We start from the raw sequence: 72089 nt of genomic DNA, 5'->3' as shown, positions 1-72089 counted from the left end.
TAAAGGCATGTTGTATGAGAAATTTGTTAATCCATAGCTTAAGACTTCCTTTTGATGGATTAATCTTGTATCTTGACTTCATGTGCTATTACCATAGTGATTAAGGGGTTTGATGGTCCCTAGCTTAGTGAGCATGTTATGGCTACACCCTAATCTAGGTAGTTCTAGCATGTGGCTCTTTGAGGGATTATACTTAAATCTTGATCCTATGATTTTCTTGAGGATAATGTAGCAATCTAGTATTACTACATATCATTGCCATGTAGTGAAATTGTTTCCCAAGTTAATAGAAATTTAGTATGTTTATAGGATTGGTGGTGAATTCACTTCCCTAGACCTCCTTTGCTAGACTTCTTCTTCTTAAATTCCTTGCATTTATTTCTTTAAGCACATTTCAATTCTAGTGACTAAGTGACAAACCAACAAAACTCTATATACCCCCTCATCATTCTAAAAGTAATCTAGACTCTTAGGTTGCCATAGACTAGCGCAGTCCCAGTGGTTCGACTTACCCGACCAATAGCCCTATTTTACAATGATTCGTGCTATTGCGAAGGTTGATGTTAATTGACCAACCGATCAATGTGGATGGTGGAGATTTAACCACTTGTTGGCCTAGGATTGGTGCACTTGTTGGCTTGGATGGTTGACAAGTGTAGGCTTAAGATTTAGCCTAGGATGGAGCCTTGGATTTGTGATAAGTGTAGGTTCACAATTTGATCTTGCATTAATGTGTGTGTGAGAGGTAGTGTAAGAGCACATAGTGAGTGGAGGATCTCTATCCCCTCCACTCACATTTCATCTTCATTATTTTCCATTTCCTCCCTCTCTTGTAAAGAAAACCCTAGCCTCCATGGTTGGAGCCTAAATCCTTAAGCTTTGACCTTGATTTTTGAGAGCCTTCCATTAATTTCCAAGCTTGAACTTGGGAATACATTTTGTTCTCCTCATCTTCCTCTTCATAACCCTAGAAGGGTTTGCCATTTTGTGTTGATTTTGCCTTGGATTCTAGAGAGACACTTCTCTAGTGAGGTAGGGGATGTTATAGGGTTATATTTTTGTTTCTTGCATGCTATTGATTCTTTTATAAGTTATATGCATGTCTTTTGCTAATTTGATAAATTAGTGATTTATCATATCTTGCATATAAATCATTTTAGACTTGATAAATGGCATGGCCATGAGTTGATCTTTGACATATGTTAATTTGAGATGATTTAGATGAGTTTTCAAATCTAGAAATTAAATGGATTTAATTTGATTTAAATTCTAGTAAATTGTGTTTTGCTTGTATCCCATTTTAGATTTGAGATATGGTATGACCATGATTTGGTACTTGTTATATATTAATTTGGGATCATTTGAATAACTTTTGAAATCTAGAGATTTAATTAAAATTGAATTAATTAAATTGTATATGAAGGTATCTTGCTCATTTTGTACTTTTGACTTGATATATATAATGAGCATGCTATGTTGTTTAACATAAATTAAATTGAGGTTATTTGGAATAGATTTGAAATCTAGAGAATTTAATTATTTTGTTTAATTAAATTCTATCTAATGGCTCCATGGATCTATTGGTATTTTAGAAGTTGTTTCTATATTCAAATCATGGACTTGAACTTGTTATGTATTCATTATGTTGTGTTTTGAGCATTGGACAACTTTGTTGTTATATTTATATTCATGAGAACATGTTTTCTTTATGGAATATATTGATGCCACGTGTAGTGAATTGCATACTTTGTAATTGACATTATGTATATCATTTTAGAATTGAAATTCTAACGCATGGATTGTGTGGTTTCAACCTGCTTGTGCATGGAAGGTGTTTTCATGCATTATATAAGTTTTGTATAAGTTGTGAACTTATTTGGTTTAATTTTGGAATCTTGGAACATTGTTGAGTTGAGATGGCTAGGGTTTGGCTCTAGTACGGGGACGTGAGTCCTCTAAGTCATTGAGATAGTGCGCACTTAGGGTGATCTTCCCTGCGGGTTAGTGCCCGGAATAACCATTGAGGTCTCGGCAGAATTCCGAGCTTAGATGTCCAAGTCTTCCACTATTTGTTTTCGCATTCAATTCCAAAACTGAGTATAAAGGCATTTTGGGGTTTTCACTTGAAAAATAAAGTTTTCTTTTGACATCTTTGGCTAGAAAACATGATTTTGAGGGTAGTTTCTTCTTTGTGTTTTTCTAAAAAAGGCCCAGAAAGTCCTCAAAATTGCATTTCAAGTTGGCATTTCAGGTGCAGCCTACAGTAGTTCGAGCGCTCTAAAGGGGGAGTTCGAGCGCTCTAACTTCGGACAGAACTCTTAGGGTAATTTTTGAGCACTCGAAGTCCTTGTTCGAGCGCTCGAGGTACTGTTCACAGGTGTATGTGTGTCTTGGTTCAACACTGCACCTCTGACTTCAAATCATCATATCTTCTTCGTTTTAACTCCGAATTGGTCCGTTCTTGAGTCTAAATTGATCACGTCGAAATAAGCTTTCCAATGGTACTAATTAGAGCTTCATATTCTTCTTATGGCTCAAGTTATTCAAGTTTTAGTAAGATAGTGTCTATTTTTGGTTTGAACCGGGATAGGATTTCCCTTCCTTCGACTTCAGAACTTGATATCTTTGCCGTCCGGACTCCGAATTAAGTGATTATTGAGTCTATCTTTATTATTTTTTCGTTGTCTTTCCAATGGTGTGCACGGTGGCACCCATTTTAGTTTGAAATGACCATTTTGCCCCTAGGTTCATTCTTATCCGTTTTTGAAACGTTGCTTCCGCATTTTCTTCTTTTGGGTTTCGCGAACTCGTTAAGGGTCACATTGGTGTCTTAAAGAAGTGTTGTATCTCTAGAGACCATTGTTCTATCTTTTGCTTCCGTATTTTTGATCCGTTTGGGTCATCACAGGACACAGATGAAAAATTCAGGGTCATCACAATTGACATCAGCCCAGGTCATACTGATGCATGCAAAAGAATATATATATATATATATATATATATATATATATATATATATATATATATATGTTCATCTTGTAGTTACTGACAACATAGTTACATTTTAATTATTGATATTATGGGGCCTTTGTTTAAGCGTTTTCTTCTCATTGTAGAGGTTGCTCTCTCTTTCAAGGTTCTCTGTCGATTAGAGGTGGATGATTTCTACCGTAGTTCGGTGTTCTTTGGGATGGCTTCTTTTTCCTTCCATGCTCTTAGTGCTTCTGGTGTGATCATAGTGTTCTTTCAATGTTTTTGGAGATTTGGCATTATTTTGGAGGAGGGCCATACCAAATACTTTTTTGATCCTGGTACTGATCAGACCGCATGTTCTCTTACAATCGGTGGGTTCGAACCGCTTTTATCTTTTTAGTGTTCTATCACCTTGGTGGTTTTGCTTCTTTCCGTGTGCAACAGTGTTATTCCGTCGGGTTCAACCATGTACATGCCTTCTCACTCCACCGGTTCATCAATTGCCTCTATAGTGGTACTAGATAACATCACTTCTGGTATGAGGTTGTGTGTCCAGAAATATTTTGGTCCAGTGGCACATCGGCCTATTAGTGGCATTTTGGTGGCTCATCCTGGTCGCTGTGGTTTTGTTGTTGTGCAGGCTTCATAATGTCGGGATTGGTCGGCGAAATCATTTCTTCCTCCTTTTTCGTTGCTGGCTTTCATGGGTCTTTCTAGGTTGTCGAAGTTTATGGGTCCTTCTCGGTTGCCGGCGGTGCAGGGTCCTTCTCGAAATCTTCGTACTATAATTGTCTATCAGAATGCCAATCAAAAGTCCACAGTCATAATGGCTATATTGCCTCACCGTGGTGGACACGTCATTTTGGGGTTTTATTTTCCCTGGGCCCTATAGGGTGGCTTAATCTGTATCCTCACAAACTAGTTGGAGGTGCTCAGACGGTTGTTTTACTGGTGCCCATACACTTTGGGGATGTGTGTTTTGCTTTTCGACAGAACCACTTTCTTTTTTTTTTTTTTTTTTTTTTTTTTTTTTTTTTGTGGGCTGTCCATCTATCCTTTCCCTTGCCCTCATGGTTGTTGGGCTATCTTTGCGTGTTGGCTACGATGGAATAGGTGAAGATCCTGATGGTTGTTGGCATATGCAACACCAAATGGGCCTTTTTGGTTGTGACTTAGCCCAAGCAAGTGTAGGTCTGTTCAATGCAACTGATGTTCGGTTCTGTGCCATTTTAAGGATATCTTTGTGGTTCTTTTGTTTTGTTAGGTTGTTCAGTTTGGTTGATTTGGTTGTGGTTTCTGTTTTGTTGATCTGTTTCTTATAGATGTCGTAGGGCTTCTGTTGCTAGGGAAAAAAAAAATCTTGTAATTACTGTATTTACAATCAATTTAGTAATTCCATAGAAATAACTAGTCTTATATCCAATATTATAACTTTGTGGTGATTAATGCACTCTTACTTGTAGCAATTTTAAAGGTTGTTAGTTATACGTCGGCGTTATTATAAGATTTATTTTATCTTGAGAATTACGAACAAATTATTGAATTCTACGATGTACCATAGGTTAAGATAGCTGTAAATTAGACTAATTAATTAGAGTTGACTTTCGTTGTAAATCTTTCCTGTAATTAATAGGTTTCCTATAATTAGCGTAATTGATTGTATTAGGTTATATGTTCTCCACACTTGTAAATCAATATATATACCTCCATTGGGAGAAGAATAAGATCATCAAAATATTAAACCCTGAAATTCTTCTTGGTATCAGAGCAGGTTTGAAAAAATCGTCTCAACTTCCTCAAATTTGAATCGCACTATAACTCGTAACTTGAAGCCGTACTTTGTTGTTGTGATCCCTGTCATCCATGGCCAAGGACAACAACAAATTTGAATTTTCAACCGTTCCCGCACAACCCCAGGTTATACATGTTCAGTCATAAAGTTTTGTTTTTAATGTTGGAATCACCCTTAACGAATCCAACTATGACGTATGGTCCCAGATCATGTAGATGCATATTGTAGGATGTGAGAAACTTGAGTATATTATTGGCAAAACACCTCAACCCAAAGTTACTAATGCCTCTCATGCAAAGTGGTATGCAGAAAATCAAAAGGTCAAGGGATGGTTATTGACTGTTATGTCACCGGAAATCATGAAGCGCCATCTCCGGTTGCGCACCGCACGGGAAATCTGGAGTGCTCTCGCTAAAGCATTCTATGATAAGTTTGATGAATCACAGATCTTCGCATTGAATCAACGTGCCTTTTCCACCAAGCAGAATTATCGGCCTCTGTTAACATATTATGGTGATCTCGTAGAAATTTTCCAGGAATTGGATCACGTGAAAAATCCTAATGATGTTACCACGTATCAGAAATCCGTTGAACGTCTATTGTGCACATCTTTCTGGCTGGGCTTGATCTAAAATTTGAACAAATTCGTGGTAAGGTTCTTAGGAAGGATCCGATGCTAGATTTTGAAGAAACCTATACTTATGTACATCGTGATGTAGTTCGAAGGACCACTCTAGGTAGAGAACCCGATCACTTTGAGCTATTAGCTATGATTATGCGCCGACCCAAGCCTCCACAAGGTCGGTCTAGCTTTAACCCAAAACCAGATCTAGCATCCAGTCCACCTAACCGTATTGCAGACTTGGACCGGTCATCTGGGTCACATAATCGCAACTTAGAAACTACAACTGAACAGTCAAACTGCTCATGTTCTCACTGTGGTGCAACCGAACATACCAAGTCACGTTGTTTTTAACTTGATTGGCTATCCACATTGGTGGGATCATACCAAAACATCTGGCAGAAGAAATTTCGATACCGAATCATCGTGCATCTGCTGTTGTGGCCAAGACCTCTAAGGCTTCTAATATTGCTGAAAAAGCCTCATCCTTGATTGCTACTTCAAGTAATTTTGGTAAGGCTCTTAATGTTTCTGCTCCTATTAGTAATAGTACTTGGATTATTGATTCTGGTGCTATAGATCACATGACCTTTGACCTTAATCAGATTCAGTCTAAAAAGCCTTTAAAACAACCTGTAATGTCAACCGCTAATGGTACTCCCTCTCCTGTGATCGGAGAAGGTTCAATCACACTTACTGACAAGTTGAATTTAAATTCTGTGATGGTTGTTCCTTCCCTTAACTATAACCTGTTGTCTATTGCTCAAATAACCTTTGCTTTACATTGTATTGTTATTTTTTGGCCTCATTTTTGTGTTTTTAAGGAAATTCGTACTTGGAAAACAATTGTTTATGGTACTAGGAGGGGGAAGCTCTACTACTTTGATTTGACACCGGAAATATCAAATCAGTTGGCTGATCAAGCGCTCTTAGTTGATGGGTTAACGTGTATGTTAAAGAATTCAGAAGAAATTTGGTTGTGGCACCAACGCTTAGGCCATGCTTCTTTTGGATATTTTAAAAAACCATCTCTGAAGTTGTTTTCTCAATTATATTTTTCCAAATTTAAGTATGATATTTATGAACTTGCTAAAAGTCACCGTGTGCCTTTTCTACTAAGAATGAATAAGAGTTCAATACCTTTTATGATTATACATTCTAATGTTTGGGGGCTCGCAAAGATTCATTCTTTAAGTGGTGTAGGTTGGTTTGTTTCATTTATTGATGATTGTACTCGTATGGCTTGGGTCTGCTTAATGAAATCTAAAAGTGAAGTTAGCTCTCTCTTTTAGCAATTTCACAGGATGGTTGCTACTCAATAACAATCTCACATACAGGCCCTTCGCAGTGATAATGGTGGAGAGTTTGTTAATCATTCCTCGACACAGTACCTGAATACACATGATATCGCTTATCAGACAACTTGCCCCAACTCCCCAAAGCAAAATGGGGTTACAGAACGTAAGAATCGTCATCTCCTCGAAGTTGTTTGTGCTTCTTTGTTTGGAGCTCACATGCCCACCCGTTACTGGGGTAAAGCCGTCACTGCTGCGGCCTACCTCATTAATCATATACCTTCCAGTACACTGTAGTTCCAGACTCCTCTCTAAACTCTAACTATAGCAGTGAGTGTCCCTGTTGTGCCGAATTTGCAACCTAAGGTATTTGGACGTGTGGCGTTTCTCCATCTTCGCAAACCCTTATGGAGTAAGTTAGAACCTCGTACTCTTTGATGTGTATTTGTTGGCTATGCCTTGCATCAGAAAGGTTACCGGTGTTATCATCCTCCCTCTCGAAAGATCTATGTCACCTTTCATGAGGATGTGATGTATTATTCAGCCCCCAAGTCTCCATTTCAGGGGGAGAGTATCAATGAAGTGCAGATTCTGTATCATTTTTTGGACATCTTGGATTCTGTAAGTGGTAGTAACTTGGATTTGAGTGGTGAACGTCCAGATGAGGAGAACAGTCAGGACGATCAGATGGAGACATTGTCATTAGTGCCATTATTAGTGTCGGCACCTCTATGATCAGCACCGTCGCTGCCGGAAACACAAGCATTGATTTCCCCCTTGCAATATGTACCACTCAACCATTGTTCTCTGAATTCGATTTTACTCCTGAATCCTAGGTAAGTTCTGAATCCCAGAAAAGAGTGTTACCTAATCGAGTCACAAGAGGAATTCCTAAAGTCAATTATGAACCTGATCTTAAGCCCAAAACTAGATATCCCTTGAGTAACTTTGTATCCCACAATAGGTTATCAAAGGAATACGAATCTTTTGTGAATCAATTATCTATTGTATCTATTCTTAGTAGTTTGTAGGATGCTTTAAGTGACCCATGGAAAGAAGCGATGAATGAAAAAGAGATGAAGGCTCTCCAAAAGAACTCAATATGGGAAGTTGTTAAATTACCCGAAGGAAAAAAAAAAAAACCCTTCAGATGCAGGTGGGTTTACACTATTAAGAATAAAGTTAATGGAATAGTTGAACGATTCAAAGCCAAACTTGTTGCCAAAGGATACACATAAACTTATGGAATTGACTATATATAGACATTTGCACCGGTGGCCAAAATTAATATTGTTCATTTCTTATTATCTCTGGATGTGAACCTTGATTGGCTGCTATATCAGTTTGATGTGAGAATGCGTTTCTGCATGGACATCTCAAAGAAGAAGTGTATATAGAGTTGCCTTCTAGGTGTAATATGCAAACTGAAAAAGATAAGCAGGTGTGTAAACTAAGGAAGTCCCTGTATGGTTTGAAACAATCTCCTAGAGCGTGGTTTGGGAGGTTCATGTGATACCCCTCGGATCCGAGACACGGGTTGATCAGGCCCAGGCCCAAACCCGAGGGAGTATCAAACAATTAATATTTTATAGCGAACATGGAATACAAAATGAATTACGAAATGAAAGTTTAAAGCTGAAAAGAAACTAAAAGATACTCCTTAAATAATTAAATACTTAAAGTTGATAAACCAAATATCCATAATTTGAACAGCTCGGGAATCCATCTCTAGTGGACCCCTAATAAAAATCTCACATTAAATGAAAGTAAAAAGAAAGATAAAACCCAAATCCAAGATCTGGAAAGAAATCCTACATCGTCGGTAGAATGGAAGATCGTCTCTGCACAGCACGAACAAGCTCAAGCCTGGAACTGACGTACACCTGAAAAATAGGAGTGGGTCAGGCCCACGAACAAGTTCTATCCTACTACAATCCAAGCAGAGACTCGATACGCATGTACATTCTAATCAATTCAACAATAGCTAATAGTCCATACATATGTATAATCACACTACAGGACTCTCACTGGACTATGGAGAAGGTCTCAACCTGAATAGAAGGTAACATGCGAAAACGCACCCATAGGTGGGCATGAGTACCTAGACCTAACAGGGTACACCACCACCTCCCATATCCAGCTACGCATCCTACTGCATATACGCTCCCTAACCGACGACTTAGAGACTCAAGCTCATATCGCGATACCATAAAAATATATATAAAGTCCGATCCTAACTATCCATCAAGAATCCAGTTAGTCATTCAGCTTGTGCAGCTTCTTTGACTTGAGCATAAGTAGGATTTATTTTGAAATCCATTCCCTTATTCCATGTAGGTAGGATGTAGTATTTTTAAACTAATCCGTCCTTAGTATGTCACCGTCCCATACCGGTGCATACAATCCATCCATCCAGTAGTTGGCAATACAAGTATATATGTAAATACCAACTAATCCATAAATTCCACAATTGATAATAATATATTACATATAGGCATCAATTGTTCCACCATAACTGGCGAAATTTAAATAACTGTTTACATTAATTAATTCCATACAAGGCATAATAGAACTTTGTAAACTAAAATGCTTGTCTTATACCACCGTTGCATGATTCTCTCATAATTTATTGCATAGAGAATAAGTATAGACATCCTTTAATCCGTGCTAATCATAATCAAAATATATACTTGGACATGCTTAGTTTATACCGCTACATAATTATCCAAGAATTGATATTATATTTAACACATGTATAAATCAATTTATCCTCTATAAGCATATAATAATTCTGTAATCTGACATGCTTATATTTCACCACTGGAACATGATTTAAATCTATAAAATCATTCTCAACAAAATTGCTAAAACCATGTTGAACAATTTTGTAGCTTCACATTTAAACAGTATACTAACTTGTGCAAGAATTCTATAATGTTCAAACTATAATACAAGGTGATTAATTATGCATTAACAAGGCTCTTGGGAGATTTAATTTGCTCTTAGACACCTATGAAAACCTCCATTAAGGCTTTGAATTAAACTGGAACCGTTAAAATCCAAGTACCTAAGCAAAACTCTCGCTGAAACTTTAAAAAAAATGGAAAAACCACATTGGAGCCGGCTCCAAAAATAAGTGGAGCCGCCTCCACCCTATTGGAGCCGCCTCCAATAACATATGGAGCCGGCTCCACTTCAATGGAGCCGCCTCCATTGAAGGGTGGAGCCGCCTCCACTCCTCCCAGCCTCCGTCTTCTCCGACGCCGGTTATTTTCTGACATTTTGCTCGTCTGCCCTCCATTCTTAAAGCTCCTAGGTGTCTAATACTAGGTCTAGTGTGTTCCAGAATTAGTTAAACTCTTAATTCATCAACCAACATCAATTAGACTACAACTTATGCAAGAAGTACCTAAACCGGAACAACTACTCACTCATGATCATACTGTTTCAAGTGATCACCCATGCGAACCAGACTAAGTTTAATATTTTCCCAAGGTGTTCCAGCGTTGATTAAATCCTTAATTACTTAATTAAAATCAATTAAAACATAGAGTAAAACATGGGTTTCACAAGAAAGAGTTCAAAGTAAACAATAACCAACTTATAAACACACTTAGGTTTAGCTATTTCAGACATGCAAACCCAGTTTAATTTTAAACCTTTATATATCCCTGGAATTGTATTAGAGATGCAAAGAACACGAGCCTAAGGGAGAGAGTTAGGATTAGAACTTGCCTTTGAGATTTCGGTTAAAAATCCCAACGTCGTCTTCGTAAATTTCTCCGGCAAACGGCCGTAATCCTCCTATGTTCCTTCTCTGCCTCCACTGTCGTGAATAGGGTTTTCTAAAAACCCTAGGCAGAACTTAATACGTATATTTATAAGTTTATAAAAAACCTAAATTCAATCCAAACCCTACAATGAACCTAGCCGGCCCATAGAAAATCCTAATTAAATCTACGTCAGCTACCAAGACTTGACTTCTAAAACAAAACCCTAAAGTAAACGTTAACTAAACCTAAATTCAATCCAAACCCTACAATGAACCTAGCCGGCCCATAGAAAATCCTAATTAAATCTACGTCGGCTACCAAGACTTGACTTCTAAAACAAAACCCTAAAGTAAACGTTAACTAAACCCTAATGTAAATCAATTAAGCAGTTAAAAGAATTAAAATACAAAAATACAATTAACTAATCAATTAAATAAATTAAAACACCATAATTCAAACAAGTCACAATTAAGTCAAATCCTTAAAAAGTCAATTAAACATAATTCAAAAACAATTAATGAACAGATAATGAACAGAAAACAATTAATTAACAGAAAGCGATTAAACTGAACAGAAAACAATTAATTAACAGAAAGCGATTAAACAAAATACCGAGACTATCCTTTTGAAAATTTGAGGTATTACATTCTTCCCCCCTAACAAAAGGAATTCCGTCCTCGGAATTCGCTCTTACCTTCTTCCAAAATTCCCGGAAATTGCGAGCGAATGACATCTTCCCGTTCCCAAGTAGACTCAGCCTCATTGTGATGACTCCACTGAACACGAACCAAAGGAATAACTTCATTACGAAGAATCTGATCTCGGCGGTCGACAATACGACACGGTGGCTCTAAATAAGTTGCATCCGGTTGCAACTCAATCTCCCCAACATCGATATGCTGATATCGATCCTCATCTCGCAGAAATTTCCGCAACATGGAAACATGAAACACGTTGTGAACGCGATCCAAAGTATCCGGAAGTGCCAACCGATAAGCGACAGCTCCAACGCGATCCGTAATCATGAATGGACCGACAAACCGCGGAGACAACTTCCCTTTCTTCCCAAAACGCATAACACCCTTCATAGGAGATACTTTAAGAAGAACCTGATCCCCAACCTGAAACTCCAAAGCACGAGTGCGACGATCAGCATAGCTCTTCTGCCTACTTTGGGCAGTACGCATGCGATCTCGAATAAGAGCAATCTTTTCAGAGGTATCCTGAATGAACTCAGGACCTAAGAATCGATTCTCTCCAACCTCCATCCAACAAACAGGTGATCGACACGGTCGACCGTATAACGCCTCAAAAGGTGCCATCCCAATAGTCTTCTGGAAACTATTGTTATAAGCAAACTCCACAAGTGGCAAATATTCCTCCCAGTGGCCCTTGAAATCCAGAACACACGACCGAAGCATATCTTCCATAATCTGATTCACCCTCTCAGTCTGTCCGTCAGTCTGAGGATGATAAGCAGTACTAAGGTGTAACTCCGTACCTAAAGCCTGCTGAAAACTCTTCCAAAATCCAGATACAAAGCTCGAATCCCTATCCGATATAATAGACAATGGAATGCCATGTAGCTTCACAATCTCTGAAATGTAAAGCCTCGCCAACTGCTCCGAAGTGTAGTCAGTGCAAATAGGCAAGAAATGAGCTGACTTGGTCAACCTATCCACAATGACCCATATGGAATTATGCCCCTTGAAAGAATTTGGCAACCCTTCCACAAAATCCATAGATATGCTCTCCCATTTCCACTCCGGAATTGGTAGTGACTGTAGAGCTCCTGGCGGCCTCTGATGATCAATCTTAACCATCTGACAAGTACTACACTGAGAAACAAAAAGAGCAATGTCCCTCTTCATACCTGCCCACCAAAACTGTCGTTTCATATCTTGATACATCTTATCGCCTCCCGGATGAACAGAGAACTCAGAGTGATGAGTCTCAGTCATCACATCCTTCCTCAAATTATCAGCAGAAGGTACCACTAACCGTCCCTTGTACCTTAAACCTCCATCAGCCCCAACATAGTAGAATGGAACCTCTCCGGAAGCTATCTCTGTGACCTTGTCGACACACTGCTGATCAGTGAGTTGTGCTTATAAAACCTTGCGAATGATGGAAGGTGTAACCACCATGCAAGCCATAAAAGCATCTGACAACTCATCTACATTCTTCATAGCATTCCACTCAGTAGTGAATAGAGTAGAAAGACTACCAATAGGTCGGCGACTGAGTGCATCCGCCACTACATTCGCTTTCCCTGGATGGTATTGTATAGAAAAATGATAGTCTTTTACAAACTCTAACCATCTGCGCTGTCTCATATTCAGCTCCCGCTGAGTGAACAAGTACTGCAGACTCTTGTGATCACTGAATAATCTGAAAGACTCACCCAACAGATAATGCCTCCAAATACGCAAGGCAAAGACCACTGCTGCCAATTCCAAATCATGTGTCGGATAATTATGCTCATGAGGCTTAAGTTTCCGAGATCCATAAGAAATCGGTCGCTCCTCCTGCATCAATACACATCCAAGACCCTGAAACGATGCATCCGTGTAAACAAGATACTCTATCCCGCTCCGCGGAGTAGCCAGAACCGGTGCAGAAGTCAGCTTCCTTTTCAGCTCATCAAAAGCTCGCTGACAGTGTTCATCCCACACGAACTGTACACCCTTCTTGGTCAGATGAGTGAGTGGTCCAGCTATCTTGGAGAACCCCTGGATGAATCTCCTGTAATATCCTGCCAGACCGAGAAAACTCCGAATCTCTGTAGGTGATGTAGGCTGTCCCCACTCAACCACCGCCGAAACCTTGGCCGGATCCACTGCGATCCCCTTTTCTAACACCACGTGACCCAGAAATTTCACCTCCCGCTGCCAAAATTCACACTTTTCGAACTTGGCATATAACTGGTGTTCACGCAGCGTCTGCAAGACTATGCAAAGATGTCTAGCATGATCGTCCTCCGACCGAGAATAGATCAAGATGTCATCAATAAAGACAATAACAAACTGATCCAAATAAGCCCGGAAGACTCTATTCATTAAGTCCATGAACACTGCAGGTGCATTAGTCGTCCCAAACGGCATAACACGAAACTCATAAGAACCGTATCTCGTGAGAAACGCTGTCTTAGGAACATCCTGCTCCCTAACCCTCAGCTGATGATACCCAGAACGCAGATCAATCTTGGAGAAGTATGTGGCTCCCCTTAACTGATCAAACAAGTCATCAATCCTGGGCAAAGGATACTTGTTACGAATCGTAACCTTATTCAACTCCCTGTAATCTATACACAGACGAAGCGAACCATCCTTCTTCTTCACAAACAGAACTGGTGCTCCCCAAGGTGATGTACTCCTACGAATAAAACCCTGGCTGAGTAACTGCTGAATCTGATCCCTCAGCTCTCTCATCTCCACCGGTGCCATCCTATAGGGTGCCCTAGCAATAGGCGCAGTGCCTGGAGCTAAGTCTATCACAAAATCGATCTCGCGACTAGGTGGCAACCCTGGAATCTCCTGAAATACATCCGGGAAATCCTGTACAATTGGTATGTTATCCAATGACACAGTAATCCCCTCATCCTTTTCCTCCTCCACATGGAACAAATAGGTGCTACCGCCTCCTTTAGAACGTGGCATAGCTACTACGTACATATCCTGACCAGGTATGGTAAAAATAATAGATCTATCAAAACAATCAACTTGGGCATGGTAGTGAGACAACCAATCCATCCCAAGTATCACGTCATAAGTGTGCATGTCCAGGACCAATAGATTGGCTAGAAATCTGAGTCTGCCAATATCTAGTGTCACAGGCCCATCACTCTCATGTACAATAGCTGTATCACCCAATGGTGTAGAAATACCCTGAGGTCTAGTGCATACCCTCGTCCTCATTCCAGATAAAGTAACAAAAGTCCTAGCTACAAATGAGTGTGTAGCACCCGTATCAAATAAAACACGTCCATATAAACCATGAATAGGAAACTTACCCTCAATAGTCTGAGGTGCCTGAACATCCTGTGGCTTGGGGTTATACACCCTGCCATAATGCAACTGCTGTGGTGCCTGTCCCTGAGTTTGTGGCGGTGCCGGTAAAGCCAGATGTGTCTGTCCCTGAATCCGTGGAACCTGTGGAGCTGGTAGAGGCACTGGCCCCCTCTGTCCCTGCTGCACATACTGTCCCTGTCCCTGTCCCTGTCCTGCTTTAGGACACTGCCTGGTGGTATGACCATACTCTCCACAAGTGTAACAACTACCCTGGAAAGTACCAAATGGCCTCCTCTGTCGATTAGCTTGTGGCTGACCCTGTCCTGCCTGTGGTCCCCCATTCTGTTGCCTCTGAATGGGTGCCCCATTCCGATGAGCATCTGAACCACCCTTGTGCTTCTTCCAAGGCTGTTGCCCTTGGAACTTGCCTTTGTCATTCTGCCGGTGACCATTGCCATTTCCCTTTTCAGCTGACTGATTAGTAGAGTCTTTATCTCCCCGCTTCTCACCACGAGCCTGTCTGATGTCCACAGTCAACTGATACTGTTGTAGAGCGGCGTCTACCACCTGAGCATAGGTAGTATAGGCTGGACTACCTGTAATAGCTCTCTTGATAGACCACATCAGTCCCTTGACAAAACTGTTGCGCTTCTTCTCCTCTGTATCCACCTCCTCCGGTGCAAAGAGAGATAAGCGTGTGAACTGCTGCTCATACTCCGCCACTGTCATGTTTCCCTGCTGCAGACTTAGAAACTCGGTCTTCATAGCTGCCCTGACGGCATAGGGAAAATATTTCTCATCAAAGCGAGCACTGAACTCATCATAAGACAATGTCATCCTCTCCTCTGAGGTGGTAACTGACTCCCACCACTGTAGTGCATCCCCAACTAACTTGAAAGTAGCAAGCATCTGCTTCTGAACCTCCGTGCACTGAACCAAACGAAGATGACGCTCAATGTCCTGTTTCCACTGGTGAGCTGCTCTCGCATCGGTAGAGCCTGAGAACACAGGTGGACTCCCCTTTGTGAAAGAGCTCCTAGCCTTTCCCCAAGAATCCGTCTGAACCACCGGTGCTGGTACAGGTGCCTGCTGAACCTGGGGTTGGTTTCGGAGTGCAGCTGTTACCCCAGCCTCTATAGCCCGAGCAACGAGGTCATTGAGGTGAGGAGGAATCTCTGGATCGCTGTCCCGACCCTGAGTCTGTTGAACTTCCTCCTGCTCCTCCTGAAACCCTGGCATTTGCTGCTCTTCTTCTATTTGTTGACGCTGTAGGAGATACTGTTGCCTACGTGCCGCTCTCCTTTTCTTCCTAGTTCCTTGCATGTTCTGTCCATTTCTAGCGTTAACCATCTGTTAACACGACAAGACAGACATCAGTACCATTTCTATACGAACCATAAGGAATACAATGAATCCTAACTTAAGCTCTATTCAAGAGAACGCTACGCGGAAGACTTAATATGAAAACATCCTAGAGACACTTGAACCTGGAGTGCTCTGATACCAACTGTGATACCCCTCGGATCCGAGACACGGGTTGATCAGGCCCAGGCCCAAACCCGAGGGAGTATCAAACAATTAATATTTTATAGCGAACATGGAATACAAAATGAATTACGAAATGAAAGTTTAAAGCTGAAAAGAAACTAAAAGATACTCCTTAAATAATTAAATACTTAAAGTTGATAAACCAAATATCCATAATTTGAACAGCTCGGGAATCCATCTCTAGTGGACCCCTAATAAAAATCTCACATTAAATGAAAGTAAAAAGAAAGATAAAACCCAAATCCAAGATCTGGAAAGAAATCCTACATCGTCCGTAGAATGGAAGATCGTCTCTGCACAGCACGAACAAGCTCAAGCCTGGAACTGACGTACACCTGAAAAATAGGAGTGGGTCAGGCCCACGAACAAGTTCTATCCTACTACAATCCAAGCAGAGACTCGATACGCATGTACATTCTAACCAATTCAACAATAGCTAATAGTCCATACATATGTATAATCACACTACAGGACTCTCACTGGACTATGGAGAAGGTCTCAACCTGAATAGAAGGTAACATGCGAAAACGCACCCATAGGTGGGCATGAGTACCTAGACCTAACAGGGTACACCACCACCTCCCATATCCAGCTACGCATCCTACTGCATATACGCTCCCTAACCGACGACTTAGAGACTCAAGCTCATATCGCGATACCATAAAAATATATATAAAGTCCGATCCTAACTATCCATCAAGAATCCAGTTAGTCATTCAGCTTGTGCAGCTTCTTTGACTTGAGCATAAGTAGGATTTATTTTGAAATCCATTCCCTTATTCCATGTAGGTAGGATGTAGTATTTTTAAACTAATCCGTCCCTAGTATGTCACCGTCCCATACCGGTGCATACAATCCATCCATCCAGTAGTTGGCAATACAAGTATATATGTAAATACCAACTAATCCATAAATTCCACAATTGATAATAATATATTACATATAGGCATCAATTGTTCCACCATAACTGGCGAAATTTAAATAACTGTTTACATTAATTAATTCCATACAAGGCATAATAGAACTTTGTAAACTAAAATGCTTGTCTTATACCACCGTTGCATGATTCTCTCATAATTTATTGCATAGAGAATAAGTATAGACATCCTTTAATCCGTGCTAATCATAATCAAAATATATACTTGGACATGCTTAGTTTATACCGCTACATAATTATCCAAGAATTGATATTATATTTAACACATGTATAAATCAATTTATCCTCTATAAGCATATAATAATTCTGTAATCTGACATGCTTATATTTCACCACTGGAACATGATTTAAATCTATAAAATCATTCTCAACAAAATTGCTAAAACCATGTTGAACAATTTTGTAGCTTCACATTTAAACAGTATACTAACTTGTGCAAGAATTCTATAATGTTCAAACTATAATACAAGGTGATTAATTATGCATTAACAAGGCTCTTGGGAGATTTAATTTGCTCTTAGACACCTATGAAAACCTCCATTAAGGCTTTGAATTAAACTGGAACCGTTAAAATCCAAGTACCTAAGCAAAACTCTCGCTGAAACTTTAAAAAAAATGGAAAAACCACATTGGAGCCGGCTCCAAAAATAAGTGGAGCCGCCTCCACCCTATTGGAGCCGCCTCCAATAACATATGGAGCCGGCTCCACTTCAATGGAGCCGCCTCCATTGAAGGGTGGAGCCGCCTCCACTCCTCCCAGCCTCCGTCTTCTCCGACGCCGGTTATTTTCTGACATTTTGCTCGTCTGCCCTCCATTCTTAAAGCTCCTAGGTGTCTAATACTAGGTCTAGTGTGTTCCAGAATTAGTTAAACTCTTAATTCATCAACCAACATCAATTAGACTACAACTTATGCAAGAAGTACCTAAACCGGAACAACTACTCACTCATGATCATACTGTTTCAAGTGATCACCCATGCGAACCAGACTAAGTTTAATATTTTCCCAAGGTGTTCCAGCGTTGATTAAATCCTTAATTACTTAATTAAAATCAATTAAAACATAGAGTAAAACATGGGTTTCACAAGAAAGAGTTCAAAGTAAACAATAACCAACTTATAAACACACTTAGGTTTAGCTATTTCAGACATGCAAACCCAGTTTAATTTTAAACCTTTATATATCCCTGGAATTGTATTAGAGATGCAAAGAACACGAGCCTAAGGGAGAGAGTTAGGATTAGAACTTGCCTTTGAGATTTCGGTTAAAAATCCCAACGTCGTCTTCGTAAATTTCTCCGGCAAACGGCCGTAATCCTCCTATGTTCCTTCTCTGCCTCCACTGTCGTGAATAGGGTTTTCTAAAAACCCTAGGCAGAACTTAATACGTATATTTATAAGTTTATAAAAAACCTAAATTCAATCCAAACCCTACAATGAACCTAGCCGGCCCATAGAAAATCCTAATTAAATCTACGTCGGCTACCAAGACTTGACTTCTAAAACAAAACCCTAAAGTAAACGTTAACTAAACCTAAATTCAATCCAAACCCTACAATGAACCTAGCCGGCCCATAGAAAATCCTAATTAAATCTACGTCGGCTACCAAGACTTGACTTCTAAAACAAAACCCTAAAGTAAACGTTAACTAAACCCTAATGTAAATCAATTAAGCAGTTAAAAGAATTAAAATACAAAAATACAATTAACTAATCAATTAAATAAATTAAAACACCATAATTCAAACAAGTCACAATTAAGTCAAATCCTTAAAAAGTCAATTAAACATAATTCAAAAACAATTAATGAACAGATAATGAACAGAAAACAATTAATTAACAGAAAGCGATTAAACTGAACAGAAAACAATTAATTAACAGAAAGCGATTAAACAAAATACCGAGACTAACCTTTTGAAAATTTGAGGTATTACAGTTCACGAATTCTATGAAGGTATTTCGATAAGCAACTCGGATCATACTCTCTTCCTGAAGCACAATAAGGAGAAAATCACGGCTCCTATTGTGTATATTGATGATATGGTAGTGACTGGGAATGACCCAAAAGAAAGAAAAAAAGCATTGCAAGAATACTTGGCTTGCAAGTTTGAAATAAAGGATCTTGGCCCATTGAAGTATTTCCTTGGGATTGAAGTTTCAAAGTCGAAGAAAGGTATTTTTCTATCTCAAAGGAAAAATGCCTTAAATGTTTTAAGTGAAACTGGTATGTCAGCATGTAAGCCGATTAACACACCCATGGAAGTAAATAATAGACTTAGTATATATACGAATTAGTTCCCTGCTAACAAGGAACACTAGCAGAGGTTAGTAGGGAAATTGATGTATCTTGCACATACGAGGCTTGACTTGGCTTATGCGCTGAGTGTTGTCAGTCAGTTTATGCATTCTCCAAGTGAAGACCATATGAATGCGGTAATTCGTATATTGCGGTATTTGAAATCGTCTCCTGGAAAGGGAATAATGTTTACAAAAGAGGATAATTTGAATATTGAAGGGTATATCGACGCTAATTGGGCTGGGTCAATCGATGATAGGCACTCTACTTCTGGTTATTTCACGTTTGTAGGAAGCAATCTGGTTACTTGGAGAAGGAAAAAATAGAAAGTGGTAGCCAGATCCAGTGTTGAGGCCAAATATAGGGGAATGGCTAAGGGAATATGCAAGTTACTATGGATAAAGAATTTAATGCAAGACTTAGGTTTTGAACCAGTGAATCTAATGAAGTTATATTGCGATAACAAGGCAGCGTGTGACATTGGATATAATCCAGTCTAACATTATCGGACTAAACATGTTTAGGTGGATAGGCATTTTATAAAAGAGAAATTGGAAGCAAATCTTATAGAGGTTCCTCACGTACGGTCTGAAGATTAGCTTGCGGATGTACTCACCTAGGCGGTGTCAAATCAAGTGTTTCACAGCTCTCTTGTCATGTTGGGCAAGAACGATATCTATGCACCAATTTAAGGGGGAGTGTTAAGATAGCTATAAATTAGGCTAATTAATTAGAGTTGACTTTTGTTGTAAATATTTCCCGTAATTGATAGGTTTCCTATAATTAGCATAATTGATTGTATTAGGTTACTTGTTCTCCACACTTGTAAATTAGTATATATATCTCCATTTGGAGAAGAATAAGATCCTCAAAATATTAAACCATGAAATTCTTCTCCATCTACTAGCACTCTGACCAATGATGAATTATTTTTTCCTATCATCAAAAAAAATAAGGAGTATTCACCAATCAAGATTCAAGGGGACTACATAACAAATATAATATATATCTAAAGGGCAAAGTGAGTGTGCGAGTGTTTCTTAACATGAATATATATATATATATATATATATATATATATCTAAGGGTAAATTACATTCACCTCCCTTCAAGTTAGCTAAAAGCTCAAACAACTCCTCTCAATTTTTAAAAATATTATTTATCTCCCCTAAAATGGATGTCGGCCATAGGATTTTTACCAAAAAGACCTTACATTTGACCTAATTATTTTAATACAATAATAAAACTATTCTTATATGATGATTGTGCCATTGGCACCACCCACTCCAACAAATTCCTCAACCTTACCATCATCGCCAAATTCACCCTACGAGTCATGCAATCAGGGTGCCATTTTCTTCACCTCTTATATCTTAAAACATCAATCATATATGTTGCAGAGCCCATAGACCCCAAGAAACAGAGTACAAAAGGAAAAGAAATAAAGTAACAATGATATCAGCTTCTTTTTTTTTTTTTTTAAACCAAAAACACCATTTTCAAACTGAAGATATGGCAGGGTTAGTGGTTTACAAGGCGAAGGAAGGAAGAGTAAGGCAACAGAGACGACACATAGAATAAGAGATAAGATGAAACAGACAAGCAAGGAGCGTAGGGGTAGCAAAGAGACTACCTAGGAGATCAAAGAGATTGTTATTGATATGTTTGAGGAAGATAAGAAGTCTATTGATGATTATGTGGAATATGATGTGAGGAGGCATTGGTTTGGTCTTTGGACCGACATCACCTATGATACCCTAATCTCTTTTGCCATTATCCTTTCTCTTTCTTCACCTTTCTCCCATAGCTCAATCTCACACTTTACTGTTGTGATTGAGGAGGGAATCATTGGCATTGCCAACCAACTGATATTTCGTGTACTTTGGTTTGCAATTTTGACACCATTTTTAGGGATTTCTTTATGAGAAGCAGTGCATACTATCAATTTACAGGAATGCATACTGTAGATTTAGGGCTTGGGTTTAAACAGTCGATTCTATTGTTCTGTGAATGGAGCAATTTGGTGCAAGGATGTTAGTGGATTCCTTGTAAATTCCAACACGACAGAGATGCATTGGGGGCATTGTTAATCTCGACGAAGGGTATATAACAATAATGAGTAAGTCAATATTTTTATTTTTTATTTAATTCGTCTTATGATTAAATAGGTCTTTTTGACAAAGTCGGACAATATAAACTTTAGAAGTTCTCAGCATGCTGACATCATCAATTAACAACTCTGACTTGGACGGACATATTTTAGGGGAGTAAATGATATTCTCAAAAATTAAGGAGGGTCATTTGAACTTTTAACTAACTAGAGGGAAAGTGAGCGTAATTTACTCTATATGTAATATTTTTTTTAAAAAATAAGAGTTATGATTGTTTGAAATATATATATATATATATATATATATATATTACAATGGTCATACGACTAGTAAAGAAATTGTTTCTGCCTGCTTTGATGTGGGCCCATTATTTCTCAATAAGGAATTTGCAAAAGAAGATAAAAGAACCATCTTTTGTTATAGTATTAATTTATAAAAAACAATAAATAAATAAATAAACAAACAAACAAAAGGTCATATGAGGATAACTTCACATGTAATCAATCCTCTAGTGAAGTCTACCAATTTCTCGGTAATTCTGAACGCGGTGCCACGTGGTGGGCTGTTGACCGAGTCATATAGATTAATATATATATATTATATATAATATTATATATGGAGTTTATGGACAATACATTGTATACTTGTAGCTTTTTAGAAAGATACGTAAAAAGGTCATACAAATTCCAAAAACAGGTATTGTCACTAGCCTGACCTAATTAACCTCACAACCACCTGATCAATCAAAATTAACAAATCCTACTCCTCCACACAAGGCGTTCTTTTCTAAACCACATCATCAAACTTAATGATGCAATAATAATAATAATAATAATAACAATATAATGTTTTGTCTCAAACAAAAAAAGCATCAGTCAAAAGAGTCGAAACCCTCTTTTTATGGAAAACAAATATAATTGATTATATATATATATATATATTAATATTGAAAGCCTACCTCATCACATTCACTCATATATATATTAATATTGAGAGCCTACCTCGTCACATTCACTCATGATGACTTGAAAATGATATTATAAGTAGTGAGACAGTTGGATTGGTGTGACCGTGTGAGTTTTTAGTTCATGGTTGGTTATGTGCATGACTTTAAGCCATACGAAGCCAAATCAAGTTGACAAGTAAATGAAGGGAAAATATTATTATTATTGACAGTGAGGAAAGGAAATGGATTGATTGGAGAGGAGAGGAGAGGAGAGGAGAAGAGAAGAGAAGAGGAGAGAGAGGAAAGAGACAAACAGCTAATGAAGCTAATGGCATGACCCCAGCTTCCCCATTTTAATATTAAGCATTTGTTTTTTGTAAGATCTGTGGCGAATCACGAGGCAACCACCAGCCATGTTAGATAAGCTTTGTGAGAAATGGCTTTTTTAATTGGATAAGAACACTTTAATTGAATAATACTTCATTTTTTTTTCTTTTCAAATTTGTGCATGAGTGGAAAATTATCCTGCTTTGTGCCGACAATGTTCAAATTATGATAGTTTATGGTCGCGGTATCAATCGTGATTGCGCTATAATTCAGATGAATATCAGTGTAACTCGATCTGTTCAAAAAATTATATAATGATATATCCGTCTGTAGCACACATTTACGTCATTGAATAAAATGTAAAGCATTTGGACGAAAAATTCAATTTCTTCCACTGTATGAGTGTGATTTTTATTAATACCCGATCCATCCATCAAGATATAAAAAAAAAAAAAAAAAAAAGAATAAAAGAAAATTTATATTAATAAAAAAAAAAATCATTTAAAATTTCACACCAGCTGAGTAGAGAAAACCACCTCCTCTAGGCACGTAGATACTGCCACTAGCCCCGTCCTAGTCAATCCCTACTTCAAATGTAGCCATTAGTTTGGTGGTCCATATATGGCAATGTACTGTATTGAGAAAACGATTGCTTTTATATACATTGTGGAAACAGTAGCTATAGCGAATTTGAAAACCAAGCGTAATATTAACAATCATCTACTCTATTGCCATGTTTGATTATTTGGAAGGATTAAGGAAAAATGGATGAAAGAATGATTGGATAAATATTTTTGTATTTGATTAGAGGAAAGGGAAGAAGGGAGGAAACAAGAAAGGATGTTCATCCCTTCTCATCTCTCATCCTTTTATGTTTTTTTTACCGTCCACTTTTGGATGGAAGAGAGGGGAGAAAGAAGGCATTAGTCGTATAACTACCTATAAATTTATAATTTACAGTTTTAACCTTTTCAAAAAATTTGAAATAAACATCTACCTTTTATAATTTTATATAAAAAATTGTATTGGTAAAACTAATATAAAAACTTTCATTCAATTCCTTCCAACCAAACAAAAAAAAAATATTGTTCAATTCATCATTTCTGCTATCCATTCTATTTAACCAAACAAAAAATAGAAAAGATACCCTCCCTTCCCAAGGAATACCTCATCCATCACTCCCTACAAAAAATAGAAAAGATACCCTCCCTTCCCAAGGAATACCTCATCCATCACTCCCTCTATCTCTGCCATCCATTTTTTGTTTGGTTAAATGGAATGAATAGCAGAAATGATGAATTGAGTGATATTTTTTTCTTATTTGGTTATATATATATATATATATATATATATATATATATATATTATTCAATACGCCCCTCGCATATGACTTTATTTTATTCTAACTAAGTGTTTTTTTTTTTTAATTAGGATGACGGTGAGGTTTGAACTCAAGACATTTGACTCTGATATCATGTTAACAATCATTCACTTCAAAAGTTTAAACATTTAGAGAGGGTGTAACTTAAATATATATATATATCCTTCAACACGCAAAAGTCATATATTTTTACTGATTTAATTGTGAGAGATTCATGTTGTTATAATCAATCTTTTTTGAATTCTCCCAACAAGTGGTATCAGAGCTATTATCAGGCTTCACACTAGCAAACACCGGTAAATGAAATTGCTTCACATATAGAAGATCTTCCATTTTTCCTTTCCAAGTGTGGTAATTTGAACTATTCAAAGTGACCATTCTACTTAAATTAAGTTCCATTATTTAATACGAGAAATTCAGCAATAATAATAACCAGGCTCTAATACCACTTGTTGAGAGAATTCAAAAAATAAAATTAAGTCATAAATAGTGAAAATAAGAATAAGAACGCGTTCGGAGCGTATAAGCGATACCTGTTGAGAATGATTGTGTGACTTAGACAGTGACACCATACATACATGTTTATCATATATGATGTATACCAAAAAAATTTGAAAATAAATAAATAATAATAATAATAATAAAAGATATGAATTGTGAAATGAAAAAGAGCAGCATAAAATGTGTGCGCATATGTCGTTGTGAAAAGGGAAGTTCTTGGGAGGAATATTCGGTCGGAGGGGGTTGCCTTTGGCGGCAGGTAGACATATTCCATAGTTGACGGTGAATGAGTTTGAATTCTCCTACGAAATTGCAAATTAGTCGGCACCTCTCTCTTTTTATCATTTTCTTAGTAGTCTATATCAACTTTTGACTCTTAAACCAACTTTAGCAACTTCTAAGTCGTTATGGAGAGTATACGTTTTCAGAATCAAATTAATGGTGTGAATGACGTTTTGAGAATCAAATTAATAATAATAATACTAATAATTTTTTTTTTTTTTTTTTTCTTAGTATTATTTACTAGTGTAGTTGGTAGAGCACTCAACGCGTCGGATAAGTATGTCCATGTTCCAGTTAGTAAATTATGCTGAATTTTACACAGGGATAGCCACGGATTGTATCGGAAATGATTAAGTATCAATTCTAATTCGATCTGCTTCCACGAATTAGAAAAATCTTAATCTACCATCGATTCATGTCGATTCGTGAGATAACGGATTACGGATCGGATTCGCAGATTAAGTTTTTTTTCTTCTAAATTGTCGTTTATTTTTTAACCATAGCTCAATAAATAAAATTTCAATTTATCAACATTAATTCATATATTTATCAACATTAATTAATAACTAATATATTTTTTAAGTCCATTAAATGATTATAAATTAATAAAATTAACTAATACATTATTTGAATATCTATATATAGAGTAGTGATCTATTACTCCCCATAGAGTAAGAAAATTCTTCCGCACTTTGCTTTTAATACAAAATTACGGTCACTATTTCTAGTTTCTAAATTTAATATTTACTAATACCACTAATTACAATAATAAACGTAAGTACCAAACAAATAAAAATAGAAATCGCTTCACCTATGGAACGTCTCACCACCACTAATGGAAATTTTTGTTTTCTTTGGATATTAGCTGCCTTTCATATCTTTTTTACTTACAAAAAAAATAATAATAATAATAATAATGATGATAGTGAAAACGAATATAATGATAATATAACAATAGCAGTATTAAAGAAATCTCCTCATTATATCAATAAAATTTTGTTATTATAGTAAAACTAGAAAAATTAGTTAGAATTTGTGACAAAGGGTCGCAGAAAAATAGATTGAATTTTTAATTTTTAAATAGCATGCATTTAGGGAGATATACAATAATTTAAATTATAATCTATTATTATTATTATTATTATTATTTATTTTTTTATGGGTGAGGTGTTGTGCAAATTACATGTTACATTAAGTTGATCAAGTAGATAAAAAAATAGAGATTTAATTTTTAATTTTTTATTATTTTTTAGTCAATGTTTCATTGTTTTGTATGTCAATAATACAATTTTTAATTTCTTTTGTTACATTCAAACAGATAATGTCAACTTTAGTACCAAGTTATTGATGCAATTTTTTAACACTTATAAATTTTTTTATAAAAAAAAAAAAAACCAATTAGTACTGAGACTTGATTTCGAGGGATGAAGAGATTTCTATTTTTATTTGTTTACTATTTACCTTTTATTGTTATAATTAATTGTATTGATAAATATTAAATTTGGAAACTAGAAATAAAAAAAGTGGTTTTGTATTAAAAGAAAAATATATAGGTGGGTTTGGAATGTGAAATTTAATGGTTACTATAAAAAAATGAGAAGAATTTTCTTGCTCCATGGAAAGTAAGAGATCACTACTCTCTCTCTATATAAATCTCGCAAATTAAATTAAATTTTAACAATTTAATTCATTATTCGATCCGTAAATTACGAATTCAATTTTTTTTTGAATCCGGCAGTAAGTATATCAAATCAAATGATTATTCCAGCCCTTAATTTTAGCACCCTAATTGCTACACCAAGTCTTACCTAACTCCTTCCATGGTTCCCATGTGATGAACAATTTTGTTGCATGTTAAGAGACCTAGCAATTTGCTCAACCAACTATCATTATAACTAAAAAGTCTACTTTTAATATGAATTATGATAAAGGGCAATGATTTTTTTACCACTTATTGTCAAAGTGTGCGATGGTGGGCCATCAAAACTTTATTATAGACGTTTAATTATCTACACCTTATCATCATCTTATTATTATTATTATTATTATTATTATTATTATTATTATTATTATTATTATTACACGTTGAACAATTGTACATCACATTCCAATTATAGTGTACAAAAATTTAAGAGAGACCATATTTAAAAACTAACTCTTTCCTATTATTATATCTGGTCAGTCAGATGTGTTATAGAATCTTCTAGAAATGATTTCGTTGCTTTTTTTGTGCATTCACCATTTATTATCATGCGTGTAATATATGGACGAGTATGTATATTATACAAACGATCCGAATACATCTATTGCATGATATAACGTGCGCATAATATATATATATATATATATCACAGCCTTTCTCATGACCAGCTATTGTTATTTAATGAAGAATAATTGGATGTGTGACGTAGCTATTGTTATTTAATGAAGAATAATTGGACGTGTGACGTAATTATATATTTTTTAATTGCTGTAAAGAAATTTTAAAACCTGAAAGTTTGATTGGAGAAGGATTATGGTCTCTTGTATCCCCTCTCATTTTAAAATAAAAAATAGACTCTTAAAATATTGTGAAAAATCTTTAACACAATAAATAAATAATTACACGAGTCTTGACCATCTAACATGAAATGGTCCTGAGGATGCGGCAAGTGGCATGGGCCGGATATGGATCGCGGGAACGAGATCGGGTCGAATGATTGAAGTAGGATCCATGCCAAAGCACCCTGGAATGGGCCGAACCTGGGGGGTCCACCGACGAAGGTCAAGCCCATTGCAAGACCCAGCCCAGAAGGAAGAGAGCTTTTGGATATAAGCCCAATGTAATTGGTTAACTGCAATAAAGGTCATGGCCTATAAATAGACCATGACAGGAGGAGAGAGGGGGAAGAAATGAAATCTTGTATCTTCAATTGGCACCGTCTGTGGGAAGCAAGGACGAAGATCAATTCGAGCCCGATCAGTACCATATTAGTTCAATCGAGTTTGTGAATACGCAGTGTGATTTCTGGAAGTTGAATCCAGATCAGTGAGATTGTAGTCTGTTCTGAGAGAATTCTTGCTTATTGTGGATTCTGAGGCATTTGCTTTGGAATGACACAATTGTGATTTGCTCAGTTGCAGTCAGATCCGACGAGTTTGAAGCTAGAAAAGTTCAGATTGAGCAAACAGCGATCACGATTCGGTGAAGTTAAGCCCAGATCTAGCGGAGTTTGCATCGGTAACGCTTGGATCTGTTTCAAAGTTCGTAATTCATGCCTTTGCTTCGATCCGGAATCATGATAGGGGGTGACAACTCTAATACGGTTGAGAACGTCCAGCAAGTGAAACTTGATGAGTTGATGAACATGATCGAAGCTCTCCGGAGAGAAAATGCGGATCTAAGGAATGAAATGCAGCGTCAGGAAGCTCCAGTAATTCCACGACCACTCCCGGTAGGAGAAGAAGGTGCACGTACCGATGCAACACATCATGGTGAGGAGGTTGGAAACAATCTAGTAGATCCTCATCGCGAGGAAATCCGGCGAGACGGTTTGCCGCCAAATCCTCATCGTATGGATGATCGTGAAGGATCGACTCACGTGGATCCACGGCGTGAGCAGATCAGGCGAAACGAAACAATGACTTTTGATCCACATCAAGAAACGCTCAGCCGAGGTGAAGCAACAGAGTTGATTCGTCAGAAAGCTATGCCTCCATGGCGCAAGGACTTCATTGAGGATAGATCATTCGATCCGACCTATCGGCCTTCCATGATGACGTTCGACTATCACAGCTCAGAAAGGAGATCAGTAGACCAGAGAGCAGCCGAGGGGTTCCAGAGGGAAAATGAAGCACTCCGTTCAGCAGCTCGGACGGTGGATTCACCGTTCACCGATGAGATTCTGAATGCTCCGAGTCCGAGGAAATTTTCCATGCCCGTTTTCATTCTATTCGACGGAACGACTGATCCGATCGATCATGTGTATCACATCCAGCTGAAAATGGCTCTAAACACTGAGAATGATTATTTGATGTGCAAGTGTTTTCCTACGAGTCTGGCCGGACCAGCTCTGAATTGGTTCAAGAACCTGCCGAGGGGTTCGGTGGATAGTTTCCGAAGCCTGTGCGATCGGTTCATAAGCCAATACTATGGAAACAAGCGTCCAGCGAAAGATATTTCGAGCTTATTCACAATGAAGCAACACGCTGAAGAGCGTCTCCAGGCTTTCCTAACCAGGTTTAACCTTACCAAAAGCATGGTTATTGAATGTCACCCTTCAACGGCAGTTCAGGCATTCATACTGGCCATGAATCGTGGCACCCCGTTCCACACAAGCTTGGTGGTCAACACGTCGAGGACTATGGATGAACTTAACGAAAGAGTCGATGGATTTGTGCGCTTGGAAGAAGAAGAGGCAGCAAACGCTCGGAAGACATCCGTTATTTCCACGGAAGAAAAGACCAAAGCAAAGATCAGGCAAAAACAGGTCCAACCGCAACGCTCCTCATGGAAATCCGAGAAGAGGCCCAGAGAGGAAGAGCTGATTACTCCGTTGAAAGTTACCCTAGCAAGACTGTACCAAGAAAATAAAGATAAGTTCCGACCTCCTTTACTAATCAGATAACCTCTCGAATAGAGGGATCAGTCTAAACACTGTGCATTTCATTCTGATTTTGGCCACCAGACTAACGAATGCAGGAACCTAAGGAGACAGGTAGAGACGCTGATAGCCAGAGGGGAGTTCGCAAGTTATTTTGAAGGACCAGCGGTGGAGCAGAACCGGCCAATAGAGCATGTGAAGAAGAATCAAAAGTCGAATTCTCACAACACGCAACCAGTTCGGGTAATTAATGCAATTCACGGTCGGCCAGAACCTGCTGAGGAATCAGATGAACTGTTTCGAACACGCCTTCGTCAGGCACGGATGAAGAGAAGGATAGGCAGTGTAAACACTCTGCACCAGCAGAACGCATCAACGCATATAAAGTTTGACGCAACAGACTTGCTGCGTGTTCAGACCCCTCATGAGGACCCTCTGGTCGTAAGTTTGACAGTGGCCAAATGCTTGGTGCGCAGAGTTCTAATTGACCCTGGAAGTAGTGCGAACATCATGCCAAGAGATACATTCGATCGGCTCGAGATCAAACAGGAACAGCTGAAATCCACCGGGAATCCACTATTAGGGTTTGATGGAAAACGAGTGGAGCCCGTCGGCACGGTGGAGGTAGCGGTACATGCTGCCGAGAGGTTTTTGATGGAAACCTTTGTAGTTGTTGAAATTCATCCCTCTTATAATCTTCTGATGGGCAGAGGGTGGATCCACAGAGTTCGAGGTGTTCCTTCCACTCTGCATCAAGTAATGAGATGCCTGGCACCGGACGGAACCAAAATGATTGACATTCATGGAGACCAAGTTGCAGCAAAAGAATGTTATTCTGTAACGATAAAACATGCCAGAAAGGGGAAAGCTCCCATTCGTTCAGTAAGTCCAAGATAGCAATTACAGGAACCTCCCTCCAAGCAGAATGGAGAGGAGGAACCAGTAGGCTTGACTGAAGAACCCCTGCTTGATGTGCAGATCGATCAGTTTCGACCAGAACGAACAACCAAAGTAGGGGAGAGACTCGTTGAGGAGGAAAAGCAGGAATTAGTTGATTTTTTGTCTCAAAATGCAGATGTGTTCGCAGGAGTCACCTAGACATGCCCGGGATCGATCCTTCGGTATCCTGTCATTCCTTGAATGTTAACCCCAATGCAAAACCTGTAAAGCAGAAGCAGCAACGGTTTACCCCCGAACGCAATCGAATTATTGCCGAGGAAGTTGATAAGTTGTTTGATGCGGGGTTCGTAAGAGAAGTGTACTACCCCGACTGGCTATCGAATGTGGTCGTTGTGCAAAAGAAAAATGGGAAATGGCGCGTATGCATTGATTTTACCAATTTAAACAAAGCTTGTCCGAATGATAGCTTCCCGCTGCCAAAGATTGATCAGATGGTGGATGCAACTACTGGATATGAACGCTTGACCTTTTTAGATGCTTATTCGGGTTATAATTAGATCTCCATGGACCCCGCTAATGAAGAAAAAACTTTTTTCGTTACTGAACGCGGGACGTATTGCTACAAAGTTATGCCGTTCGGACTAAAGAACGTCGGGGCAATTTACCAAAGACTTATTTGCAAGATTTTTAAGGAACAAATAGGGAAGACAGTGGAGGCTTACATTGATGATATGGTGGTCAAAAGTAAGAAAAAAGCTGATCATGTGCAGCATCTTCGAGGCGTGTTTGATGTTTTGCGGCGATATGGAATGAAGCTCAATCCGACCAAGTGCTCGTTCGGTGTAAGTTCAGGCCAATTCCTAGGGCATGTGGTTAACCTCAGAGGCATCGAGGCAAGCCCTGCCCAAGCAGATGCTCTGACTAAGAATGCCGAGCCAATGACAATCAAAGAAGTGCAAACACTTACGGGACGGATTGCTGCACTGAGCTGTTTCATTTCCAAATAGTCAGATCGATGCAAACCATTTTTTGACACAATCCGGAGCCACGGTAGGCAGGTTTGAGGAGATGAACAATGCCTAGCGTTAACTGCTCTGAAAAAATATATGCAAAACCTTCCGGTACTGTCAGCTCCAGAATCAGGCGAAAAACTGTTTTTGTATCTCGGAGTGTCCAGCATCGCGACAAGTGGCGTTCTGGTCCGTTACGCAGAAGGGAAGCAATATCCAGTGTTCTATGTTAGTAAGACAATGACTGAGGCCGAAAGACGTTATTCAAAGGCAGAGCGGGTGATACTCTCGCTAGTGCATGCGAAAAGAAAGCTCAGGCATTATTTTGAATCCCATCCTATTATCGTTCTAACCACTTTCCCTATCAGAATAATCCTGCACAAACCGGATCTCTCTGAAAGAATGGCGAAGTGGGCTATAGAGTTAAGCTCATTTGATATCACATACGAACCTAGAACAGCAGTCAAAGGGCAGGCGATGGCAGATTTTTTATTAGAATGTGATTTAGAGGACGTGGAGAGTGCTTATGGAAACTCTTCGTTGAAGGATCCTCAAATCAGATGGGTGCAGGCATTGGGATCAAATTGCAGACGCTAGAAGGTACAGCCTTAAGCCAAGCGCTTCGGCTTGAATTCGCAGCCACGAACAATGAGGCAGAGTATGAAGCGTTGCTGGCAGGAATAAAGCTTGCCAAAGAACTTAAGGTCAGGAATTTGAATGTTTTTAGTGACTCACAGTTAGTCGTTCGGCAGGTGAGGGGTGAGTATGAAACCAAGGATGAAACGATGGAAGCATATCGTTCTGCTATTATGCGGGAGGCGAAGAACTTTGAAAAAATTAAATTCATTCAAATTCCAAGGGAGTATAACGAGGATGCCGACACGCTAGCATGTAGCGCCTCAGGTTCTGGAGAAACATTGGCAAGGGTGGTTCTAGTGGGAATATTACATCAGCCATCCATTTTCGAAGAACCTTCAGGCTCGGATCCTTGGCAAGTGAATGTTATTCCATATGAGCCAAGTTGGATTGATCCGATCATAACTTACATCCGAGATGGTACTCTGCCTGAACAAAGAAATGAGGCTAGGAAAATCAAAGCGAATGCTGCAAAGTACGCCGTAGTGCATAACCAATTATACAGAAGATCTTTTTCTGGACCGTACTTAAAGTGTGTTACCCCCACAGAGGCTCGGCAAATATTACGAGCTATTCATGAAGGCGTATGTGGAATCCACTCAGGGGGAAGATCATTAGCACACAAGGCAATGGCCCAAGGGTACTTCTGGCCAAACATGTCGCGAGATTCGAAAGAATTGTCCAGAAGGTGCGATAAGTGCCAAAGGTTCGGACCACTGATTCACCAACCGCCTGAAGACTTGCATGTAATGGCCACACCATGGCCTTTCGCATAATGGGGGATGGATGTAGTTGGTCTTCTACCAACTGCCAGAGCTCAGAACAAGTATGTGTTACTGGCTACAGACTATTTTACTAAGTGGGTGGAAGTAGAGTCATATCCGAACGTTACTCAAACTCATGTGAGACGATTCATTTGGACTAATATTATTTGCCGGTTTGGTGTTCCGAGGTCAATCGTCATGGATAATGGTACCAACCTTGACAGTAAGCAAGTAAGAGAGCTGTTGGAGGAATATGGAATTAATCAAAAGCTGGCAGCAGTAAGTCACCCACAGGCCAATGGACAAGCAGAAATTACAAACAGAACAATCTTTACTTGTATCAAGAAGAAACTAGAAGAAAGGAAAGGAAGGTGGTTAGATGAACTGTCGAACGTCTTATGGGCTTACAGAACGACCCCTAGATGACCGACCGGAGAAAGCCCATTCACCATGGCGTATGGAACCGAGGCAGTTATACCAGTCGAGCACTTAATTCCGACTGTTCGAAGCTTGGCATGGAACCGTGAGCATAATGACAGTATACTAAGGTTTAACCTCGATTTTTTGGAAGAAAAAAGAGACGCAGCAGCGGTAAGGCTCGCATCTTACCAGCAGACGCTTGCGAACAACCATAATAGGAAAGTAAAGCACAGAGACTTTAGGCCAGGTGACCTGGTTCTGAAAAAGAAGATAGGGATAGTCAAAAAGATGATGCCACCATGGGAAGGCCCATACAGAATTGCAGAGGCCATAGGAAAAGGCGCATATACCTTAGAAACCATAGCCGGAAGGCTGGTTAACAAGCCTTGGAATGCTACTTCTCTAAAGAGGTATTATCAATAAAAAGTTAAGATTCAGTACTGAATTTTGTTTATTTTAAATTGAAAACAGTTGAATGTATGAGTTTCTGAGATTTATAAGGATTGCACTCCTCTCTAAAATCCTAAGCAAATAAGTGGCAGCTGGCACTATGAGCCGAACGCCAAACACTTGCTAAGAAAAATAAAAGGCCAAGTGGCAAGTGGCATTCTAGCTAAGCGCCAGGCACCTATGCAAATAAGTGGCAGCTGGCACTATGAGCCGAACGCCAAACACTTGCTAAGAAAAATAGAGGGCCAAGTGGCAAGTGGCATTCTAGCCTAGCGCCAGGCACCTATGCAAAGTAAGTGGCAGCTGGCACTATGAGCCGAACGCCAAACACTTGCTAAAGAAAATTAGAGGGCCGAGTGACAAGAGGCATTCTAGCCGAGCGCCAGGCACATATGCAAAGTAAGTGGCAGCTGGCACTATGAGCCGAACGCCAAACACTTGCCCAAAAAAAAAGAAAAAAAAGAAGGAAGTTGACACAAAAAGTTTAATTAGAAGTCAGCCATCTCATTAATGAGGTTCAGAGCGTTACAAAAAATGAGGTGTAAAGATGGCAAATATACCAAAGTCAGTACATTAAAAAAAAAAAAAAAAAAAAAGAAGTTCTAACTAAGAGGCGTTTGCTTCGTCGGCCTCTTGATGATGTTGTGCTACCTCCTCATTGTTGGTGGTGTCGCCATCCTCACGAGGTGGAGAGTCGAGGTGAATGACAGAATCGTTCTGTTGAGTCCTGCCCTCAATAGCGTTGGAAGAATCATTCTGCTGGGGGTTATCTTCAGCAGTAACGGCAGATGGAGTCAAAGTGGACAGAGGAAGAATGTCCAGAGTCAGAGCGGCAGGAGGAGTAGGAGTGATCCGAGAAGACGCAATCTCCTGACATTCATCAAATATGCCTTCAGCAGCAGTAGAGTCTGGATCGGTATAAACACCAGGAGGATCAATATCCAGGTCCTTATTAACATCATCAGGGGTAGAGCCAGTCTGACCCTCATCCGGGATGCGATCGGCGTAACCCTCTCGGAACCCCTGAGCATATCTGAGGGCTCCAACTCTGGAGAATCGAGCATACAGAGCCAGCATACCACCATTTACCCTGCTAATGGTATCAAGTAAAGCGTTGCGCTCGTCTAAGGCCCTTTTCTCAAAGGCCATCCGAGCGGATTGCTCATCATCATCATTCAGAAGGCGCAGCAGTTCTTCCTTCTCGGCCCTGAGGGATTCCCGCTCGGTCTGCCAGACGCTCTTTTCAAGCTGCAGAGCATTCCTCTCATCCTGGAGAGAGTCAGTCTCCTTTCTCAGCAAATCCCTCTCTTTTTCAGTTTTACCAAGTTGAACCATCAACCCGGTCTTCTGAGCAGCTAAATTATCGTTCTCCTTGTTCGCTGCGTTAAGGTTGTCAGAAAGCACGCGGACCTTGGCATTCACCTGCTCAACTTGCTTCTGCATAGCTATCATCCAGTACAAGGTCTGCAGAGATATACAGGACAACTGGTTAAGCCGAGCAGATGGTTAGAAGAAAATAAGTGTCAAGAGTATGTAAAGATTTATTGACTAAGGGGTAGAAGTTACCTCCATGGCGGACAAGGGGAATCGGCTGAACACCTCCCTCTGAGACAGACCTTTGGCTACCTCGATGTCCTTGGGAGTCCACATACTCTTGTAGTAAGCCATTGCGGTCTGACCATCTTTAAACATGGTCTCAGTCGGTTTCACAGACGATCCGTCTGTTCGAATGAAACGAGGGCTCCATGGCGCCGTTCCAAAAGCGGAGGCATGCCCAGAAGGGGTGGGGGGCCTAGCTTGGGGAAGTCTCGCCAGGGATATCACGTTCGGCCCAGAGGGCCTAACCCTCTGAGACAAGGGAATGTCATCTATGCTGAGGGCACTGTCAGGTTGATGCCTCTTTCCTCTGGCCTTTTCCCGTGCGGAAGCAGCAGTAGAACCAGGAGGATTGTTGACAGAGGGGGCAACGTTCGGACTGGCAGTCGCCGTGTTGGCGACCGGGTCAGCAGCCGTCACGAATGGATCGGTGGAAGGAGTGGTATCAGAAAGGGTAGCGGAAGAAGATGCTGAAGCCGGTGAGGAATTTGATGCAGGTGTGATAACAGGCCTGGGGGCAGTTTTCTTCCTGCCGAAGGAAGGGATCTGGAGTTGGCTCATTGTCTTGCCGAGGACTGAGATATCGAGGAGATTATCTGAGGTGAGAAGGTCCGAGCAAGAGGGAATGTTGGTCAGAACGTACCGCTTCAAGTAGTTATCCCTATCCCTGCACACACTGTAGCTCAAGTCATCACAAGGAATGCCTAAGGAATGGCACAAGAAAGAACAAAAACGAGGAATGCAAATCTCGCAAGGACAGTCACTCTTATGGTTTTTATATTTCTTGTAAAAAGAGACAGAGCACTCTCCGAAAGCGCTCGGGATAGGAAAATCCTCCGCAACTGAAGAGAACCAGGCTCCCCTAACCCCAATAATGTTTTTCCTCCAACCCTTCTCGGATTTGATCTTATCCATGCAGATAGACCTCTTCTCAATGGGGAAAAAGTGGTAAAACGGTTCGTCAGTTCTGATCTTGCTGACCTTGTAACAGAGGAGGAGATCTATGAGGTCTAGATCCAGACCTCTGTCACGAATCAGGAGTAGCATAATGGATAAAATCCTAAGGAAATTGGGGTTTACTTGTAAAGGGGAAAGATTTAGCTTGTTAAAAACATAGCAAAAGAAAGGATGTAAAGGAAATCTAAGGAGATTGAGGTGGAGGAGTGAAAACAGGGCCTCGCCGAGAAGAAGGCCAGCACCGGTTCTAATATTCACTTCCCGGGGGCAGTTTCTAATTTCTACATCGTCAGGAAGGTGAAGTTTCATGCGAAGAACGTCTAGATCTACTGTCATGGTGAGAGTGGATGATGATTCCGGGGAGAAGAAAGAAGTCTTCCAAAAGAAAAATGCAAATGAAACTAACCTTAGAGAGTGGAAACGGCAGAGAGTATTGCAAAGCCACTGGAAGGAAGATCTTTCGCAAGAGATCGCCGGAGAGGATTCAAGCAGCAAAAGGTGAGATGGAGACGGTAAAGAGGATCGATGGAGAATCAATGGAGCTTATAAAGACGAGATGAGCCCAAGGGCCGAGGAGTCAGGAAAGCGATGGGTTGTCTTTTTGAATCTCGAAGCGCCGACCCCTAGATCTAACCGTCCATTCTCCCACACGATCTCCTCGAGCCGTCAGGTCATCATTAGCAGCCTCTAATAATTACCCCCTAATCAATAAGGGGTAATTATGGGGGCAGTTGAGGATGCGGCAAGTGGCATAGGCCGGATATGGATCGCGGGAACGAGATCGGGTCGAATGATTGAAGTAGGATCCATGCCAAAGCACCCTGAAATGGGCCGAACCTGGGGGGTCCACCGACGAAGGTCAAGCCCATTGCAAGACCCAGCCCAGAAGGAAGAGAGCTTTCGGATATAAGCCCAATGTAATTGGTTAACTGCAATAAAGGTCATGGCCTATAAATAGACAATGACAGTAGGAGAGAGGGGAAAGAAATGAAATCTTGTATCTTCAGGTCCTTTACTCAACTTTAAAATCTTCAAATTTAACTTTTTGCAATTTGTTTTTTTTCTTTTTCTCTTTCTCATGAAGGATGAAGTAGTAATTTTATATCTTTTGTTAGTCTTCTAGAATTTACCATGAAATTGAAGACTAAAGGAAGTAAAATAAGTCAATTTAACTCCTTTTTTCTGATTCAATAAAATAAGTCAATAAATTAAAGTTCTTCGTGAATGGTCAAAATATCAAGATAGACAAAAACAAAAATGACATGTAATATTAAAAAATATTGCTTTACGTTATTTTAATCTTATTAATTTTAATGGAATCATCAAGTGAGCTCATATATATTCTTGACCGTTAAATCGATAATATGTAAAGAAGTATATTTTAATGAGTAGCTGAGAATGTAAATTTAAGATAACATAACACTCTTAATTAACTTATTGGTTTGTACGTGACTCTTTATTTTTATTATTATTATTTTTTAATTTTTGAGAAAGTATTCACTCTTAAATTCTAATAACATTTGGCTCATAATTTCTAATTGCATTTAAAAAAGAGTAATGTGGCAAAAGAAAGAAAAAAAAAAACCCACACATCAAACACACCAATCATTCAAATAAAACAAAACAACGAAAACCTATTAGAGATGTACGTGGTTTACTCAAAATCAAAATTACGTTTATAGAAAACAAGATTTTCACTAGATTATAAATCTATACAAAAATAAAAGAGGGATAATCACTTACAAAGAAAATATAATCTCACAAACTTTTTTTCCGCACAACGCCATCCTTTTACTTACAAAGAAAATATAATCTCACAAACTTTTTTTCCGCACAACGCCATCCTTTTACGTATAATAAAATAATTAAGGTTATCAGACCATTCACTATCTTTGGGTTATGTCAATTATTATTTTTCAATCGAGTCTACTTATGTTCGAATCCCTCTTCTACCTAATTTATAAAAAACAAAACGAGGATGCTCATATTCAAATCTCTGTACCTCTTAATTTACAAAAAAAAAATAAAAGAAAAATTATCTTCCAATTATTAATCCTCCCTATTGAATTTTAATGATGGTCCCGTATCTCTGCCTCCAATAGGGTGGGGCCCGAATACATCTTTCCTTAATACTGTCGTAGTACGAATCCATAATTATTCAAGTAGGTCCATTCTCAGGACCCAAGATCATGAGATTCTAATTGTTTGATAGAGAAGTACAATTGTTATCCCATTCATGCTCTACGATTTGTTTCACACACTAATAAATTTATATCAGATTCCATACTCACCATAAATTTTAATTTCACAATTCAGACACGTCTCCTTAAAAGATAATTGTACTTGTGTCTACCTGGTCCCAATTTTTTTTAAAAAATAAATTGATACAATCTATAAATTTTATATTATATAAATAATGATAATGCACACACACATGAACATAATATTGTGCATACATCTATAATACATATATACATCTATATATATAATTATTTATTTATTTATTAAATAAAGTATAAAGAGCATGGTGGACGGATGTTTTTAAAAATCCGTACCCGCGATGGCTTTAAAATCTAAATTTATACATGCCCTTATGGTAGATAAATAATTCTAGTACTCATAACATTAGGGGGCCCTCTGGCGCAGGCGAGATGGGTGAGGGTGATGGGGTATTTTTGTCCTTATAGGTTTTAAAATCAAATTGCCATCCCTAGTTTCACTTATTTTTTATTTTTTTTTTCTTTCAGTTTTGGACATTTTAAAATTGGAAGGTATATAAAACACACGTTTATGTGCCAGCAATGAATGAAAGGAAAATCAAAATTTTGACTGTTGGAAGAAAATCAAAATTTTGATATGCATTTTATAAGCACAAATTTATTTTAATTTTTTAGAAAAAGAATGTCATTTCATGGCTTGAATAACATGACATTACAAGAAAAAAATATATTTTTTCTACCTAAATCATCCTTACTTTTATTAATAGGATAACAAGTCTAAATAAATATCTTGAATAAATATTTTATATGTTTTAAACAAAAATAACAAAAAAATCTAAATAAATAATTATCTAGAAAAATTTAGAGAATGATTATTACCATTGTACACTCTTATAAAAATTGAAGTATAAACTTTTATTTTAGATGGTTGCGTTTTCATTTGGATTTAAACAAGTTTGGAATTATTATTTTATTAAATTAAATTATATTATTTTATTGTATTATAATATATATATATATATATTATTATACAATAAAATAATATATATATATATATATATATATATATACATTTTAATTATTGAAATAATATTCCTGCATTAACATATAAATAAAGGTGAAATACGTAACACCGGCCGTTTCTCATTTCTGGTCTACTTTTCATTCTGATTTTTCTTGGAAGCTTCCTTTAACATGAGCTTTTCCATTTATAAATAATTTTAAGTTTTACTTTATTATTATTATTATTATTATTATTATTTTTTTTTTTTTTTTTTTTGTTGTGAGGGGGTGATGAACCAATTGCATAATCATGTTTATCTGATAACAATTGGGTCAGACACTACTTTTGGGCTTTAGATGGAAAGTGACGCCACCGTCTTCGATTTCAATTCCACGCACTTGAGAGAGAGTTGAATCCACCGAGATACATGGCACATGTGTGGGAATTAGAGAAAATTGAATTTGATTTATGATTACTATAAAAAAAAGGGACCAATCCACACTTCCTATTTCTCATTCCCTCACTTTTTCCCTTCTCTCTTCCTTTCAAAACGCTATCACTCCTCCTACATTTTTCTCTACTCCTTCTCTCTCTAATATACAGACACCCTTTGCCTTACTCTCTCTCTCTCTACCCTTTTCTCTTATGGAAAACCACCACCACCACCACCTACCTCCTCCGGTGAAGTCAAGATTCAAGCGTATCTGCGTTTTCTGCGGTAGCAGCCCCGGCAGGAGCCCCAGCTACCAGCTTGCTGCTATACAACTCGGAAACGAACTGGTACTATATCTATATGTCTATATATATATATATTTGTATAGAATTCTGCTTCTAATAATTAAGAGACGAAGCTTTTCCTCTCCAATTTCTCGTGAACCCCACAAGCTTTTAGTTCAGAAAACTGTTTTTCTTAATAATAATATGTTAGCAGTATAACTCTGTTTTATATTTTTCGAGACCATTTTCAAAAAAATTGAATCAAATTAACGTTCCTTTTTAGCAAGTTTGTTAATGAAATTTTGGCTTTAAATTTCAGTAATAACAGCTTGGAATCAGATTAAATTAAGGGCCTCTGTTTTTTTTTTTTTTAACGGTGTATTATTGGGGATGGATGGGAATTTTGGGTATGATTAATTGGTGTAATATATGGAATATTGTAAAATTGAGGGAGTGTTTGGTTGAATTTAAAATTTGGTGTCAAAAATTTTAAATTCTAAGAAAAAGAATAAAAATGGCAGGTTGAAAGGAACATTGATCTAGTTTATGGAGGAGGCAGCGTTGGCTTGATGGGTCTTGTTTCCCAAGCTGTCTATGATGGTGGCCGCCACGTGTTAGGGTACCACCCACTTGCAATCTCTCTCTCTCTCTCTCTATATATATATATTACTCCGTATTTATGATTTGTTGACTGATATATATATACATATATAATATACACCTCTTTTGTTTGCAGAGTCATTCCAAAAACTCTCATGCCAAGAGAGGTAAATTACATGAAATCTACTAATTTACAATAGTATTTCTACAATATTGTGTTGTTCTTACAATAATTATAATAATAATAATAATTATTATTATTATTATTATTATAAAAGAATAATAATTTATTGTTAATAATTCAGATAACTGGAGAGACTGTTGGTGAAGTAAGAGCAGTGTCTGGTATGCACCAAAGAAAGGCTGAAATGGCTCGCCAAGCTGATGCATTTATAGCACTTCCCGGTAATTCATCTTCATTAAACTAATTCTATTAAATTTATATTATAATAATTACATACCATAACTTTATAGTAGGACAATGTTAATTTTTCTGTTAAAAATATTATTTATTTTTAAAATATTTATTTAATGGTGGTAACTTTCAATCCCAGGTGGTTATGGAACATTGGAGGAACTCCTAGAAGTCATCACGTGGGCTCAGCTGGGAATCCATGATAAGCCGGTAACAATTATTTTATTTTATTTTTATTTTCTTTTTTTCTAATAATTTTAGTGTTCAATATAATTTAACTTATATTTATGTACGTAAATTCCATTGGACCAAGTGGCTATGAATCACAAATTATGAAGAAAATGTTGCTCGTTTTATTTTTCATTTTTCTTCTCTTTTCATTTAAATTAATGAATGGGGCGAAAAAAAAAATCATAAAATAATTCTTAGATTTCACATTAAAATGTGATTAGAGTCTAACGAAGGCTTAATCCGGTGGGTACATGATGATGTAGTGTTCTTCACATTCATTTTGACTAGTGTGTATGTACACGGATGACCCAGACCATTGAGGGGGCAATAATGATTTTTTAAATAATTTTAGCGATGGTAATAGTAATATTTTAAAGGTATATAACTGAAAATGAACAATTTAATAAGATATATTAGTAAAAAAATAAATCAAGGAGGACAATGGTAATATTTTAGAAGTATATAACTGAAAAGGAACAATTTAATACGGTATATTAGTAATAAAAAAAAGTTCAGGGGCCAATAATGTAGGTTCGTCTTGTGTATATATATATATATTTTCAGAGGGTGTCGTAATTACTAACCCCACAACCCATGCAACATTAAATTACGAATTTATGTAGTGTTTGGGATTCGAATTCACATTCATGAACAGGAACGGATCTATAAATTTATATGAGGCGGGGGACAAATTTATATAGAGACATTTTTTCATAATTTTAATGAGAGTAATTTTAAAATTTTATGGATATAAATGTAAAAATGCACAAATTTAAAAGTGTAAAATGTAATAACAAAAAAATATCAGCGGGTGACGGATGCCGCCACCGAGCCTACACTACATTCGTGCATGCTCGTCAATACAATTCATCTACAACTTAAAGGATCATCCTGCCAACCACCAATGCTACACGTACGGGGCAAGATATTTATATATATATATATATATTGTGATAGCATTATTGCATTTAATAGTAAAAAAGTTTGCACGATTCATTAGAAAGTAGAGTGGGTGGATTGTCAAAATTGGTTCATAAATTGGGTTTTTGTTTGGATGTAGGTGGGCTTGCTGAACGTTGACGGGTACTATAACTCGCTATTGTCTTTCATAGACAAAGCCGTTGATGAAGGTTTCATCACACCCTCTGCCCGTCACATTATTGTGTCTGCCCAAACTGCCCATGAACTCATGTGCAACCTTGAGGTACTAACTATACCATACTATTACATCACATCTGGACACGTGGCGCACATTTGATGGCTATAACGTAGACGATCTGAACCGTTCATTTTTATTTATTTATATTTATTTAGTGTGTGTAATGTGTGTGTAGGAATACGTTCCCAAGCACTCTGGTGTGGCGTCGAAGCTGAGCTGGGAGATGGAGCAACAATTGGGGTACACCACAAAGTCAGACATTGCTCGTTGACTCCATCCAAATCTCTCTACTCGCTTCAGAGCATTGACGACTGGAGATTTTAGCAACTTTTAATCGACAGTACAGGCAACCACGTAGACATGAGCAACACACAATCTCTCTCACCCCACCACAGTTGTTTTATTTCGCTGTGGATCGTCATCATGTATTTTTTTTTTATATACTATATATATTGTTTTAGAAAAAAAAAACAAAAAAAAAAAAAATTCTAACCTGTGTAGTGGATTAAGGAGAGGAAATGACTTGTTAGTCCTCTATTGTGTCGGTAATTACTGTTCATGTATATTATTATATTATCTTTTTTGAATTCTGTTTTTATTTTATTTTATTTTGTTTTGTAATTAGGATATATTGATGTTATTTTCATTTTATTTTTTCTTTCCTATTCGTTAAATTAACAAACATAAATATTTTAGACAAAGCCATCGGAGTTTCTCCCGAACCCCTTTGACAGCTATTGCTGATTCCTCAAATGATCAAAACTTGTACCATAATTCGAAACATATAAATAAATCCCCAATTGATTGCTACTTCCCAAACCGAAGATCAGTGAATATTAGTAACACTTAATAAAAAACAAAGAAGAATATTCAGAGAGAACTTGGAGGCGAATTGCTTGATTTTATTGGGGACTTATGCTGTAGAGTACAGTTTCTTTTATTCTTGTTGCTCAAGTTAATTCTATTACATTTTATTTTATTCTTGTTGCTCAAGTTAATTATATTGCCTACATTGTTTTCATTATACTAGGTGTGCAGGAATGAGATGAAATGGAATGAAATACCCGTTATAACCATTCATTTGTTTGGTATGCAGGAATGAGATGAAATGGAATGAAATACCCGTTATAACCATTCATTTGTTTGGTATGCAATTTAAAGTGGGAATAAGCATTTCATTCGAATGAAAATCTATTCATGAGAATAAAAATCCATTCCATAATTAAACCAATGGAACGATCATTCCATTCCCAAGTAATGTTTTTTAAAAAAATCAAGTTCTCAAAACCCTTCATGCTCCAAGTCCAAAAACCACCACCACCTTCCACCACAATCATTGTTGACTTTCACTATCACCACCACCTCCATTGCTTTCCACCACCGTCACTGCCACCGCCACATTGTTTCTACCTTCAACCACCACACCGCCGCCACCTCCACTGTCTTTATGTGACAGCTCAGATTCACAGAACCCAGTGCGTCACCGAGTAATCCGAAAACTGACCCGATAACGGATCTTAAATGCGGAAGCAAGAAAAGAGAAGAGGTCTCTAGAAATAAATACCATCTCTAAGATGTTAAGTGACCTTCTAAGAAGTCACGAGACTCAAAAAGGAAACGAAAGCAGAAGCTAAGGCTGAAACAAACTGAAAACAAAGACAGGGGTAAAATGGTCATTTTACTCTAAGAGAAGGAAATTTGTCTCTCAACAAGTCAAATGAAATCAAAAGTATCTAATAAGATTCTTTGGTAACCTCATATGAAGTCCTAAGATCATTGGAAGTGAAATCCCACAGAAACCCTAACTCGGTTCGAACGAATCCCGACACTATTTCACTAAAATGGTCATATCTCTCAATAGGAAATGAATATGAAGATAATATTGGCACCATTGAAAAGATGACTCAAAATTCTTGAATTTAGACTCAAGAATCACCTAATTTGGACTTGAAATGAGTAAGTTATGGCTGTTACAAAATCAGGTGTCAAAGCTTTCAAAACTGCAGGAATTCGTTGCATTGCGGGCGGATGCCAATTCCTGTGGACGCTTGCCAAAAGGCTGAGTTGCTGCCCAAGGAATGGAAATGGAACTTCAGGAAGGTTTCCTAAGACCTAAATTGAAAATGCAATGCTCAAACATGCCCTATAAACCCCCGGAAGTCCTGGAACGGTCGGCACGGTTCTCCCAAAAAAATGGATGAATAGTGACTTATAACATCAAAATGAACATTTAAAACAAAGTGAGCTAGTTTGCATACATTGAAGCATTGGCCCATGGCCTCATACACACAAGTTAAAACAACATCAAATAAGACACTTAAGTTAATATTACATGCCCAAAATGAAGCAAATCATGCTTCTCAACAAGTTATAGATTGAACACAAAAAAAAAAAAAAAAAAAAAAAAAAAAAGTAAATAAAAGCATGCTAACAAGTGCATGTCAAATCATACAAAATTAACCAAATAAGCCTAAGCCAAGCTAGGTAAGGTGAGCATCCAAAGAAGTGTCTTCTTGCCTGAAAAAGACCTAAATCAACTAGGGTGAGTAAACGAGTTACTCAGTAGGATGAAGCACATGCGTATACCCTAAAGTTTTAATGATTCTTTGCAAGTATAATATAAACCGATACACGTGGATCATGCTCCCTAACGTCTAATTTAGTGTGGAGCTAAGGGATCATCCTAAAGCTATCTTTGAAACAATTTAAACACAATCCACGATAGGCAAGGATCATAAACAATAATGGTGTTTTCAATATCAACAAGCTATAATTCAAGTAATGCCCACTTGAAACGAAATGCAGAATCAAAGAATACAACGATATTGAGATAATAACTACTACAAAGCTAGAAGAATAACAAAGTGTACACCACTCCATGAACTACAAAACAACTTGCACATAGACTCCACTATGATGCAACTCACACATGCGACTTTATGATGCAATGTAATGCATGCCAATATCGTACATAATGATAACAACGGGGCACTTCCACACCCCACTGGCCAAGTGTATTATGGGACTTCCAACCTATTAGACTCGATGTCTACTTTTTTAATGTTCGGATGGTGTTCATCCTTCAATCATGTTATGTATGTCGTACACACACAAGCTATACTCAAATGCATTTTATGAACCAAATAATGACCACCATGCTCCTAAGGCCAAGGTGGCATACACACAAACTATGATTTACTCACAAGTAAACATATAAAAGATTTCACAATACTAAACAATGTAAACTAATCAATAGTTACACAATTAAGTCATAAAAACTGCAATGGCAATTACATGAACAAGTTTATAAGATGAATCAAATTAAAGTACTACTACATAATCAACTTATGAAATCTATTCATGCTAGTATACTATAAGCTTAAAGTCCATGGTTTAAACAACAACATAGTATCAATACACAATTAAATCATTGACAAAAATAATCTAGAATTTCTATAAATCACACAAATGAAAATCTCTAGATTTTAAAAATTACAATATGAAACAATAGCAACACAAGTTAAATATTATGTAAAAGCCTTAAACAAAACAAAGCCCTAAGTTAATTTCATGTAATAAACATCTAGATATAACCCTATAATTCAAAATATATGCATACAATGTATATCAACTCCAAGGAACAAAAGATACAACAAGAGTATAAATATAGGACAACCCCTACCTTACTAGAGGTTTGTTCCACTAGAATCCAAGGCAAACGAAGTCAAATTGAAAAACTGAGCAAAGGTGTTCTAGATAAAGAAGGGAGGAAACTTTTGTCTTCAAGGTGGAAGACCAAAATCCTAAGGGAAGGAGGTCGAATTTAAAAAATGGAAACTAAGGTTTCACATTTTCTCAAATTGCTTCACTAGAGAACTGTCCCTCTAAAATCCAAGGCAAACAAGGGCAAATGGAGAAACTGAAAAAAGGTATTCTAGATATGGAATAGAGGAAGATTTTATCTTTAAAGTGGAAGACCAAATTCCTCAAGGAAGGGGTTCGAATTCTGAAAATTGTGGCTAGGGTTTCAAGGTGCTTCAATGGTGGCTAAGTGTGGAAGACAAGTTTTACAACTTTTCCCACTAACTCAAACCCCTTTGTTGGCCAAACACACGCACACCAACACCACCACTCTCTCTCTCACACACACATCCACCCTTCACTTGTCACCTATCTAGGCTTCCTCACAAGGATTAATCACAAGCCTACACTTGTCACCAATCTAAGCTAACAAGTGTACCAATGGTTAGTCAACATGTTGCCCAATGAATGAGTGACACTTGTCACTCATTTCCCTATTTACAACTTAGTCCCTCTTCTAAATATTCCAAGGAATAATTGCATATAAGTCCCTAAAGCAAAATATCTCAAAAACACCCCGAAAACGAAAAATGTTTCCGAAAAAACTATGCATCCATACCCCCAGAAAATAAAATAAAACGAGCATACTTTTTCACGAAATTAAATCATGCACGGATTGTAAATGATAATATAACGCAATGTACGTGGTGCCGAAAATCGTTTTCGAGCACCAAAGCGTACCTCGGGCTCAACGAAACCCTAAGGCAATGCAGAAAAAGAATAAATCAAATAAATAAATATCTAATTAAATAATTAGGTAACAAAAAAAATGAATGCCGAAAAAAAGAACAAAGATGACACGGTCATCACACTTTAGCCACTGCTACTGCCACTTCTACCGTGGCCACTGCCATCACCGCCTTCCACCATTACCACCTTCAACCACCGCCATTGCTTTCCACCACCGTCATTGCCACCACCATCACCATTGCCGCTGCCTTCCACCACCATCACACCGCCGCTACCTCAACTACCTTCCATCGCCACCTCCACCACTACTGCCACCTTCACCACTACTGCAACCGACTTCCATCACCATCGCCGTTGCCAAATCCACCTCCACCTCCACCTCCACTACCATTGACTTCCATCACCACCACCACTGTCGCCGCCACCTCCACTACCATTGACTTCCATCACCACCACCACTGTCGCCGCCACCTCCACATCCACTTCCACTACACCGAATTCCATCACAACCACCACTGCTGCCATCACCTCCACCTCCACCTCCACAACCATCGCCACTGACTTCCATCACCACCACCATCGCTACCTCCACCTCCACTATCATCTTCCACCACCACCAACACTACCACCACCACCACCTACACTACTGTCTTCTTCCATTGCCACCGCCACTACCTTCCACCATCATCACCTACACCACTAACGTCTTCGATCATTACCGCCACCGCTTTCTACCAACACCTTGCTGCCTTCTGCCACCTCCACTGTCACCTTCCAACACCACCACCTACACCACTATAGCTTTCCACCTCCACCACCATCAACCATCGCCGCCATTTCTTATTAAAAAATTATAGAAGAATGTTATTTTGTCAATTTAAATTATTTGTCACTTATAAGGATATCTTAGATAATTCAATTTGAAATTCATTCTTTTCTAAATTTTACATCAGTTAATTTCTACAGATTTCATATTTGCAATCAAACAATAGAATGAGAATGAGCATTTCATTCCATTCTCGTTCTATTCTTACTTACATTTCATTCAATTCTCATTCTATTCTCACTTGTATTTCATTCAATTCCTGCACACTAAACGCATTAAGGATATTGTTTTCTTATCACACATATTGATCCTCCATGTGGGTCAAGGAATGCGCGTGAGCCTGCTGGAACCTATTGGGCTTGTTTCATTGGACCCCTTCAGGCCATCTTTCCGCCGGGTTGGTTATGTTTCAACTGCTGGACATGGGTTTTCGGTATACACAAGCCATCTAATGATTGGAGAGAAATTTTTCTCCTCCACGCTTTGATGGCTTTCAGCACTCGAGACCGTTTGGCACAATGTTAAAACATTAAGGGTGTTTTAAGTACAAATTTTAAAATTGGAGCGCAAAGTGCTAAGAGAAGTATACTATAAAAGTATTTACTGCACATCCCCTAATTTATTTACTTACCAACAAAACCTAATTTTCTTTAATTATACAGCAATTGGAAACATCTCTTCTAGAGGAGATTCTACCAGTTTTTAGAACGTCTAGGGCCAAATTCATTGAATGACCAAAGTTGTTGGCCAGTCCGTACCACAGATTATGTAATATACTTTAGTACCTACAAAATAGGTACCCATTTTGCTTTTTAGTTGTTTGTGTTAGTGGACCTTTTCGGGGATGTGCTTTCTGATTTTGGATCGACATCAAGTTTCATATTGTTACATTGGCTGCGTTGTTCCACTCTATTTGTGTTATTGTTCAGAACATGTGTCCGTACTATTATTGACGATGGTCATAATCGTATCCTCAAAAATTAAACCTTTTCTTAAATTTTCTCTCTAGTCCATTTTGTTACACGAAAGTTTCAGCACAATGCATATACCTATTTATCCTATAAAAGTGTATTTTATTTGTATTTTTTATATACACCTTTTTACAATCATAATATATACTAGATTTTAATATTTTATAAGCATAGTTTCAGTTTTAAGTTGTTGTTTAAAACCTTACAATTGTTAATTTTATTTGTATTTTTTATATACAATTTTTGGTAATAATAATAATATATACTCAATTTAAATATTTTATAAGTGTCGTTTCAGTTTTAAGTTGTTTGTTTGAAAATTGAAAGTTCACGACTATAGAACTTTGCTGGTTAGAACTTATATAATGTCAATTTTATATTTATATTTTTCAAAAATCTGTATATATCTTATATAAATGATGTCTAAGTTGAACTCATGCTGCAAACTATATCTTCCTTTCTACTTGTCTATGTAAAAATATCTTGTCTCTTTTTTTCTAATGTTCAAACTACAACTTTGAAACATGAGAGTAATAATTTGGTTCATGTGCATCAGCCTTATTTTTTGGAAGGTATGTTTCTTGCAATGTTTTTAATAAAGAAATTTGTTTCTCTTGTGTTACTAGAATTTTATGTTATGAGTTTCAGATAATTTTTGATAATACACAATATATATTAGCATTATCCATTTTAAGAAAATAGATAACACTATTGAGTCACAAATGAAGATGAGTTTCTTTAATTTTTTATTATTTCTTACTTTTATTGCACATAAAATTCATATGGCAGTTTTTTTTATTTCTTTTTAAAATTTTAAAGTGCTCACATTGTAGAAGGAGACGCAATATTAGAGCATGAGAACTTTAAAGTATTAAAACAAAGAAACAATTGTGTAATGTTTATTGTTCTACTATTTTTATAATTTTTTAGTTATTTTATATTGTAAATCCTATGAGAATAAATTATAAATCTTATATGAATTATTAATTTTATATTTTCATTTGCATTTGCATTTTAAAATTCGTTCTTTTCTGTTTCGAAAGTGAATGATGAATCTTTTTTCTCTCATTACCAATCTTAATGATCAGTACCAATGTTGCATAAATTTTTAATATTCATACACATTTAAACTATTATTTTTTTTTATATTTATAAATCTATAGCTTTATTGGATTTATAAAATTTATATACATTTTAAAGTAGATCTTTAAATTTAAAAATTATTTATTTGTATTTTTATGTTTTAAGAGTTACCTTTTTTAAATTAGGTTATTGGTGGTCTATTACAACTACTAACTAACTATTATTTAAGAGTTGTGTCTTTTTAGATTTCTTTCTAATAGTTATCAATCAATCATTCTTTCAGAATTAATATGATTATTTAGAATTTAAAGCAGTTATTTTAATAAATAATTGTTTTGTGACTTTTCATGTTTTAAGAGTCACCAATAGTTTGGGTAGTAATTGCTATAAGAGTTATGTGTTTTCAAATATCAAGAGTTGTGTGCTTTCAAATATCTTAATATTGAAGGGTGGTGACTTTTAAAAATTTATTCCTAATTAGTATTTAAGTACAATTGTTATTCTTATTTCTTAATAGTTTGATACTAACGAACTAGTTAAGAGTTGTGCATTCAAAACACCAAATTTGTTACTATTGAGGAGTTTTGCTTTTATAAATATCTTTTTAATTAATATTTAATCAAATCATTCGTTCCCATATCTCTTAATACAATCTACTATAGTCCTTGAAACCTAGGCAATTGGGTGCAAAATTAATCAACCTCTCTCCAAGTTTGGTTTTTTTTTTTTTTTTTTAATTTTTATTTCCTTTTCTAAAGATAAGTATTAAAAGGATTTTATAAATTTGTAAATTTGACCCACTTATAAATTATATATTTTAAAGAATGGCTTATTATTGTGATATGTTATTTAATCAAAATTTAAAATTTTTTTTTTAGTTCATCATCAAATCTTTATGTTATTATTAGTCCACTAGAACTCAACTTGCAAATCCTCATTGGTTAGGAAAAACATCTCCACTTTAGGTATCACTCTTTATTGCAATTTTCCTTTGCTTGTTCGGTTGCAAATTAATAAATGGATTGTGTTGTTTTAGATGTGTGTAGCATTTTAACTCTTATTCTCCAAACCTTCATTTTTTTTTTTTCATTTTAATTTCTTATTTTTAAGGAAAAATCTCTATATTTTTTTTTTCCCTCTGTCGCGTATCAACCATAACTCTCTATCTCTTCAAAGTTTCAATGTTTAATAATCTATATATAATATTTTTAAGAATCAAGTGGAGTAACATTGAGTTTGACCTTATAATCCAAATAGTTGTCCTTTTACTAGATTTTAATGTCTTTGCAATTTTATAAAGTTGATTCTAATATATATATATCATAATTTTTTTATTTTTGAAGGCAATTTTTTTACACTTTTCTTTGATATGTATAAGCAAACAAAAACAAACTTTCTTTTATCTCTTCAAAGTGATTTTTTTAAACTAAATTTTGAAGGTTGTTATGATTTCATAAATTTAATAATAATGTGATATATATATATATAATATTTCATAATGTTTACAAAATTTTATTTAATGCACGTAACTTTTTCTAGTATATATATTATATACTTTAAAAACTTGGCAAAAACTATTCTCTCTAGTGAAATAGTAGTTCTTGTCCCGCCCAATTCAAAATGTATATTACAAAAATGTTAGGACATTTGGCAATATCATTTTTTTGTAAGGTGCATTTCGAACTTGAGGAAACATGATTCACTGTTCACATGAAAGGATTTCCTTCCAAGTGGTAAAGGTCAGACAAAACTCAGTGCAAGAATTTAGTGGCTGAAAATTGTTCATTGGTTGGCATAGTTGCATCAAACAGTGACATATTGTATAACTAGTATGCAAGATTTCTTCTTTTCCAGAAACCTAAAATATACATCACGGAACGCATTTTAAAAAACTTTAAATTTTAGATTCATCTAAAATTGATAACCGTTAAAAGTACTTTTAGTGGTTACCAAACGCATCAATCTGAAGGCAAAACTTTAAAATAAAGCACTCTTAAGTAGTTGAGAAGCAATCCCAAACGGGAGCTAAGAAGTATAAAGAATAAGCATAAAATCAATAAAGAGCACACACTTACCTAATGAATTTAGAAATCAGAGAAAGAGGGAATTTTGACAAAATAAACATGGTCATAACCAAACCCTATGCTGTACAACCTCATTTCATTAATTGTTTTTCAGATTCTTCTTTGCATCACAACCACCATTACTAGATCACATTATTCACCATTTGCTAGATGTGAATATCTCCATGCATGAAACAATGATCAAAATGTTGTACCTTACATGATTTTACAACACACTACAAACATTCAGATTGTGAAGAGACTAAAAGCTTTTCCTACTTGCCAAACAACTGCCACATTACTGCTAGAAAAAGAATTATATTTCGAGGCTTACTTGAACAAAATAAAATACACCTATAAGCACAGTGGTACCATTTGAGTAGTTTTATCGTGTATAAGCACACTAGTTAACAGAATATCGAAGAGATGATATATGGATTGTGCATACAGCTACTAACCAAGGCTGCCTTAGGTGAAAGATTGAACCACTGAAGACTTGGTCACCAAACCGGAGAGAAGGCCAACAATCACAGCACTATTGTATGTGGTTGGCTCTCCTTGCATTGAATTATTCCGTGAATCAATATACGTCTCATTCTTGAACGGCCCCCCTACGAGTGCTCCGATTGCTACGTTGGGATTGGGGTCAGTTGAGTCAAGATACTTGAAACCATCAGAACAGCCAGGTTTTGCAGTAGCCGGGATTGAGGCTCCTCTATGGTGCACATACTTGGGGTACTTATCCCCATAACCCACAAGAAAACTCATCTTCATGGGATTGTCGCCCAAGACATAATCAGCCTATTAGAAAGGAGGGAAAAGAAAAGAAAAGAATAGAATGAAGTAAGAATACTTGATGGCTAATAATGCATCCCAAATCTAATGCGTCTCTGTGACCTTACAAGCATACCTGTGAAACGGCGAATTTCCGAATATCCGATGGTTTATAGGAATTTCCATCGCAGGATACCTTTGCAGTTCGAGATGTAAGCATATAGTCACTGTAAAGCAAAGCTAAAAAGGCAGAAGCCACTGGATGCTGCAAAGCATTCCATTCACTGACCCATATCAAACCACCTACACCAACAGAGTATGAAGTTAAGCGACGGAGATTTGAGAAGCATATATAGTGTTTCCTATGTTAATGTGTATGATCCAATCCACTAACTAAAACTGGCTTAGGAAATTAAATAATATAGTCTAGACATGTTTGATATCTTTAAGGTTATTCTTAACTCGAGGTCCATACTTCTAGACCGTAGAAGTTTCTCTGCTAGTCCAACATTTTCCCTTGTTCAACTTTTTTTAGCTATTTTGCCAACTCATAGATGGTACACTGTTTAAGAAGGAAATTAGAGATTATGAAAAGATGGTCCATTTGTGTGTTATGGGATATAAGGAAGCACATTCGATACAAAGATGATACTAGGATTAATTTGGTCAACCAATGGCATCAAATTCATAAATCCAAAACTTCCACACAAAAAAAAAAAATCATAGAATCAGGTGCTATCATATTCTTTTTCCTTTTATTAACTGTAATAATAAATAAAAAAAATTAACAAACGGTTAAAATTCTACGAATGAGAATACAATAAAACCATATGGTTACTGATACAGTTATGCATATTCATTCATATGCATTTTGGGGGCATAGACACACAAGATTCACTTGGGTCTCAATGACAACATAGGTAGGATGATCATACTGCCATGACTATAATTATCATCAGTTGATGAATATCATTTTTCTGCTGAATTCAGCAATGAGTCATAAAATATTATTATGCATGTGGGACATGTTAGTTTTGACTTAGAAATTAACTTCTTATGGTATCATCATCTAATGAAGGCCCAACCCCCAAAAGTGTCACATAATGTCTAATAATATTGAGGGCACTTTTTTTACTTTTTGACTTTAAATTACATGTGCACATGAATGTCTGTTGTGTGTTTTCAGTGAAAAGGGAGTTAAAAATGTAACATGATAAATTTCAATTAAAAATCCAACAAGGGAAAAATAGGTAGAGAAGCAGGAGAAAGAAAATATAAGAATTTTCATCAAAGACGAATGGCATTGTAAGAGAATATTACTATCTGTTCTGCTGGATGTGGCCGTTGGAGATTTTGGTAGGAGTCCACAGATGACAGCCTCGGCAGTTTTCCTGTAATTCTGAAGGTTTTCAGAGTCTGTATCTTTTGCCCCAAATAAGCTTAACCTGGACAACAAAACCTGCAAAAAGTTGAAAATTACTAACCCAACTAAGGATATAAGAGTTCTACTTTACACCGAGGGAAATACAAAAAACAAAAAACTATTATATCTCAATCTGAATCATGGTTCACAGTCGCTATTGCGGCCGCCGACGCAGTGTAATGAAAACCAGGCACATATAGGACTCGTGTAACAAAATCGGTTATCGCTAGGGGTGGCAATACTTGACATGACATGCCAACACGACTAAAACATGACACAAAATAAGTGGGTTTGGATTTGTCTTAATCATGTTCGGGTCACAATCGTGTCAACTTGAATTGACATGTTAATTAAACATATCGCGTTCATGTTTGACCTGCCAACCCGTTTATAACCCGATTAGGGCCGTTTAACTAAACGTTTCATGTTCGTGTTTGAAATGACCCTAATAGTATGAAAGTTTAATTAGATGTGTCTTGACATGTTGTGTCAGGTCTTTGCCCATTTAATAAACAGGTTACGTGAGTCTTGTCACTTTACATGTTTAACAATCGTGTTGACTTCGTGTCAAGGTTCCGAATAATAATTGTGTCATGCTCATGTCAAGTAGTCAACCATATAAAAGATGTCATGACACAACATGGGAACACAAATTGCCACTCCTAATTATAGCGGTCATGAATTTGTTTTTACCTTCTACTTGGGGCCCAAAATGCATTGATGCACAATTTTTTTTATAATAAATATGAATTTTTAATGAATTGTAGTGGTTTTTACTGAATTTTTGAACACCATTTATCAGAGGTAGTGACCTATTCATGAATGTTAAGTCATTGTGGTTATTAAAAAAGACTTAGTAATAACACATTTTACTAAATTAATGAATAAAAATATATTCAAGTATGAAATAAATTATAATTATTACCAAAACAGAAACAGATGAAAATTCATACCATACATCACATGTGAGAATTAAAAAACAGAAAATAAAAATTTATTCTGAAAACAAAAATAAAGTAATAAAAAAAAGGGTAAATTACATAGACCTCTCTTGAGGTTTGCCATAATTACACAGAACCCCCTATGGTTTTCAAAATTACTTTGACTTCCCCTAAAAAGCAAACCTAGTAACTGGATATGCTCTTTAGGTATTCATCTAACACATATCCTATACCCTTGCCTAGTGCCAAGTGTTTGACATAGGTACTTCACGTACTTTCGAAGAGACCATGTGGCATAGCATTGAATTTATTGGTTTCGTTGTATATAGACAACTATCATTATCAATTTACTCCCTTGATGCTACTTTAATCGTCTTACGGATGTTTCATTTATGTTTTTATCTATTCCTGTCTTACCATACATCCATATCAACATTCACTTTTGAACGGTTTCTAATACAATGTTACTTATAAAAATTAAAAAAAATTAAAAAAAAAAAAAAAAAAAATCCATATCAACATTTGCATTTTGACAAAACTCATTTTATGAATATTTTGCACACAATATGGCAAAAAGACTCCATTAACCCATCCGGCTTTAATTTAAGATTCATTAACTCCAAGTTCTCCCTTTTTTTATATAATCATGCCTATGTAACAAAAAGTTCACTTTTTAATATCTCTTAACCCTTCGTCACTATGTCTCCACTTGTATTTCTAGTTTTAATTTTTTCAAAACTTCTGCATTTAAAAACTTATCTCTAGACTTCTAATTAAGCATTTATCCATTACTATCATTTCATCAAAAACAATAATATCAACCTATAGAACACACCATGGAACTTTACCCTGAACAAATTTTGCTAGTCTATCAATAACTAAAGCAAAATGATATGTTTTTATTGTTGCTCCTTGATATAAGCCTACAATAATTGGAAATTTACTTATTTCTCTCCCAATTGTTCTAACAGTGACCATAATTTCAACATATATGTCCTTTCTATTATGTCAATTTGTCTCTAATTCCTTGTTTTTTTTATAAAAAAAAACCCTATTTATGCTTTGTCCCAATTTATAAAAACCACATGAAGAACGTTCTTCTTCTTTCTATATCCAATGTCTCCTTAGTAAGTAAGAATCTTCCATTGTTCATATCCTTGATTTTCTAACACTGTAATTTCACGTCTTAGTCACCTACGAATATATATTTATAAAAGTCACATCTTACTCCTGGAATCGCTCTCCCCCAGAATTACATTATATGAGTCATTAATTTTATAACACAATATTTTTTACAATTTTGAATATCTCCTTATTCTTTTATAGAGGTAGCTCAATACTATTGCATCAATCATCAAACATTCGTTTATTTATTGTTTTCTTATTGAACAATTTTACAAGTTGACATGCACCGTCAACACCTAAACACTTCCAAATCTCCATAGGGATGTTGTATGATCCTAAAGCACACTTTATGCTTATATACTCTATATAAACACCTTCTGGTTTAAAGAAACCAAGAGGCAATTAGATTACAAGCATTTTGAGTGCATTGTAACAATCCAATTGTTTCTTATTTTTGCATTATCATTATACATCTTAGATAGTGAGTGTATTTCGAGTGTTTAACTTTGATTTGAATAATCCAAGAGATACAAAGATTTTCAACACTGGAAGAATCTTCCACATAACTACATGGAATGGATGATACTACTAGTTATGGAAATCAAAGTGCTAAAAGAGCAGCGGGTTAATAGTAGTTTAGTTTTTGAATTTCTGTTAAAATTCATTAATCGGTTAGCAAGACCTATTCACCCCCTTAAGGTCTAAATTGGGCCATTCGCAGCCTCTGACTATCAGAACCTAAGGTTTACAATCCTTCTCCTTCGTTCCCAATACAAGCTTTACTAATATTTTCCTATCTCTTTTCATTAAAATTTCATTAAAGAGCACTCAAAAGGAGAGCACATCCCAAAACAACTGCACAAGGACCCACAAGGGCCCCCTATACTTTCAACATATCCACAAAATCTGCCACCTCGCAGATTTAAAATTCCAACCCTGAACCCCAAAAAGATAAAGAACTAAGAATAGAGAACTTAAGCATCCGTATAATAATAATGTCATTAGTATTATTATTATTATTTTTATTTTTATTTTTATTTTTTATTTTTTATTTTTTATTTTTATTTTTATTTTTTGATAAGTAAAATTCATTAAAAGGTGCTCAAGAGGGGAGCGCTCCCAAATGAACACAAAAGGCGCCCTCACCATTATTTAAATTGTTATAAACAATTATCCTACTCCATTTTTATGTCTAGCTTCTCTGATATAATAGAGTTTATATTATGTATACTAAATTCACTCTTTCTCCTACATGCTTAGTTTATTGCAGGCATGCTACATTAATCCCCCTTCTAATCATAGTTTCTACCCACTCAGTTCTTTAATTGTAGATATTCCTAAATTCCAAGTCTGTAACCAAGCCTACTTTATTGAACTAACTTTCTTATTAGCACTTGTCCTAAAAAATGCAAGAACCTTTGCCTGCTTTTATATGGGCTTCGAACAACCGTTTCAACTTGAACCACCATGACCAAAACGTCCAGAACCACAACCTTAGAACACCTCTGTACTTCCATTGTCAACCAACTTCTTCTCAAACAACAAAAAATTAATAATTATGAATGCTCTTCCTCTGATAAAGTCTGGTGCTTTTTGTGCTGTAAAAGCAACCATCAACAATGCTACCTACTTCTTTTTTTATAAATACACCATCAACATTGCTACCTTCATGATTACAGTCCACTGCCAAGCACCACCACCAAGTATCACCATCATCATCATCAATGTTTTCACTCTCTCTAGTTATTTATTTAACCTAGCACACCACCAGTTCACATCTCTTTGCCAGCATATTCTCCTCTCTCTCTCTCTCTCTCTCTCTCTCTGTGTATGTCTGTCCGTCTGTCTCTCCCTATATATATATTTGGAGCCTCTATCGAAACAATGCTACCTTCTTCTTTTTTTATAAATACACCATCAACATTGCTACCTTCATGATTACAGTCCACTGCCAAGCACCACCACCAAGTATCACCATCATCATCATCAATATTTTCACTCTCTCTAGTTATTTCTTTAACCTAGCACACCACCAGTTCACATCTCTTTGCCAGCATATTCTCCTCTCTCTCTCTCTCTCTCTCTCTCTCTCTCTCTCTCTGTATGTCTGTCCATCTGTCTCTCCCTATATATATATTTGGAGCCTCTATCGAAACACCAGTTACCCCCCAATTAGCCACCCACCAGCATTAACCGAACCCAACTAGAAATTTGCAGAGCAACCACGTGTCACCATCAACAGCATCACATCTTGCATTCTCTTATTTCTCTCTCTAATATAAGCCCGTCACCACCATGGTCCTCTTCAACATCACACCATCACCACCTTTATCATTTTCTCCTTCCTCATCTATTTTCCACCTGCTTTCTTTCTCTGTGATTCCTCTTCTTCCATTTTTTCTTCTTTAGTTAACCCAATTCATTGACAGCAAACCCAAATTCTGACACCAAGTCACCAACCCAAAACCAAATCCTTATCCCCTAACACTAATTCTCAGTCTAAATTACTTTATGTTAGAAATACAGACCATTCAAACTTTCTGGCATCTGCTACCTCTCTATAAGATTCCTTTCTTCTTCCCTCTTCTCTGCTCCAACATACCCAATTCACAAAGTCAACAACCCAAGACACAGTCCTAATCCCTTCCCATTAATTCTCTCTCCAAATTTTTTTTATAAGTTAATTCTCTCTCTAAATTGCTTCTGTTATAAATACAGACCAATCAAAGAATTGCAAGCATAAGCTGTCTCCACAACACCACAAACCCCATCATCTTTATTTTTGGCCTCGAATCCCTCAATTGTTCTGCTCATTTCAATTGCATCATCATTGTCTCCTTCTCAACCCTTCACCTGAATGAATCTATGGTTATGTTCTCCAGAACCATTCTCAAAATATCCAATCTCAATCCACAAAAATGTTTCCAAAATAAAAGTGAGAGCTAATTCTTTAAAGGGAAAAAGAGACGAAGGGAGCATTTGACTACATATTTGAAAGGGTTGGAATTTGTACCAGGAATGCTTTTGATAATGTGCTGAAGTAGATGTGGTAGGAATTGTCACAGCCAAAAACCCGCCAAAGACTCCTATATTCTTCAATTATAATTTCAAATGTTCTCCCTCGCATTTTCTTAATTTATGAAATTTATCATTGTTTAGCAAAAAATGGGCATATGGTGGAATATAAGCTTTGTAAAGGAGCTTCAATGGACCAGAACACTCACTCGCCTCGCATCTTAATATTAAGCAATTCCCTCTCATTCTTCTTCTTTCTTTCTATTTCTTCATTTTTCAACTCTTATTGATATTTTGCAAACAGGTAGAAGTCTCTACAGAATCATTTTGGTACTTTATGAAGCAGAAAATTGGCATTAAGTTGTTAACATGATGACAACACCTTTTCCATGAAGAACAATAATGGAGGTTGTATAGAAGGCGGTATCTGTTATATACCAGTAAACCAAAAGGGAAGGCAATGTAAATCCAGAGAACTCAACAGAGGTCCTAATAAATGTCAAAGACCAAGGGGAGATCAGCATAACTTACTCAATTTCAAGCTTTTCCTTCATGCCTAATAGTTATTAAAGCTTCCAGCATTAATTGTTGCGAGACATTCCTAACTGGAGTTGTAAATTTGTAAATCTAAAAGGGCTGACTGATGGCATAAAAAAATTTAGCTATCCCTGGCGTGAAGAATATGTATGACATTATCTGTCCATAGATCCTTAGTGGTAAACGCATCTAAGTTGACAAATTTCATTTACTAAACCTTCCTTAAACAACCATGATTCTGAAGGTCTACAGTTTAACCATAGGTTTTGCTTTAAGTGTCATATTTAATTGCATATAGCCATACATTTTATAAGTAATGTGGCTGAATGCAAGTTTATGAAAATAGTCTAATAGTCTAATAGTCTAGCACCTAAATATTATTAAGATTGGCATTGAAAATCCATCTTGTAAGGATATAAAATATACCTGAGTTCCTGCGAGCTTGTTATCCCATGAAAACCAGCTTGGACTTCCCCACTTAGCGAAGGATTTTCCATTGTCCCCCGTCACATAATTAAAATATGTTTTATCCCCTGTCGCATGATACAGCCAGCTAGCAGCCCACAAGAGCTCATCCCCATAATCTGTTGAGTTGTAATACTTTGAGACTTCGGGAATGCTTTCACTGTAAGAACCTCTATATTTGTCGGCAAAATTAAACAATTGTTGGGCATGCTTAAGAAGTGAACTTGAATATGTGGAGTCGATAGACTTGAACACGAGGGATGCCGATGCCATTGCTGCTGCGTACTCTGCTGCGACATCTGATCCTGGGGAAGAAGTATTCACCTGCGTCAGAGTCCTTGGTTCAGTCATGTCTTCTGGCCTATTCCAACATTTATGGTCTGCTTCGGCATCACCCACCTGCACCAGAATTAGAAATAATAGGAGAAGACACATTTAGAGGGCTTACAAAAAGTCCAACAAATAGGGTCTAAGCATCTTCTCACTATATAAACATACTTAATAGATATTCCACACCCTTCCATGTATTCTCAAAATATATATCGATCAGAATTCAGCATAAATAAACTTAATTAAACATTTCAAAACTTAGCACAAGTTTAACAATCAAGAAATGTGAGAAGAAAATGACATCTAAATGAACACACACTAGCGCAAATTCAAGCTCCTAAACATATCTCAACAGTTTACAGGAATTACATACTATTAGACAAACCTGAATGTAGAGCACATTCTCTGAAGGATGGGAATTAATAAGGTAGTCAGTAATCCACTTGAGAGAGCTTTGAGCGGGTTCCAACTGACTCACTACATCCATCTGATCCCCGTACTCGAGGATGGCCCATGACAGCACTGTGGCAGTGAAAGCCATTGGGAATCCAAACTTCATATGATCCCCAGCATCATACATTCCTTTTGAAAGATCCAACTTTGCTTCTTTTCCATCATCAAGACCAGAATCCCCTCTCCAAGATATCTTGTTATTTACCAACTTACCAGCTGCAAAACCATATAGATTTCCAACCCAAAATTAAAATCTCATTTTTTTTATTTAAAAAATAATAATAATAACAATAAGACTGCCCACTAAAATCCCAATTTAATTGACATAGCCTGATAGTCACTACATTTTTTTTTTTTCTCATTTCAAGTCGAAAAATAAAAACCATGTTCTCATTAAGCTCAACATTCCCTCCCAGATCAGTGAGTCATGCATTTTTCTTACATATCTTTAATAAGAAAAGCATTTAATGACCACAAATGCTCGCACAATGACACAGACTAAAGCAGTCCATTCAACAATAGTAATGTTCCAAGATAATTATGATCCAATAATTAATAAATAAATAAAAAGTGATAGGACACACAAATACAGCCAGAACAGCATACAGTTCCCAGAAATACTTAAAAGGGTCAGATCATAAGTGAACCAAATAGTCATACATATGGTTAAATTTGTATCAAATGGAAGAGAAAAAGAAAAATGGGAGAGAGGATGAGAAGATGTACATTTTTGTACATCGAAGAACTGCATAGAGATTTTGAGAGCGTCGGCGTATTTCTTTTCGGGAGAGCCAGGACGCCCCGGAACAGATTCAGGCCCAGAAGACTCATTTTTCTTTCTGACGGTGATTACAATCACAACCGCCACAATCGCCGCCACCACCAGAACAAGAAACCATCCACACCATCCCTTTGATCTCGAACGCTCACCCATTTGATTTCGTTAATGGGTCTATCAGAAATTGAGATCCAACTCGAAAATCAAGAACACCCAACACGCAAAATGTGATGAAATTCTACAAAAAGGAGTTCAATAAGCAAATATATGAAGATCTTAGAACACCATTAAACAACAATGCCAAGTGAAATATAGTAATTTTTTTATTTTTTTTTAAAGTTTAGTGTTTAGAGAAGAATGTGGGTAATGAAGGACTATTGAATGAGAATGGTAGAGATGCGATCTGGACCAATGTGGTGAGAATTGGCCCTCATTGAAAGAGAGAGATGGAAGCAGCAAATACAGAGGTATAGATACAGGTAGTATATGTGAAAATGGTTTGGCTTTGGACACAACAAGAACAAAGGTCACCGACAAACGGTAGGATTCTCCGCTTCACCTGAAATGACAGGAATGCCCCTATAATTTAGTAGTGTTAGCAAAGTGGTGTGTTGGTTTTTTCTATGATTGATTGATTTGCTGCTTAGAATGCGCGGGTTGACAGGTGGGAAAGTTGACTGCGTCAAAGTGGTCACCGCCGTTAATGCATTACTATTTTCTATTTAACTAAATTTTTTTTTATTTTTTTATTTACTCAGAAAATAAAAACATAAAAAAGTGAGTGAATGAGACTCTTTTAACCAGCCACCCACATCTGGTGAGCGACAGGGACCATTCGTCTGCAATCTGCTGCTCCTCCTACCAACAGCATCGTCCCATATTTTGGTTATGATAATGAAGAAGAAAAATTATGACAATTTTTGGCTATGATAAAAAAGGGAAAACGTGTTGGCTTTTGAATTGTTGGAATAAATAGCGGTGCTACAATGAAAACAACTTATATTATCACCTACCCGGACTTAGCAGTGATGTTAAGATGTTGACCTTGAGTAATTACTCGTTCAGGTTCGAGCTTACCCTCTGTTAGAATATCGATTCATTCGGAATTGTGACTATGAGGCTGGGTTGTAGTATTTCTAATTTGGTGCCTTAGGGTAGAGTCCGAAGGGTCTTGTCTTGGAGAGTTCTGAATTATCAAAAAATAAAAAAAAAAAACTTATATTATCACCTTTATATGTATTTAGGGTGGTTCGACCTCATGCGATTTAGACATTGCCTAAGCCCCCTCAATTGAAAGAGCATTTTTTTTATATTGTATTAGACTTTTTAAAATTTTTATTTTCTTTATCAATTAGGTCCTAAAATTATTGTTTCAATTTTTAAATATTTTTATTTTTTTTACATTATTAGATAATCAAGCCAATAAGAAAATCCCTAAAATTATTATTTTCTTGCTTTATTAGACTTCAAAAAAAAGAAAAAATTCCATAATAAAATTATTATTTTATTTTTCTAAGTTCCTAACATTTTTCTTTCCTTATATTATTAATTCCAACTAATTGTAACTACTTTCATACTATAAGGCCCTAAAATTATTACTTCACTGTATATTATTATTGTTGTTATTATTATTATTTACAATATATATCAGGTTAACAATATATTATAAACTTCTTTATTTTATTATATTATTATAGTCCTCGTAGCTAAAGAATTTGATTAATTCTAAAATTTTCATTTCACTTTCTATCAAAATTCACAATTCTTTCCTAATCTAATTTTTTTTTCCTCCTCCCCTTGTTCCACATTTCTATTGAATATAAATTTAACTAATAGTTAAGCCAAAATAATTAACTAATAATTGTGAAAAATAATTTTTAAATAATTTATAAATAACACAATGGTGAAAAAAATATATTATTCATTTAAATTTGTGTTGTCCTACTCTCAAACAGTTTCATTTAAATAATATTATTAATATATTAAGAGATTACTTTTATAATTTTTGTTTAAGGCCTCAAATTCTATTGAACCCTCACTGTATGTATTGACATGGATCCAAACGAATCTATTCATAGTTCAGTGGGACAATTGCCTCCATTGATTTTTTTTCTTCTTCTTACCATGTATCATTGATATTTTTATATATTTTGTAATATATACATTTAAAATTTTAGAATTGTCCTCATTGAAATTACAAAAAAATCCTACTATTGTCCCCCAAAACATTTTTAATATAGTTGTTATTAAAGACTGTCCCACTCACATGGTTTTTTGAGTCCCCATGGAACCCGAATCCTCTCGGGTCATTTTCATCATATTTACTTTGAAATTTAGCTACTTTCAATGATGAATTTTATTTGTTATAAATTTCACATATCAAAATTTTAAATGGTAAATTTTATTATTGTTATGGACACTATTCTTGTCTTTATAGTATATGAATGAAGTTATGCACATGACTTTCATATTTTCATTCGTAATATACCTCCTCTTAAATTTAAATTTTTGTTTTTTAAAATTATTTTTAATTATTTTTTCTCTTGTAAGTTTTGGTTGGTCATTTGCCTTCTAGGGAGAGAAATCTTGCTTTATTTATTTTTTAAATCAATGCAAGTCTTTGTTGAATGTCATACAACCTAAGTTTTCCTTTTTTTTTTATTTTTTTTTATTTATTATTATTTGTAGACATTACACCCAGGGACGCATTCAGAGTCCAGTGGGGGCAATTGCCCCTGCTGGAATTTTTTTTTTTTTTATATTATACTCCTGTAAAAAAAATTATTTTTAAATATATACCTATAAAAATTAACCATTGCCCCCACAATTTTATTAAGTTAATTAAGTTATTTTGTGACAATTTGATACAATTTTAATTAGCTTGATATTTTATAATTTATACATTTATTGAGTAATAGCCAAGATTCGAAATATAATGAGGTTTTGTCTGACATGTCTGTATCTTGAACGAATGAATTCAAAAAGTTTATTCTTTCTTAGAGTCTAATAAAGCCCCCTTATTCATAAAATTATAATTAATTAAGGCAACAAGAATAAATAATTATGTTTTAAAGTAGAAGCAATCCTACATTATTGTAGTAACATATGAAAGCATCTTTTGGCATGGTTTGTGCTTTTGCTTTTAGGGAGTCTAGGTCGAGAACACGTAACTTTTGATAGAAACATTTGAAATATTAAAATAATTAAAATAACTGTTTGGCCTTGGACTCTTTGGCAATTTTAAAGTAGTGAATTAGTCTTTCGTACCCTTTGTTTCTCCAACCATTCAATTAATCACCCAACCCATTAAACTTACAAATATAGTTGATTGGTGAAGTTTTTCTACACTACAATTGAAACATGTACTGGATCAAGGGATAACCAACAATTTGCGTGTTGTATAAATAAAAGGGGTTAACAAATCAGGCAGGATTGCAAAGTGGGGGTTAAAGAAGTCATTTTATTGCAAACTTTTCAGTGTAGCAATTTGATGCGTGATGTATGACGTGTGATTTGTAATTTCGTACTTTATTTATGCGCGTGTCCACAACACAATTTCATTTCACATGTACAAAACTCAATCTTCCCATATTGGTAAAAAATTAATCTGCGCGGATCAAATCTAGAGTGATGCAATTTGTAGAATTGTATAAATACATTGGTTATAATTTCTAAATAATTAAAAAATTATCTAAAATAATTAAGTATTACTAACCCCAATTACCTAGAAAATTAAACAAAACAAAATGAAAATCCTATACATCACTCCTACAAGAAGAAAAATAAATAAATAACAATTCAGAACTCATGATGTCATGTTATATCAAAATTGGTGTAGAAAAAATGGACAGTGTCATCAATTGGAAGAGAGAAGAGTGAACGGGAGAAATTTTACCTTGAGAAGATCGACGAAATAGGCGTAGTGGCCTCCACTTTATCAAGAGAAGTTGATAGCAACACTGGTTCCGATTGAAAGAAAACCCTAATGGCGGCAATAAAGCCTCCTCTAAGTTCTAACAGTGGCGGAGATCACAGAAGATGATTTATCACTCAAGCTACGAGATGCAGATAACGATCGGCAACCTACAGTTACACTCGAATAGTTAGGTCTTCAATCTTCTTCAATCTTCCATAGACTAATTTGTTTGTAGGCTTGTAGCTTTGGTTTGTTGGGTTGGGCCATTTATCATTTATGTTTTATTATTGAAGATGCAAGAAAAATGCTCTCAAATTAGAAAGAATAATACTGCACTTCAAATATTTTCCAACCCATTTTCCCTTTATTTTCAGTATATTTAGAGACTATTACAAATCTTCTTGAAGCTTCCTAACTAACTCCTTGCATTGGGTTGTTCTTATGGCCTCTTCTTGGTTATGGGCTCAATTTTTTAAATCTAAAATTGGGCTTCCAACATAATTTGTGATGACCCTGGATTTTTAAACCCAGTGCGTCCTGTGCTGACCCATTTATGGGTCCGAATGCGGAAGCAAAGTATCGGAAATATGACAAAAATAGTCCTAAGGTTAAAATGGTCATTTCTAAAAATATATAGATTCGGGCATTACCGAGTACACCGCTGGAAAGACAACAAAAAAATAATCAAGATGGACTCAAGAATCGCATGATTTGGAGTCCGGACGAAGGAGAAACGACAAAATAAAGAAAAACGAGTAATAAAGCTAAAAGGGTAAAATGGTAATTATCCAGAATGATCCAGGCGCAACTGAGCATACCGCTGGATAGACAATGAAAAATTAATCAATTTCAAAAAAAAATTTACTTGATTTGGAGTCCGGATGAGGGAGAAAGGTTAAAAACAAAATCGACGTCGTGGCGGCCCGACGAAGGCCATGACAGCTACAGTGCCGTCAACCCACTACTGCTACAACTGAAAGTAAATACGGGCATCTAAACGGACTTTTTTGGAAAAACTCAAAGAAGAAACCCCCCCTAAAATCAAGTTTTCTACCCGACTTCATGAGCGGAAACCAAAAAAATGCACTGTGAAATGTCTAAAATACCCTCAAGAAAATCAGGTCTAGAAGTTGAAAATCTTTTCAAGCTACTGCCCAAAGAAAGGAAATGGGGCTTCGGAAGGTTTTTAAATTGCCTAAATTAAAAATACAATCTTAAAATACACCCACAAGACCCCCGGAAGTTTCGGATCGGTCGTCACACTTTTCAAAAAAAAGTCGATGAATAGTACCAAGTACATTTGCACTAAAATCGGCAAAAAACCTGGCAGCAATGATTTTTCAGAAAAAAATAGATTTTTGAGGGCCAAGATGGCATTTTTTGGAAAAACGCAAAGAAGAAACCTCCCTCAAAATTGAGTTTTCTACGTGAATCGCAAGGAAAAATGAAAAAAACGCATTGTGAAATACCCAAAATGCCCCTAGAACAGAATAGGGTAAAACTCCCTAAAAATGCTACTTAGAGTTTTTGTTTCATCAAGGATGGTGTTGTTTGCCAAAGTGAGCATGCAAGCATATGTAATGTGTTGCAATGGCCTATGACCTCATGGCATGTCATATGCAAAATAGAACCCTTCAATGCATTAATCCCATAATTTCCATAGACAAACAATGAAGTTAGGCTAGCATACCTGTCATATAATTGTTCTTGGCCCTTGGCCTCATTACAAACACATCCATAGAGTATCAAAAGGTGCACTTAAGTGCACATTACATGAGTTGAACAATAAATACAAGTTTTTGACATAGTAAGCAAAATGGAACAAGATATGCTAACATGTGTATATTCTAAAATAGCAAAAAAAAATACTTTAAGTAGTCTAGCAAGTCTAAGATTGTTGTGCATCGCACATTATGGCTTCTTTACCTGAAAAATACCCAGTAACTTAGGGGTGAGTAAACAAGTTTACTCGTAGGGAATGCATGGGTTTATCTTTGTACCAAGTTTGCAATTCAATACAATTTAATTCATGTTATCAAAGTGACATTAGAACTTTCAACATAACATAATGAGATGTAAATTCACAAAGTTAACAACTTGGAATTTAAATGCGAAATCAAGCCAAAGTGGATACTTGGATATTGCCCGGATTAAAACCGTACTCTTGAGATCACTTTAGGGTTATTAACCCATGGGTACTTTCCCCTAGTGCGCACTATAGTTGTAGAGGGACAATCCCCCGTACTAGAACCAAGTCCTAGCCTAGTCATGTTCTTGATAATATCCCAAGTTTCCAAAATCAACAAATAGAACAACAAGTCATGATATGTGATAAAACATAATGAGTTCCATGGATTACATGACTAAATCATTAGTTTAACATGGTAAAAATTAAGTAGACCAACTAGGTAATTTCTCTAGATTTCAAGAATTGTCCAAATGATTCCAATTTAATATATGACATAGAGTAATTCATGGCCATGCTTTATATCAAGTTACAAATGAATTACAAGCATGGTATAATTAATTTGAATTTAAATCAACATAAACCAATTAATCCTTTAGATTTAAAAGCTCATTTAAATTATGCCAAATTAATACACAATAAAGATCAAGTCATGGTCATGCCATTTATCAAGTCTAAAGTGAATTTCATACAAGTTACAATTAGTCATTTATTTCTTATTTCAATACAAGACATACATATAACTTGGATATCACTATAAGAACAATTAAATTACTTGGAAGATAAATGATAACACCCCTTACCTCACAAGAGGATTGTTCTTCTTGAATCCAAGGCAACCGAGCTTAAAAATGAAAAACCAAATAAGGGTTTTGTAGAGGAGAGTGAGAGGAATCTAAAGTATTCCAAGTTCATAGTTCTAAGGTGAGTGAAAGGGCACAAAAAATGAAGTTAAAGCTACTAGTCAAGCTTTTCTCCAATGGTGGCTTCCTTAGGGTTCTTGAGAGGAAAGTGATGAATGAATTAAAATGTGTAAACCCTAAGCTAAATTGGTTGGCTTCTCCACTCACTAGGTGCTCTTGCACTACCTCTCACACATACACTAATGAAAGACTAAAGGTGAGTCATACACTTGTCATGAATCCAAATAAGCTTCCAAGAATAAATATTAACCCTACACTTGTCAACCATCCATGCCAACAAGTGCACCAATCCTAGGACAACAAGTGGGTGAATCTCCACCCTCCATGTGTCATGAGATTAAGCCTCCAAGTGGTTCCACCACAAAATCAACAAGTGGCACCATAGGAATGTGACACTTGTCACATTTTTTGAAAATTACAAAAAGGTCCTTTTTGAAAATATCTTCCAAATTAAATTACAAAATAGTCCCTAAGATGAAAAATATTTACTTTATTTAATTACCCAAAAACCCCTCAAGTTATGGATAATTACAAAAAGTCTTGTTTTCATGACTTTTACAAAGAAAGTAAGCATTTAATATGCATTTATACAAAAGTAAAAATGTAGATGTCATGGAATTTAAATATCATGGATGTGTGCAAGGACGGAATCAAATCCGAGTACCAAAAATGAGGTTATGCAAGTAAAAGTGAAAAATGAGAAGAGGACGAAATAAGGAAAAGACGAAAAAAAAAATTAATTCCGAAAAAAGGAAAGGAAGTAAAATGACCGGGTCGTTACATAATTTCCCGGTCTTGGGCCTTACTAGCATAGACTTGGTTCAGAGCGGTTGCTCTTGCCGGATCCGTTCTTAACAACCTGGATCGAGTTAGGGCCAGGTTACTTTTTGGTATACTCATCTGCCCCCATAATCTCTCCCTAATTAATTAGGGTGAGATTATCAAAAGGACATAATCATGAAATGACAACTCGAAGCGGTGACGTGCGGAAGCAAACGGTCGGCTCAGAGATTCACGCTTTGAGATTTACTGCACCATTATCACCATAGCTTCTTGGATGTTAAATCACTTTCACTTTAAAAACCCCAACTTCTCACTTTTTGCCTTTCTTCCACCTTTCTCACCTTCATCCTCCAACGTCATCTTCTTCGATTATCTCTGTCACCTACCTGTATTCTCCGGCGGGTTTCCCGGGTTTTCTCCAGCAAGTTTTTCCTTTTGCGATTCGACTTTTGCTTTGTTACAGGGTACTTTTGCAAACTCCCCTTCCAAGGTTAGTTCCTTTCTCTTGCTACTCTCTTTAGAAAAAAGGAATTTTACACTTAAAAATTTCTTCCCCTTTTTTAATGGCTCCCCTTGATTTGGATGCTATCCGTTCAAGGAACAACATCCCAAACGACGTCTCCCTCAGGGTTTACCCCACCAATCTGGATGAGAGATCTGGTGAAGGTCTCCTTCCAGGGGAGGTTCTCTTCTCTGCTCTACACTTGAACATAATTAGATTCTCTTTACACCCGTTCTTTTGTTATGTCTTCAATAAATTAGGACTTTCTCCTCTTCAGGTTAACCCTAATTTCCTTAAAGTAATATCAGTCCTCTTGATTTTAAATCGTGATAGGATTGTTGACTTAGATATCATTAACCTTCTCCTTTGCTATCAAGTCACCAAATTCAAAACCAATGAAATATATTTTCACTTCTTTCCCATCGAGAAATGATCTATCTGTACCGACAAGCTCTCATTTGAAAAGGGTTGTAGGCAAAACCTAGTTGGGGTCAGTGAAAATTGGGGAACTCTACTCACTCAGACCTTCCTAATCCCGACCACTTTTTGAGAATGCTATATCCTTCAATATATGAAATTTAAGAATCATCCCACCGACTGCCACTGTGAATCATGTCTTCCTCGTTTCTGTACTTTTCTTTGCAAATGCCTTCAAATAAATCATGACGAATTGGTTTACAGCATTTGCAGGGCAGGCTTGACATTCTGAAGGAAAAAGTTCTGAATAACATCCCCTCAGCCACTGACCTGCTCACCCCTGATAATCTTTCTGACATATCCGTCCTTGGATCCACCATAGAGAATATCCAAATTCCTTCTTTCAGCAAAAAAAGGCGTTCTGCCCCCACTCCTTCAACTGCACCAGCCATCACTGCGACCACCTCACCCGTCCTGGTTATGGTCCAAACTACCGAGCATTCGATCGTTGGGCCCTCTGCGTTAACCTCAGTTGAAGTTCAGCCTATTGTGCCGAATAATGAGCCCTCTGACACTTTCACTGAAACTTCCCCACATGGTGCTCAAAATGTTAGGGGCTCTTCTCCAAGTGCTGAAGGATCTCCTCCAGCCCGAGCTGATGCTTCAGGAAAAAGCCTGAGAAAAAGACCCATGCCTGAGGGTGGTTTTAATCAAAGTGACCTCCCTCTAGCCTGAATGGCCTGGACTTCTTTCAGGGTCACCAATTTTATCCCCTCTCCTCTGCTATCCATTCCGGAAGGTGAATCAGCTAGAACCTTTGGCTCTTTACTAACAGTGACCCCATTGCGTCCCTTGCTTAGTCGTGAGGATGGGTCAATCATTGCCCCCACAAATTCTTTGTTCAAAGACCCAGTCACATCATTTGCCTTCTACAAGGGCTTTTGGACCCCCAAAGACATTAAGGTTCAGAACAAAATGACCTTCAATGAAATGTACCAACGCTTCCCAACATCTATTGTTGAGGTAATTCTTCCTCTCTTTTTTACTTTTTGTTTTTCCCGTTCTGATTATTTGACATTTGTACTTATCATAACACCTTTGCCTTTGTACAGACTCTATTTGGGATGTTCACTTTCCAGAAGAGTATTAAAACTTTGAAAAAGAAGATCAAATCCCTCTCTGCTGGTCTTAAAAGATCTGTTGATTCAGAAAGGGCAACCGAAGCCAAAAACTCAAAGCTGATGGTTAAGTTGAATGAGTCAGAGAAGGAGATGGATGCTCTGAGGGCTGATAGGAATGCTCTAAGGATTGAGAGGGACGCTCTGAAGGCTAAGCGGGATTCTCTCTAAGACGAGGTTGACTTCCTGAAGACAGAGAAGAACGTCGCACAGATAGAAAAGAATGCACTGAGGGCAGAAAAGGGGGACCTTCAGGGCACTCTGATCGCTGAACGGTTAACCCACTCTAATTCTGAAGAGAAGTTCTTAAATGAACGCTCTGCTCTATTAAACGTCATAGGCAGAGTTGATGGTAGCGTTCGAGCTCTCTATGCTCGTTTCGCTAGGATAGGGGCTCTAAGATATCCTGAGGGGTACAGAGACAGTTTTATTGATCGTTTTCCCCCTGAGGGCGAATCAAGCACCTGTGCGGGTCCAGATGAGCTAGATGCCTCCCTGGATATCAACCCACCGAACACTTACCAAGATCCACTCCCAGCTCTTGCTGAAAACATTTTTATTGAGTGCAATGAGATTGCAGCTTCAGGGGTCATCCCATCTTTTCGTCCTCTGAATG

At 36.8% G+C, this 72089-nt stretch overlaps 3 protein-coding genes across 4 annotated transcripts; 2 read left to right on the top strand and 1 right to left on the bottom strand.

Annotated features, from left to right (window-relative positions):
- The first annotated feature begins 28968 nt into the window (after positions 1–28968).
- Positions 28969–30474, top strand: LOC132277430 (uncharacterized). The gene is made up of 3 exons (XM_059779291.1): positions 28969–29351; positions 29511–30258; positions 30355–30474. Exons 1-3 carry the CDS (start codon positions 28969–28971, stop codon positions 30472–30474), a joined length of 1251 nt encoding a protein of 416 aa, XP_059635274.1.
- Positions 30475–39627: 9153 nt separating this feature from the next.
- On the top strand, positions 39628–43040 carry LOC132278979 (cytokinin riboside 5'-monophosphate phosphoribohydrolase LOG1-like). 2 transcript variants are annotated; one of them, XM_059780894.1, is made up of 7 exons: positions 39640–40111; positions 40570–40667; positions 40785–40815; positions 40954–41053; positions 41203–41273; positions 42355–42498; positions 42629–43040. In XM_059780894.1, the coding sequence occupies exons 1-7, from the start codon at positions 39800–39802 to the stop codon at positions 42722–42724; spliced, it is 852 nt and encodes a 283-aa protein (XP_059636877.1). In that variant the 5' UTR covers positions 39640–39799; the 3' UTR covers positions 42725–43040. The 2 variants fall into 2 exon arrangements, with proteins under 2 accessions (XP_059636878.1, XP_059636877.1); XM_059780895.1 differs by lacking the exon at positions 42355–42498 and having other exon boundaries at positions 39628–40111.
- An 8951-nt stretch (positions 43041–51991) lies between these two features.
- On the bottom strand, positions 51992–62293 carry LOC132276520 (endoglucanase 10-like). The gene is made up of 6 exons (XM_059777976.1): positions 61737–62293; positions 60943–61226; positions 60189–60626; positions 54042–54180; positions 52858–53024; positions 51992–52748 (listed from the first exon to the last, which is right to left on the bottom strand). The coding sequence occupies exons 1-6, from the start codon at positions 61942–61944 to the stop codon at positions 52416–52418; spliced, it is 1569 nt and encodes a 522-aa protein (XP_059633959.1). The 5' UTR covers positions 61945–62293; the 3' UTR covers positions 51992–52415.
- Between the last annotated feature and the right edge of the window lie 9796 nt (positions 62294–72089).

This window comes from Cornus florida, unplaced genomic scaffold, assembly GCF_030987335.1.
Source record: "Cornus florida cultivar Cherokee Brave unplaced genomic scaffold, ASM3098733v1 CherokeeBrave_3.0.0_Hap2_Chr10, whole genome shotgun sequence".
Taxonomy (NCBI): Eukaryota; Viridiplantae; Streptophyta; class Magnoliopsida; order Cornales; family Cornaceae; genus Cornus; species Cornus florida.
Note: the sequence above shows the minus strand (reverse complement) of the source record. Positions and strands in the feature narration are given on the sequence as shown.

What these genes read in the sequence shown, in the direction of transcription:
- LOC132277430 (XM_059779291.1), top strand. Translation starts at nt 28,969, where the DNA reads ATGAAGCAACACGCTGAAGAGCGTCTCCAGGCTTTCCTAACCAGGTTT. An exon ending in AAAGTTACCCTAGCAAGACT is followed by an intron (nt 29,352 to 29,510) that starts GTACCAAGAAAA and finishes GCTGATAGCCAG; the next exon opens with AGGGGAGTTCGCAAGTTATT. An exon ending in GGAAAGCTCCCATTCGTTCA is followed by an intron (nt 30,259 to 30,354) that starts GTAAGTCCAAGA and finishes CTTGATGTGCAG; the next exon opens with ATCGATCAGTTTCGACCAGA.
- LOC132278979 (XM_059780894.1), top strand. Translation starts at nt 39,800, where the DNA reads ATGATTACTATAAAAAAAAGGGACCAATCCACACTTCCTATTTCTCAT. An exon ending in TACAACTCGGAAACGAACTG is followed by an intron (nt 40,112 to 40,569) that starts GTACTATATCTA and finishes TAAAAATGGCAG; the next exon opens with GTTGAAAGGAACATTGATCT. An exon ending in GGTGGCCGCCACGTGTTAGG is followed by an intron (nt 40,668 to 40,784) that starts GTACCACCCACT and finishes TTTTGTTTGCAG; the next exon opens with AGTCATTCCAAAAACTCTCA.
- LOC132276520 (XM_059777976.1), bottom strand. Translation starts at nt 61,944, where the DNA reads ATGGGTGAGCGTTCGAGATCAAAGGGATGGTGTGGATGGTTTCTTGTT. An exon ending in GTTCTTCGATGTACAAAAAT is followed by an intron (nt 61,227 to 61,736) that starts GTACATCTTCTC and finishes ATGGTTTTGCAG; the next exon opens with CTGGTAAGTTGGTAAATAAC. An exon ending in GGAAATTCGCCGTTTCACAG is followed by an intron (nt 52,749 to 52,857) that starts GTATGCTTGTAA and finishes CCTTTCTAATAG; the next exon opens with GCTGATTATGTCTTGGGCGA.